Genomic DNA, 72,089 nt, shown 5'->3' with positions numbered 1-72,089 from the left:
GATTCAGGGGGAGTTCCCAACTAAGTGACAAGCGACATGGTGCCTTTAGTCTATTGGCAAGCGTTCGCTGCTAATTGTGCGAACAACAGATAAGCGACACGAAAAACCGCACATTACAACAACAGATGTAGGCGACACGATAAGTCACACGTGTCGCTTTGTCGCTTGTGCGTTGCTCAAACTGGGCCATTTCCTCAATAGCTTGCAACCTGTTGCCGTGGTTTGTTGTTCGCGCATGCGCGATGCAATGAGTGTCTTGCTTTAGGGAGATTGCGCACCAAAGCGACAAGGAGCACGCGACACTTATCGCTTGAGGATTTCACCAACCGAACGCTGGCCTGTGCTTCCCATCATGCCGCTACGATGTGAAATGTTGCTCTTGATTGGCTCGTTTCCAAGCAACATGTGTCGCTTCGGTGTGAAAGTTGCCTTGGACCGAAGGACCCGTGTCGCTTTGGTGTGAAATCCGCGTATCGTTTGTCACGTGTCGCTTTGGTGTAAAATCTCCTTGAGGAAACGGTGCAGTCAGAGCTTGTGTCCCTACGGTTCGAAAGGCTGCATTGATTACGGACTGCTTGCTTCCAAGCGACACTTGTGGTTTGTCGCCTCGGTATGAATTATCTCTCAGGATACTATTTATATTCTAATAACATAGAAAAATAAAACTCTAGTACACAATCCAACACCTGACGTCCGGAATCACTTTGCGATGTTTCTTCTTGTGTTACGCATGCTATTTATTTATTAATTTTATTTTACTTTTCTTTCCAAATTAATGTCATTTCGTGACTGCAAATCACTCCACAAATATAACTGTTTCCATCAATTCACGTACCACCTTTCAAGACAAACAAATCTACATAATATATTCCAAAAACTAACAAAGCCGCATTACTTTCATAAGAAAATTAGCACCGACATTGATCGCACTGCCATCTCTGTTTCTCATCCGTCTGGGGAACCAGTTCCTTGGGTCGTTTTCCACACTACGTTATTCAAGGCGCTGTAGCCTTGTAGTCAACGTCAACACGCGACGGGTTTCTTTTATGGTAGTGTCTGCTGCCACGTTCTTTTTCTGCTGGAACCTCAAAAAACACTGCGTGGCAGCAGACTCGGTCTTTGTCTTATCGTGATTTCATCATGCTACAGTGAACAAAAAAAGTTTTGCATATTCAGGGTTCAGGGTTTGTGATCATTTTATTGTACTAGATACATGGAATCATATTCAAGAGTACAGGGAAGACATACAAACAGAAAGAAAACAGTGCAACCATGCAGAAGAAACAAAATCACACCAGAAGCACAAGATTTAAAGTGTGCAATGCGAAACACAAACCTAGAGTGCGCGTCAAATCTCCTGCATATGGCCTTGAACGGCTGAACGGCACAAGCGAATCACATACGTGCGTCGTTGTCTAGTTCCGTGACAAGGCTTTTCGTTCAACCACGCTGTCTCTTTTCTGTGTGAGATTTCGACATGGCACCGCTGCAGTGCGCTGTTATTGGCTATCGCCATATGCAGGAGATTTGATGTGCACTCTAACAACGTATTTATACCTTGCCTGACCAGTGTTTATACACACCCGGAGGAAATCTACAGCCTCCCCGGACAAAATTGTACCACAAAGTATGAAACTTTTCTGCTACCGTTGTTTCCCTCGCATCGGACCGCATTACTTTGTGTGGCGAATATTTTTGCCTTTATATTTCCCTCTGTAAATAACAATGCCTATACTTGTCCAATCTCAGAATAAAACCCCTATCACACGGAACTGGATTTCTAGTAGGAATGCTCTGAAAATCTCGAATTCTACACGTCATTTTCAACTTAAATGATGTTTTTACATTTCTGGAGTAAGAACAAACAGTTGAGGCCGTGTTCGAAAGGTGCAAGACCGTACTTGAAGCTAGCATCCTCCGAGTATGGTCTTGGAGTGCGGTCTTCAAGTCGTGACCTGGAAGTGTTGTCTTTCGAATTGCACTTCGACTCCAGCGCCAAATACGATCAGGAGATAAAACTGAGTACTCGTTGTTTTCCTCGCCATTTAAACACTTAGAAATCACAAAGCATTTTCAAATGTTCGTACACATGCATTTCCACACATTAGAAAAACTATGACCAACAACTTGCTGGCCAATAACGTATATCTACCTGTGCTGCTCGCTTTCTACCTCCGTGATTTTAAACTAATGAACAACGAGTGTGGAAACCACGTGACCTATATAGTCACAAACCATCTGTACTGCACGTACTGTGTACTTGCGTCCTTCTGTTCTTGGCGCTTTCGAACTGTACTAGGTGACGTCACTTCCGCCAAGACCATACTTCAAGTCTGCACTTTGTACTTTTCGGACAGAGCCTTAGGACTAAAAGTGGTAAACGTTGTAAGTGCCAAAAGCGAAAGTGTTGGGAAATCGCATCGTTCAGCACATGAGCCCGTACGAACGTTCACACTAGTGCCTTTTTACACGCCCTTTGAACTACTTAGAGGGCTACCAGCCACTTTTCACGCTTACCACATTATCAAGGATGGCACATTTCCCAGTTTAACGTGGAAAACGGTGTTTGAATTCTTGTGGCACTTACAGCGTTTACCAATTTTAGTCATCAATTTCCGATAAGTTCCAGACACTTGCAATGCCGTAAAAGTCGAAATTAACAACTTTTCTAAATGACCATTGGTATTTCCCGACTGCTCGGGATCCTGAAAAGTCGGGATCGGGACGTGAAATTTTTACCCCGATTCCGGTCCCGACTTTTCGGGATCCCGCACACTCCTAGTGTTTACAATTGAAAAAGCTAAAATATTATTCCGTACGTGTACAGTAAACGTTGTAAAGTATGTATTTTATCAGCGCCATTCTTCTCTACCTAAAACCATTTAATACGAAGCGGTATTCCTCTCGGTTGAATAGTTATCGTATTTTAAAAGTGTGAAATGATACGTTGTTTACATCTTACGCGGCCGCCATTATGGGAACGAAAGACTATCGACAAGTACTGTGTAACAAGTACCGTGTGAGGCGAAAACTAGCAAATGGGTAACCAGTCCAGCGTCAACTAGAGCAGCATTCCTACTGGATATCCAGTTCCGTGTGATTCAGGCTTAAAACTGGCAACCGCACTAGCCTTATCTCCTCTCTACCATCTCGAATGAAAGTCTCGTTATTACTTGCAATGTGATCAATGAAATCCTCAGTGCACTTTCTATCCTCAGCAACGCTTTGCAAAAGAAGCATTTGAGTCTGGCTAATCTCATCTCTCTAATTACTTGAACCGAACCAAATTGCATTTTCAGGATATTGCAAAACATCAACAGTGATCTACAAAAAAGTATTCGGACCGAACCGAAGTGAAGAATATCGGATCTCACCTGGTTGCTGATGAAGATGCTAGGAAAACTTTCTGTGGGATGAAGGAATACGCGGAAAGTGTAACTGAAGAAATGAAAAACAGGTTCAACGATCAATCTTATTTATATCATGAGATTCGCAAGTCAATTTGAAACCTTACGAACTTGCAAGACACCGAAGTCAAAAGGTTTTGTGCTAATTTTCCCATGCTTAAGGCGTTCTTGCTGTCCTCAAGTCCTACAAATTTTTTGTCAAGTCGATGCTTGATAATGGAAAATATACAGAAGCTGACAATTCATTGTTGAAAATCTTAGAAGCTGATGTGGAATATTGAGAGTTGAAAAAACTCTGTGAAATCCTAACTATTCCCATAACGACAGCCGGCGTAGAAAGGTTTTTTTTAGTGCTATGAATAGGATACTAACTAGGACAAGAAGTAGAATGCTAAATGGAAGTTTAATGCATTGCATGATAATAAGCATTGAGGGACCTAAGATTCCGACTGTTGATATTCTGGAGAAAGCAGTAGATTTATATGCCACAAAGCTCGCAGGATAAGATTGCTGTAAATTCTTCATGCCATATTAAGCTTTGCATGATGTGTTCTATTGAGTTTAATAATTGTGATATTTTTCCTGGTTCACCATTGTGAAATTTGTTCTGGATGATAAAATGTAAAAGTAGGTGATGTTTTGTAATTTACTATTTACTATTGTAATGCTAATTACACAAGATAATATTTGTAAATGTTAGACAACAGACAAATAAAAAGAAAGTCGCGATTAAAATTACCACCTGAGCGCTAGTGTCGCTTCCAATATGGTCGCTCTACGTAGGATAGATCTTTGTTTACATTCACCGGGGTCGACTCAGCCCAAGTTAGTACCTGGGGCAAACCTGCGGTAAAGGCGGTTGGTGAACCACATCACCGCATCACCTCCATAATATGGCCTAGGTCGAGGTCGAGAATGTGTGGAGCCCTACTTACACATACCCATATGGCTCCATACTTTACTTTATTTTGCGTCCATTATTTTTTTTGTATGATAATCCCAGATATTTTATGACTGTCCTTAAAGATGTTCCCCCACCTTGAAAAAGTCCCGAATCTTTCAACGAAACGCGCAGTTTCCCAACAGTGGGATGATCTTTCCTCCTATAATAAGAGTAAATATGGCGACGAATAGCATCTTGGTGAAAGGTATCTAAATTTGTCACGCGTTTACTGATATTCCTCTTCTTTCCTGGGGTTTCCAGTTTTGAAGCCTCGCATTTATTTATTTATACCACATTATTTTTTTCTTTTCCTATGGTAACAATATTGTTCTTAGACACGCCGAAAGCAGCAGCAGTCCTGTCCAGAACTTTATTTACAGAAATGATTGGATCCCCATTGTTTTTCTCTTGCTCAAATTATTTGCGCTCAGAACAAACCATCTCCCGCGTTTGTCCTTTTTCTTTTAGTGCATGGCCTCTTTGGTACATTGTCATCTCGAGTATTGCCTCCTGTACTTGACATTCTTCACACAAGCTCACGACACACTCAAGCAGAACACAGAAAATTATGTACAAAAAATAACACACTAAAACAGCACGCTATATACAACAAAGAATACTCTAAATACAATAAAAACTAAACAAACGGACCGGTTAAAATATTACAGCAACGCAACAAACAAACACGCCCTCTCCCAACAACATGAAATCTGATCGCAGGAAGAATCGCCCGATAAGCGGCAACGTTTTCTGTTGCTAGGTAACCAGGGCTTGGGTGAAGCACTGGAAAGATTTTGATTGGCTCGCATGCCAGCAACCCACCCTTCCGCAGTGACGTAGAACCGATTTCCCCACGTGCTTCACCAGCGTCAATACCAAACTAATTTTGCGGCAGGTATAGTACGTAATAGCAGAGTGTTGTCATTGCTGGTATGGAAGAAACGTTTAAATTACGCGTTATATTTAAATATTGAGAATGCGATGTGAATTCCAGGAAATATAACGAAGGTGAAGCTGTGCTGAGAGCGAAGCATTTCATTATGATAATAAAAATAACAAGGGAAACGCACACGAAACTAATGTATACGCACTGGTTTATGTAACTGCCTAACTGGGGCTCTCAGAAATGATTTGAAAATAAAGCAATTCACCTGTATTGCAAAGCTTGGGAGGAAATAAATGAAAACATGCTGTTGCAGTTTTTTTTCCCAAAGAGGCAGGCTGGTTTAATAACAATAATTTCATTGAGGCTATCTTCAGTCTTCACTGAAAATTGACATACTGAATGAAACAGCAACATTAGCATGTCAATTATGTTTTTCTGACTTACCTTTATGATTACGGACATTAATTAATTCTCAAACTATTTTCATCTTTGCACTTAATCGACTTGCACCTGTTTCAAATTACATACATAATTAATTGTTTTCGAAAAAAAAAATATATTCATAAAGAACAATTTAAAACTTACTTTCATGGCAATAAAATCATCTTTCCGAAACATTATTTCGGAAAATAGAGTGAACAGACTCGTACATTCTTCGTAATTTCCTTGCCGCATTTCAGTTATGCCAATCTTGTCAATCAGTTCTGCTTTCCCTGATTTATTTAAACATTTCATGTTGTTGATTGCACGGGGTGGAAAATTTCTGGAAGTGACCGCCAATTTTTAACTGCAGATTCTTGATTACACGGCCGAAATTAGTGAGTATGCGTAATTTCAAAGCAATCGAAGATACTTCCGGTATTGTAAATTTGTACCGGGGTTTTAACCGAAAAATGCCCCACAAACCATTCACGCATAGCCCCAGAAACCATTCACGGAAGGTTAGGTTAGATTCAGTTAGGTTAGGCAAACATAGTTAAAATTTGGGGTCGAATTTGGATTTTCCATCTTCTTGCAACACAGCGGCGTGGTTGGAAACACTGGGGGTTATGTCATCAAACGTACGCAACAGAAGCAACGGCAATTATGTGTCGGAGATATATTTCTCTTTAAAAATACATGAATTCCCGGTCCAGTAGATTCAACAATGAAAGAAAATACCTGCATGGACTTCGAAAATGCAACAGAAACTCATTTCCATAAGTAGTTTCTTCTGTAAAATTGAAGAAAAGCGTTTTCCCCATATCAAACAGTTACCATTAAATCTGTAACGTGGTTGTATATTTCAATGGTTGTTAAATGGTCGAGATGTAAGAGAAATTGGGTTGCGAGTTTCTTTGATTATACACAGGTATGCACAAACTTAATTTAAGCTTTATTAATTAATTCCGTAACCTGGTTTTATATTTGAAAGCTTGTTAAATGGCCGAATTGTAAGAGAAATTGGGTGGCGAGCCTCTTTGAACATGAATTAGAAATCGAGGCTGGTTACCCACCATACACCCTAAAAATGTCGACTTTTTTCTCTCAATCTACAGACTTGGATGTTTACGATGCCTTAAATATTATTCCAACATGCGGAAACCACAAATAACCAAAATATTTAGCCCCGACATTTGATGATTGCACATCCAATATCTCGCATCCCGGATCACTTTCATCATGTTTTTAAAAAGCAATTTTCGTCATACGTGCACAAAGCACGAGAAAGCGAAGACTGCCGTCAGCGCAAGATGTGAGAGTTCCACTGAGAGCAGAGTTGCTAACTGCCTTGCATTTATATATGTATATATTTTCAAAAAGCGACAGTTTGAGAAGGTGATAGTTTAAGGAAAAGAATGACAGAGGATTATTTTTGTCGGTGTTTAAACCCCTCGGCGAAAGAGGCATCCTCCTTCCCCTCCTCTTCCTCTCAGGAGCAGGCCCGTAGCTAGAGGGGGCACTACGTGGAAGTGAGGTTGACTATTGGGTGCACTACATGGAAGGAGCACCCCTTACACCGCATGAAATATTAATGATGACACTGTAATCCAAGAAGTCATTTATCAATCAATCAATCAATCCAATCCACACAATATTTTGCAAAATGGTTAACGTATCCAGTAGGCAAACGTTCTCTCCCCTTTGAAAGAAATAGAGTCCGTGATGGACTAAGGGACCCATGTTTTAATGTTTTAGCAAGTACAAAAAAAATGTATTAGCTACAAATTTTTACACAATTCTTCAAAGTGTAGGTAATATGTAACCATTATTATTTAATTAATTCTATTTTTCTTGCATAACACAACACAATGGTGTTGTTGGATTATCGTTCGATTCCTTTGTGCGTAAAAATCGTGCATACTGGAAACTAGAGGGAATCATTATGAAGCATGATTTATAAAGGACTCCCTTAATCAGTTCTGCAGAGAGGCCCAAAGTTGTTGGTGCATATTAATCATCTATTAACATTATCGACCTGCAAATATCAACTAGATACAGTCCCTATTAGCCTACCTAGGTATTTATGTTAAACTTCATATTCTTTGGCAATCTGGAAAGGTCATTATCGAAATATTGCTATTTGATGTTGCTTGAAGTGCATTTGTTCGTTGTAGTTTCAAGATATCATCCCTTTTCTGTTACTTATCTCTTTTGGGCAAGGTGGCAAGTGCCTCTGCGTACCCTGTTATATCTGCCAATGCGACACAATAAATTAAAAATTTGCCCCCTCTAGGATTGACTTCGCCCCCCCTACAAAGAATTCCTGGCTACGGGCCTGCTCAGGAGGGGGAAGAGGCAGATCGTGTTACCATGAGTAAGGTGATTGTCGACCTGTGTTGCTTAGGGTGTTTTATTCAAGGAAGCTGAGGTGAAAAGTGGAATGATTATTGGAGAAAACAAAGTGATTCATAGAGTAGAGAAATTATCTTAACGTGCATAAGTTTATGAAGAAAGAAGCTGACAGTAGTCTTGCCTTGAACATGAAACAAGTGCAAAAGCATGTTTCCGCAGCTACTGATATGTCAGTAAGTACTTTGAAACGAAAATGATTTTAGAATTCCTATATGCATCAAAAATTTCTCCAGAAGCTGTGTATTTATTTAAGTGTTGTTAACAGATTAACCTTTATACAACACTGTGTATAAAATAATTTTACAAAATAAGGTTAGAATACATAAAAGAGGGTTGCAATAATATAGTACATTCAATATATACATCAGAAATTTAAAAAAAAAGATATATAAAAGTTAAAACATAATTGTTCATAAAATAGCTTACATTTTTGTCAAATTTAATTTCCATAGATTGGGACATTCACCTGTACTAATGATACCAATTTGTCCATCCAAGTTTTGGATTTCAAGACTAGTTGCAATTACATTATGATGTCTTCTGGTATTATGATGAGGCACTTTCACGCATAATTTTTCTAGATTTTTCTTACTATAAATTACACCTGCTAAGATATTTTCTATAAACTGATGACAGAATATATTCCTTCTACATTCAAGGTTACATAATTTTAAGTTTTTTTACTTAAATTACTGTATTCATAATAGACATGATACATTTTAAAATTATTATACATAAATCTACAAAACACATGTTGAACATTTTCAATTACCGATGCGTCACTTGTGAAATTTAACGGATGCCATGTTTGACAAGCATATTCTAAGGACGGCCTAATCATGATGGAATACATGAAGATGAAAAGTTCCAAATTACTGCTTGCTTTCCACTTTCGTATCAGGTTTCCCATAACAGATCTTGCTTTTTTCACAAACATATGTAGGTGTGGCTTAAATGTAAGCTTCTATAACACCTAGGTTTTTGATATTGTCTACATTTTGTACTAGTACATTGTTAACCTTGTAGTTATAGACATATAATGTGTTTTCCTGGTATACCTTACTAGTTTAGTTTATTTACATTTAGTTGCAATTGATTGTTCTGCATCCATTTGTTTATGTAATTTAAATACATCTGTATCAAATAACAATCATTAATAGAATTTATTTCCTTGTACGGCATCGTCTGCATATAATAGGAGATTGCTACTTGTGACAGAATGTTCCATATCATTTATGAAGAGCAAGAACAATAGTGGTCCTAGGGATGATCCTTGCGGTACACCACTCTTCATGTTGGCTATTTCTAAATAACAATTGTTAATTTTAACTTTAAATGTTCTGTCCAAGAGGTAGTTTTTAAACAATTTGCAATAACTATCTGAAAACACAAGCTTATCAAGTTTATATAATAATATCTCATGATGTACAGAGTCAAAGGCCTTTCCTATATCCAAATACAAGACGTCAACCTGACTCCTGTTCAAAAATGACTGAGTTATGAAATCTGTGATCAGACTTAAATTGGTTGTTGTGGACCTGTTCTTTATAAAACCATGTTGATGTTAGTTTATTAGAAATTTGGTTTGAAAACTGATATACTTATGCATTATATTTTCAATTATTATCCCAAACGAGTCAATTATTTCAATGGGCCTGTAATTTTCAATACCTTTGAGACCTTGAACTTTGGGAACAGGTATAATTTTAGCACATTTCCATTTATTTGGAAAAATTCATTTTCTTAATGATAAGTTAATTATTTTAGCTAATACAGGTGCCAATGTTTCTCTATTGGCTTTAGTACATAATTGGGAAGAAATGATGGTATAAAAGAACTCCTAGGTTTAATTTTCTTAACCGCAGCTATTACATCACTTACATCTATTCTAGGTATGGATATATGTATGAGGGTCGGCTTGAAATTTTCTGGCCTGAGGGGAAAGGAGATGTGGTAGCGAGCTGAAATTTTATGTGCGTTCTACATAGTCCTCTTCTTCTTGAATGCACTTTTCCCAGCGTTGTTCCAGTTTCTCTAACCCACTGGGAAAAAAAAAAGTTTCGTCCTGGGTGTAACCAGTCATTAACAGCATCCATAACATCATCGTCCGTGCGGAAATGCTTGCCCTTCGGGACTGTTGTTTTGTCTCTGGGTCGAAATAATGACACCATGTTTCATCCTGAGTCACAATCCTGTTCAGAAAGTCTTCACGGTGTGCACGCATGCGTTGCAGATGTGCAGCTGAGAGCTTCACTCGTGTGCATTTTTGGTCAAATGTCATGTCTCATGGAACCCAATGTGCAGCCACCTTGCACATTTCCAAATGATCACGAATAATGACATAACGCCTAGACGTGTTGCAATAGTTTTGTTGTGCACCAAGACTCCAGCTGTTGGGTCGTTCCATGCTAAATCACCCAGAACAGGTTGATTCATAGTCATGGATTTGTTTCAATTTTTTTGTACTGATAGATACTTGGTCCAATATGACAAATTTGTAATATTAGACTTGTCCAACAAATATTTTGAAAGTTACGAATTTTTGAAAATTTGAAGATTTTCGAAATTGGGTGGACGAACGAACTCAGCATGTGACACAAAACATGTCATGTCTCGGAAAGTATATGGAGTATTTTCATGATTTAGGTATTGTTGGAGAGGACTGTCCTAAGAGACAATGACTATATTACCACTCTTACCTACTCAGAAAGTAGAAAAATCTTCAAATAAAATAACATTTTGTGATAAACTCTACTTCGGATAATTGTTTAATAGGGAGCCCCAGTTTTACCACAATGAAAACTGCGACACAGCATAATCAGTGCATGTCAAACATAATATTAGAAAATCAGAAAGGTAATAGTTTTCATGATAAAAATATCACAGATTTTAGAATTGGTGTATGACCCAATTTTCCACTGGCATACAGCTATATTTTTGACAAATGGCTCTAAAACACTCACAAATTAACACTAATATGAATACACATAATATTGTTAGAAATGTTGAATAAGTGGGAGAAGCATTACTCCTGTGAAAATCAGACAAGGACCTGATGTGACTCACACAAGAAAGTGCCGTGATCTAATATGTAGACTTCTAAAGCACTTTGCAAGAAATAATATGATTGCTGATGAGTAGGGCTCGGGAGTTGAGGAAAAATACTTTTTTTTTTTTTCGTAGTGTCCGGAGACGAGGCTCAACATAATATATGTTCATTTTGGGTCATTGTAGACCAGAAAATGGTGGGTTTTATTTGTCCTTTTTTGCCTTATTGGTCCTTTTTTAGGTCTTAACGGCTTTTTTTTCAACTTCACCTTCTTTCGACTACGTTTTTACTGCCCATTCTCAATTCGAATCATCATCAGTTCATCACCTCTTAAACATCCTTTCTGTAGTAAAGAAATAAAAAAAAGAGAGATAAATAAATATGTTCGAACCGATCCCTGAAACGAGATAAAAACATTATTGGACGACTGAAGCAGGTACGGTTCAAAATCCTTTAACCGTAACTTGTCTGGAAGGTTGTGCTGTAAGTGGCAATTTTCTCTTGTTTTGAAGCTTTCAGCACGGTGTATACGACCAGACAGCACACACCTGCAAAGATCTCAAGGTGACACGCAGAGGGAGGGGTGGGGAGGTTAAAACTGAAGTTAATTAATTAATTTGGATCACATTTATACGTCCTTTTTTTGATATTTTTAGGTATTTTTATAGGTCTTTTTTTTGGCAATTTATAGGTCTTCAACTTCCGAGCCCTACTGATGAGCGTCCCTATAAGAAAGTGGATAGATTCCTTTTGCAGAATCCTTCCCTCCAGTTCATTTCCTCTTGCTTCTTTGCAGCAGAATGGACAACCAAGATTTCTTCCGTGTTGTAAGTAACCCATATGTATTTAATGTATTTTACTTTGTATTCTGTGTCTTTTGACTAATTTGCAAAGATGGAATAAGTAATAAATAGACATTCACAACCATACCTGAGCGGGATTCGAATCGGGGACCTCTTTTATGAAAACATATTTAATTCCAGGATTCAAACCTTTGGTCCCCGGCAACATTCGCAACCATGCCTGAGTGGGGTTCGAACCAGGGGTCTCAGGCAGAAGTAGCAACCATGCCTGGGTGGGTTTCGAATCTGGTACCGCTTTCATCAAAACAGTTAATTTCGGGATTCATACCCTGCATCTTCGGCATCCTAACACAATACTACAACCTTAGCGACAATGAAGTTCGACCAGTCACAAATATAGGAGTGCGTTGTGAAAGAAGGAGAACACATGCATATGCTGAACATATTTTATTCAGCAGGCTACATGGAACAGAAGAAAACAAATTTCCGCTGCAACGCAGCAATGTATGGTGTCCACACAAAATAAAACATTTTCGTCCATCTACACGTGTCATTGAAGTTCGACCACTGTTAGAGGGGATCCTGTTTACCATGGTGTGACGCCGCCCCGTCAGGTGCGGAACATGGTGTGGAACAGGTGCCTTCGCACTGTGGGAAGATGCCGCTCCAGTATGCGTGTATAGGCATGTGCATTCACGATGCCCTCACGGACGTGTAGTGGGCCAACCCCAGATGCCGTCATGCATCCCCATACCATCACTGATGCAGGTTTCTGTACCCGACGTGCATAACATTTTGCTTCATTCGGTTCCTCCTTCTGACAAATGACTGTTTTCTGTATTTTCCCGTACGCAACATTGAAAATGAATTCGTCCGTCCACAAAACCCTGTTCCACTGCCGAAATGTCCATCCCCGGTACGTTCGTTCCCACCGTAGTCGATTGTCTTTGTTCAACATGGAAAGGAAGGGTTTACGTTTCGCCTTGTACACTTGGTAACCGCATCGCTGTAGGTAACGGCAAATGGTTCTGGTTGACACTTCAATGTGAAAGCATTCTCGAGTCCACGGTCATAATTCGGCCACAGAAACATGATTGTTGGTCTGGATATAGTGCCTAAATATCCGTAGGTCACGCACGCTCAGCAGGCTTTTTCGACCTGGGGCCTTACCTGGCTCTGTAGTACCCGTATTTTGGTGGTGTTTGATGATGCAGTGGACGGTTGACTTGGGTAAGTTCGGTTGGCGCCCTATTTCCCGTTCACCGAGTCCATCCCGTTGCAACTCCACCACTCTTCTCCTCACGGTGTTGTCAATAGGTTTGCCCCTGGCCATGGTGATGATGCACTGCGGTTCCTCGGTGCACAGCACGCGCTTATATACGGCAGACTCCCTTATCGTGTCCGTGACGTCATGCTTCCGTCGAATGTGCCACTATCTGGAATTTTCCGTATGGGTCTGGTGCCTGGTCGAAGTTCAATGTCACGCGTATAGTTCCCCATTTTCGTTCTTTACGTGACCTTGGGTGCAACATGCTGGGATCACGATTCTTGCCTGTTCACACGCCTCCTCTTACACACATGCGTCACTTCTGCAGGTCACCCATTCCACCACCTATGCCTCTGTGCATTTAATCACTTATTCCTTTCTGGTCGAACTTCATTGTCACCAAGGTTGTAGTTATATACAAACACAACATTTTTCCCTCTTTTATTAACACATTGAAAATCTATAGAAACATCACAGGTTTTATTTTACAAAAAATGGTTACCATACATACAGATGTCTGTTTATTAACACATTGAAAATCTATAGAAGTGTTACAACTTGATTTTACAAAAATGTCCACAATATGCCCTATATTTAGTTTCTATATACAACATATTGGTCAGTGTTAGATGTTAGTGTATTAGTATGAGTCAGTTACTTGTTCGGTTTTCTTTTTTTCAACATTTCCATCATTCGTTAATGCATATCTTCCCCTGTTTCTCCTCTCTTCTAATTTTCAGCCTTTTCATTTCTCACACCTTTAAACACCTCTATCAATTCGAAACAGATTCTTAACGATAGATGGGAGGTTACATATTGCGCTCTTTGTATATTTTCTATGAAATTGCCACACACTGGCGCATCTCGTTTTTTTTTTCAACAATGTAAGTAAATATTTTGACCAAAGAGTCCACCGATACCTCGATATCTTTACATGTCTCTTCTATTTTCGCCAATAACTCTTCCGCCAGTCCATTTTCTTCACAGAAATTCACATAGTTGGCGATGTGTTTTTCAACCTGCCTTCCGTGTACTTTACTCCATAAGCTCCTTCTTTCTTCCAGACCTGCTGTCTCCTCCTTAATATCGGCATACACCAAACTGAATCCGAGGGGGAGTGTCGACATCTGAAAATATACAAACATTATGTTAGATGTATATTGTACGCAAATCATGATTACAGTTATACATTGTCTGTTTCAGAACCGGGGGCTGGCTCTGTTCGAGACCTTTCTGCATTATCAGTCTAGATCCAGGAAAGGTTATTATTATTCTTTTCTCAATTATATCTATTAAAACCATCACCCCATCTGTACTAATTCCGTAATTTTTCAGACTTATATGTAACTATAATATACTATTATTCTAAGTACATCGCTTTTTTGCAGGTTCCGTCGTAACCACGGCAAACAAGCCGCTCGGTTCTTTGGGCTACTACCGGAACTCCTTCTGGAACTCGTCAGGAATGGCGATGCTGCGCCGTCCTCTTCTGGTTCACCTCCCGTCATCGGTATAGGTGAGGAAGACGGTGCTTTGGCAGTTGTTATTTCACCGCCTTCCGTCATCGATATCGCTCACGAGGAAGATGATGTGTAACATATACCACATAAATAAATAAATACAGGTAATATTTTCTTTTCTCACTTTTTACTCTGCTTCTTCCACTTCCGAAGTGTCTGTTTCGGCAAGTATTTCCGGAAACTCCCAATGGGGACTGCTACTCACATATTGTTCCTCTAGCTTGCCGATACTGGAAAGAAACAGATATTTCTGTCTTGAGATTTGGGTGGCTTGAAGGATGGTCGGAAAATTTCGCCATCTGTTCAACATCTAATGTAGGACCTTTTATGTCTAGCATCTCACCCAATGACTCATCCAACCGTATACCACACCTAAACCATTGCAATATCTCGCCATCTTCAGCACAGATTCCATATACATTTTACGGATTTCGTGCATCAGTGCCATGACGTCGTTGCTCTCAACAATCATATATTTTTTATGGCAACCTACCCAGTACAACTCAGAAATTTCCACATCCAGCAACTCGTCCAGATTTTCATACCTCACCAAATCCAAATTCGACTTGTCCATGCATCGTCTCTCATCTGGTATCATAATATATTTTCTATCCAGGCAGTATGGAGAAACATGCAGATGCGTCACATCCACATGTTCGGAATTTAATTACGATTCCGTCTCCATACACAGACATTCTAGTGGGGTGATTCCCGACACTACAATAAAAGGTCCTGCACGATATCCTTTTACTGCTATCTCACTTGCTATCCGGTTAATCCAGGCACGAAAAGGTAGATGACCATAAACAGGTGCTCTCTGAAGCCGGTAACGTGTCTCGCATAAACCACTTTTCCGCTCGTTAATGCAGTACATGCTGATCGGAAACCCATGATCGTTGCTCTGCATCAGACACTCGTCAGGCAAATTTCTATTATAAAACGTTATCAAAAGCGATTCCCTGTATCTAACAGGGATATCGAATATTAACAATTTAGAATTTATACTCGCTGATATTCTTTTGTTGTAACCTATTGGTTCTTTCGATGCGGAAACTGTTACAGGATATGCGAGACACATTGTCAGGCCGGGAAAGCGCTCCGTATACCCGTACATAAGATTAACATCAACACTACGTTTCCGTTTCCTCAGACCACCACCGATATTGTCTATCCTGCCATCTTTAATCTCTTCATACTGATGCTGTTCAATGTTCTTCGCTTTCCACATTGTCCGAAATTGTTGTAGGACATTGTAATAAGATCTACAAAAAACTATACAGAGTTGTTTTTATTACAATGTCCTAGACAATCATTTCAGCTCTAAGGGAAAAAAATTGAGTAGCTTAAGCATCATAGTGAATTTTATATATTTTTTTTGTTTTTCAACCTTTACATTATAAAAATACTAGACTTACGCAACATCTCTTTGAAATTTATACCTGTGCTTCACAGATACATTTTATAAATGCCTTTTATATTAAGATATGTATGGGTCACAGTATCATCACCATAAGAAAGTATCGGAGTTGTTAGAATATACTGCTATTTGCAGTGGACCGATAGCATCATGTAACACAACAATAAAAATTACAGTGGACAGTGCATCCCCTTGTCTCACCCCTGTTTCTATTGTAATAGTTGGTGCGACTTCACCCTGCACCATGACTCCCAACTGTTGGGTCACTCCACGCGAAATATGCGAAATCACCCACAGCAGGTTGCTTCATACAGGGTTCCCACACACCTGGAAATCTCAGGGAATTTGAAAGAAATACAAATCTCAGGAATAATAAGTTATTAATCCACCGGGGATTAAAACTAGTGTGAAAAGTAGACTTACATTTCCTGAGCCTTTAAATACCAACTCTACAAATATCCTGCAAGGAAAGCATGCTTTAGAATTGGTAATATTATGAGTGACAGTGATAATGACAGGAACAAAACAAGCCTAATCTAAGATGAAGAAGTGAGGAATGCTAGTATGTAATGGTAAGTTAAATTCCCCGAGATTTCCAGGTGTGTTGAAACCCAGAGTTTACCTATTAAGTACTGGTAATACTGGCACATTTTATAGCTAGCATTCATTGCGACTAAACTCACCTTTGCTCTATATCCTGATTTGAAGATTTGAAGCCAGGCAGCCTGCCAGCAATGGACAATTGAGAGCCCTGGTATTCCTGATGTTGGGAGAAACATGGAGAGGAATTCCATCAACCAGAGAACTGCTAGTTCATATTTGCTCCTGCAATGGTACAAAAAATATACATTATTAAAAGTTGTAGAATTAACCCTAAAAAGGTAACACCTTACACCTAGTGCACATACTTCTGTTCAGCCAAGCTATGATGCCAGGTGTTCCAATTTCCAATCTTGGCATTGGTATTCTGTGTGTTCATCACTCATTGTCGCAAAATGAGGATGAGTGCTAAATAAAAATTAACAAACAAAAAAAAGTCCAGAATTCATTAATCTGACAACACAGTTTCCCTCTTCAGACCAATGATAAAATTGATTGATTGGCTTAATTTTACTTGCTTTACAAAGAAATATTTCATTTTAATAAACTATAATTATTGTATTTATTAATTACATAATGTGGATCTTCAACAGTTTCATCATACTGAAATAATTTTAATTTATTTTCTGCCATCTTTTGTGTACAATATTTACTGCATTTAGAACAGAATTTTAAATATTTACTTACTAGTGCCATATATGAATTATGTACTGTTCATAAATACTTGTTCATATTTTAAGTTTTTGATTATGTTCAACTATTGTTATAGTCATGACGTGACATGTGAATTTTTACATGCCTCAAAAGCTCACATATGTGTAAAATGGAATTACTTGTAGGACCAGCAGATCTACATTAATATCATGTAGTGAAATAGATTTCGCAACAGATATGCCAGAAATTGAATATCATGAGGTGAAGGGCAGTTGAATGATGTATACTTTATCCTCCCATCACACTTGCACTTGCAACTGTCACTAACTTTAAAAATTAATTAATACAAGAATAAAATAGTATCTATCCCTGTGTGAATATGACTAAGGTTGCAAAAATCTGTAAGATAACATTTCAATTGTATCATCTATATATAACAAATATTTTCACACTTTTGAGAAAAACAGAAGTATAGATGGACACAATAGTCATTAATCTGTAATGCAAAATAAGCATGTATGTCATCAAATCAGCTTATGTAAAGCAAATGTAAAGCAAATTACTGAAGTTATAACTATTGGTGAGAATTTTACTTTTTTAAAATTATTTGCAATTATATTTGGAGTTCGGGTAATGATGGTAAAGGGGTTACTAATTCTCATGACATTAAATGTAATTTATATTATGTAAGGATAAATTAATTAATTAATTTTTAATAAAGTGAACTGATAACATATATTCACAAGTATACCGTGAATCCTATCCATGCACCAAAGACAGTTTCAGGGTTCCCACGTGAGTCTGAAATGTATTTGCCCTGAGATTTCTGTTTTCTAGAATTTTCAATTTTCAATTCTTTCCAGAGTAGCGAACACTGTTTAAAATTTATTTTACAATAGCCTAAATTCTCCTCGTAGCCAAGTGACATTATTATAATTCTTGAAGCTTTCCTGGTGGCGAATGATATATCCAATCCGTTATACCTAGAAATAGTCTGTAATTTCCTGCATTTTGGACAAAATCTGGGCTCAATGATTATGCAGTGAAATACGGTATTTCTGGATAGGGCTTGTTGGAGGCTTTTTAAATTTTTTTCCCTTTTGTGGAGGGGGCCGTTGCACATGATTGTAGAATCTCAAATCTCAGTGAGCCCGGAGGAGTCCGAGACATCAATTGATCCCAGGTGCTGGGTTGGATATTTTTTTAGCCTCATGTGCTCACAACAACAAATGTGTGTTCTGGAAAGTGTCTTGCAAGAAAGAAATAGTTGTAGCTTATTCTTGATTTCTGTAATGCAATACAAGTCACATAATGTGTTGCCATAAAGTGGAAGACTTGGTATGATCACTGAAGTTCTCAGGTTTCAGTTTTCGTGTTTAAATCCACTTTATGCACAGGAAGGCTAATCAGGACTGGACCTACAGTTAAGTGGGATCGAGACAGTGTCCCTTCACTCGTTGTTGTAATTATCCAAAAATGGCAGAAACAAGACATAAAATAACAAATCATGATTGCAAAGGCCCTCTACCATGTGCAGTGTTTGCTGTATGCTCACAACTAATGCTATTACTGGACGGGACCTGCTATAATCAGGATGGATAAAATGCCTCTGGATAATAGTAGGTTCTGTCCAGCTTGTTGGAGCTTTTATATTTCCTGTCGAAAACAAAAGTCATTATTGACTCTGGCAAGGAACACATGTGTTTGAAATATTCTATTCAATTGTCGACAAAAATAATTACAATTTCTTCAGGAATAAGTGTGTTTCAGAAAAAAAAAGCAATGCTTACTCAAAATTTTATTTTCAAAATTCAATGATACAAATTTTTTTTCTCTGAAAATAATTGACTGGCAGTTGTACAAAGATTTTATTTTGTAAATAAAATGATACAAACATTTTGTGTTGTTAATTTTTACAGCAAAAAAAAATGTGAATCCATTAAAAAAGTCAATTATACAGAAATTATAAATTTAGTTTGCACATGTTCCAAATCATTGGTTTTCATGATCCTTCTCTGGAAAGAAAAATCTATTAATTGCTTTCTACACAATACCTTATTAATTTATTTACATTCAAGTAATGTGAACCATAGATTTTGAAAATGAATTGACTAGAGGAAAAGACCATGTACAGCAAGTGCCTATTGGAATTACTTGCAAATGTTTAAATACATTAATTTGACCAATAAGTTGAGCCTGGAAGAGTCTGTGGATTTTGTGTGAAATATTAGGTTCAGAGTTGGAAGTAACAAGTTTTTCAATGAGCATGGAAACTCACAATTATATAACACTTTACCAAGATAATGATGCTGTTCGGAGATATTTACCAGCCTGTTAAACTTTTCTTGGCTAGTGAACTGTGCAGGAACATTTACTTGCAAAATGGAACATAAACCAAAGATCACAGGCTTGTTGCTTTGCCCAAATACAAATGGAGAATTTCAGGAAAAGTTGATCTACTGGACAGCAACACCTATTATCTTGGTTATCATGTGTATAAATACATAAAGGCAGGTTTTAAACTTTTGTGCACATGGTTATATGTAATCACAAAAAAAATATTTTTACATATAATTTACATACTTATGCCCAGGAGCAGCTCAAGTTAAAACTTTCACCTGGGCAACAAAGATTTTTGGTGCCTCCCATGGTTCCCCTAATTTTCCACCTCCCTCCAATGAAAACTAAAAAGACAAAAAAAAGGCCAGGTGACCCTTTTTCATGCTGTTAGTACATTTCCCTTCTTTTGTCAAATATCAAAAGTTTGCAGTTTTACTGTACTCTAATTTAAATCTTGACAATGCAAGGTGAAATCCATTGATTTTTTTAAAAAAAATATACTCCAATTAAATCATGCGATAATGAACGCAATTTGAACAAAGGGAGGAGATTTGCATATCAGCACTTTAAAAGAAAGTTTGGCAATCCTTTGTTTCGGTACTACAAAAGTAACACATTTTGCATTACAATTAATGCCTTTTATGCTAGGCGATTACGAGGGTCACTATTTATATTTTGAGCCTTGGCAACACTGATTGAAGTTAGGCGCGATTTGATGTTTGCACGGAATCGTCTGGCATTATTGACCATAACGTACTTCAAATGTTTTGTCAATAGCTTCATTTGTGTTGTTTATGTTGCCTTGGAGATTGCGCGACAACAATAAAATGGAATTAACTCGAGAACATTTTCGTGCGATGATTTTTTACGATTTTCGACGTGGATTATCAAGACAAGAGTGCATCGATCAACTTACTTCCATATTTGGCGATGAAGCCCCATCCTTTGCCACTGTGAAACGCTGGTATAACGAATTTAATCGTGGCCGCCATTCGCTCACCGACGAGATTCGCGAAGGTCGTCCAAAATCAGTTGTTGTTCAAGAAAACATTGATGCTGTCCAAAACCTAATACTGCAAGATCGTCATGTGACATACTGTGAGATTGAGGCAACCATAGGCATTAGTTCCACCAGCATATATAAAATATTACGTGATCATTTAGCTGTGAGAAAGGTATGTTCTCGTTGGATCCCACACAATTTGACAAAAACTCAAAAAGACGCTCGCGTCAATTGGTGCAAACAAATGCTCAATAAATACAATCGTGGTGCTTCAAAAGACGTATATAAGATTGTAACAGGTGACGAATCATGGATATATGCATATGAGCCGGAACGTAAACAGCAGTCGACTGTATGGGTGTTTCAAGATGAACCCAATACAACAAAAGTTGTTCGCGCTCGAAGCACATCGAAACAAATGGTCGCCTGTTTTTTCGGGAAAACTGGTCATGTGGCAACTGTGCCTTTAGAGGAACGTAGAACGGTCAACTCTGAATGGTACACAACAATTTGTTTGCCAGAGGTCTTCGGTCAAATACGGAAAACAAACAAACGCCGTCGGATCATTCTTCATCAAGACAATGCCAGCTGTCACACATCTCGTCTAACAACCGATTTTATGAACAGTCAAAAAATCGAATTGATGGGTCATCCACCGTACAGTCCTGATTTGGCACCCAATGACTTCTTCTTGTTCCCGAATGTCAAGAATAAATTGCGTGGACAACAATTTTCGTCGGCGGAAGACGCCGTTGATGCGTTCAAAAACCATATTATGGAGGTGTCTCAAGAAGATTGGAAAAACTGCTTTGACAAATGGTTCGAACGAATGCAAAAGTGTATTGACCATAAAGGAGAATCCTTTGAAAAACAATAAAGCAGTTTTCAATGCCAAATTCCTGTTTTTTCATTGTTAGGCTCAAAATATAAATAGTGACCCTCGTAGCAAGTCTATTTTAATTAAAATTACATATATTTAGTTGTTACAATTTTAAATAATACATATAAATTCGTTTCCTGTTTATAAGGAAGCATTGTTATATTAATACAGGAATTTGGGGTGTTGCTGCTTTCCAAAATACAGCACACTGAGTCTAGTCATATTTCACTTGTAAAAAATGGAGGGCAAGACCTTGAAATTCAACTTTTTCTAGAGCAGAGCACTTTTGGAACACACTGTGATTCAGGTAATGCTCAAAGATACACTATACACTCAAATTTAATTTGATAGGGCAAATTTTCACCGCAAAAAAAGCTTTCACATTCAGAGAAAAAAATCTAATTAGTAACAAGTTTGCAATTCTTTCCACAAGAATACAAGGTACCATTTTGAGCCTTCTCATTCCCAAATTTCTTTAGTGCAGAGAACCCAACGAACTTCAAATTTTGTAACAAAGCACTTTTTTTTAAACTTTCTTCTATTTGATAAATATTTTTTTTCATATATATACATATTTTCAACAACCTTAGCAGTTAAGGGTTAATCTAGAACAGTGTATTTCTAGTATAATAGTGCTGTACAAGAAAATTATTTCCGGGTAATTTCAGCCCACCACATTTTAACGGCTTTAGTCGGTATCATTTCATCTAATTCTTACAATAACTTAACAAATCAGTTGGAAGGGAAATCTGACAAGTCAGCACAAACTTTAAGCTATGCAAGTGGCAGCAGTAAAGCTGCAAGGTGTTACACATGATTCATTCTTGTAGTTGGCTGTGCAAAAGCAGAGCAGAAAGTAAATTGTGCTTCACCTGTAATGGATATTGAAAAAAAAAAGGGGGGGGGGGAATTAAACTTGTTATTCATATCTTCTGATGCAAAAGTTTTTGTGTTACTTTGTAAAATAAAATTCATGTATATTTCATCACTGCAGATGCCACTTGTGGCAGGAATCTAAAAAATTCAATGTCCCTACATATGGCTTTCACAGATTACATTTTATGGTTCTCTGCAAAATATATCAAGATTTGCACTATATTGAATCCAATATGGTGCTGAATGGAGCTATTTACTATAAAACGAAGGGCTTACTTGCGATTTGCATATTTCCGTTTCAGAATAACTTCAAGAGGATATGGTGGTGGAAGATGCAAGCTAGCAGAGTTTCGTCTCATCTTTTCCAATCAGGAGCTTTCCGACAATGCACACAACCTGGAATATAGAGAAAGGTTTTACTAACTGTATTTATTCAGGATGGGACAGACTTGATTGGTATCAGACACATTGCTCAAATGCATACAATTTTGTAACTATTTTTATGAACATTAATTTTGTAAATAAATGTCAAAATATACAATATTGTGGAGTTTCTCACAGGAAGTGAGATTGTGACGACCTTCATCTCAAGTGCAGGTAGGAGAAAATGAAAATATCTCTCCGGCACACAAAACACACTATTCCCTCTTCAATAAATCCATGTGCAATTTAGTATTACGGTCATGCAAAGTTTAATTTTAAAGTTTCCTCTCACCATGCACTAAGTAGAGTTTTCACAAAAAATGGAAAATAAAACAATTTCAACAGAGGAGCAGAGTATGTAAAATATGTGTAAAACTGATTTTTCAAAACAGATATGGCAACAGTTTTTTTTTTTTTTGTATTAGGCATTGTATTTTGTATGAGAATTGTTTCTCCACTTTGATTCACTGTAGTAGCTACAGTGACATTTTCACGAACTTTTTTCTCTTCTCGCTAAATAAAATCAAATTTAACCCCACACAAAATTCTCCCAATTTCTTTATATACATTTTTAAGTGATGTGCTTTCGCAGATTTCAAAAGACAGCTTTTCTAGTTTGTAAAAAGAAAAGTTAAGAACTTTAATGAAATATTATTTGTGGAAACTTATTAATTTTTAAATGAACTGAATTAAAATTGAGATGCACAGGATAAAATCAAATCTGGGAAAGTGATGCACAAAAATAGGAACCATTTCCACTGTACAGTATGTTTCAAAATGATATGAAAGATAAAAATAAGTTCCATGAGCAATACAACATAATCACTGATTGAATATCCAATAAAATAAATTCAAACACATCCTTAAGTTTTTGTTTAGAATGGTCCCGGTAGTTCTAAATTCTGCCACCAGGTACCAGGCTGAACAGTTGTAAAATGGCTGCCAGTGATGATGAGTAAGCATTTTGCCAGAGTAGGTTGGTTGTGAGTGTCAAACAACAGTTTCGTACAAAATTTCATGAAGATTGCAAAATAACATGGGAGCAGAAGGATTTCTTGATTAAGTACAATTGAAGTGAGAGGCATAAAGAGAAGAAAAGTTTGTTTGTTTGAATTGTTGTTTTACGTTCACTTTATGCACATGAAGGTTAATCGGGACTAGACCTACAATTAAAAGTGGAATCCGAACCACTGTGTCCTGTTCCGCAACACTCCACCCTTACTGGGCCGCTTCTGGCAGGAAAACCCCAATAAACAACTAAATAGGCTCGTTACTCCTGGGTTCCCATCCCGTTCCTCACCAGAGTGCTTGGAACCAAAGAATCAATCACAGACAAGAACTTACTGAATGAATGTTGCAGGGTGATTGCTGAAAACTCTCAGAAATGGGCTTTATACATTTCTTTACAATTTAACAAAACAAGGCTCGGATTCTTCCAATAATTCTCTACATTATTTACATTCCTCTAACTTGAGCCCCACGGCAGAACTACCTCAGGATGCTTTTTCTCATGGGAGGCCACTGGAGCTCGAAGATCGCTCTCCCTTCTGCTATCCAGTTCCTAAACACACTCTCCCTGTCCTCTGTCAGAGGCCATATTTATACTTCCTCTCGCGTCGCATGGGGGAGGGCTGAAAGTTCAAACCTTATTGGCTCTTTTAAACTACACAGAACCATGGAAGAAACCCAAGCATACAAAATTATACACAAACACAAAAAAGAAACAAAAAAACAAATACTGTTTGTAACAGTCTCCACTGGGTATCGAAACCGGAACGCTTGATTACAAGGCGGCGATGTTACCACTATCCTGTCAGGATGGCCCGAGAAGAAAAGTAAACTGAGTGAAACAAAACAAACTTTCTGTCGTCAAAGGCTTTGAAAAGAAGGAAAGAAGACAAGGTGTACATCACTTCGAATTAACATTAAGCAATTTTGTCTTTCAGCTTTTTAAACATGCTTTTGACTCTCCCTACGCTTAAGAAGGTTAAGCATATGTTAATGCCGAACTGACTAAAATCTGGTGTTCACCAAATTTGAGGGTCTCAAGAATGTCAGATCTTCGGAAATTCAAAATGTCGCTTAATCGGGGTAAGTAAACTGGACAACTAGTTGGTGACTCTTATGCCTGAATCACACGGAACTGGATTTCCAGTAGCAATGCTCTAGTTGACGCTGGACTAGCTACCCATTTGCTAGTTTTCGCCTCGCACGATATTTTTTACACCGTACTTGTCAATATTCTCTTATTCCCATAATGGTGGCCGCGTGAGAGGTAAACAACGTATCACTTCGCACCTTTAAAATATGATAACTATTCATCCGAGAGGATTATTGCTTCATATTAAATGGTTTTAGGCAGAGAAGAATGGCGCTGATAAAATACATACTTTACCTTTACTGTACACGTATAGAAGAATATTTTAGCATTTTCAATTGCAAAAACCGTCCACTCACTATAGACGGTGTAACTTGATGTATCTTTCGTGCTGTATGTATTTTAGATTGTAATTGGAACAGCCAACCGAAATGTAAAGTACTATCATCTGTTATAAGATTTTTGGAAGCATTTACGCTAGCAAAAATGTTAATGGAAATTCTTTTGCCTAAAGCCGGCTTAAATGTGGACAACAAGAATGTTAATAAAAGCACAAAGCAGTAAAGGAAAAGAATGAACTAGAGATTGGCTCGAGAAAAAAATATAGTAATGAATGAGTACCGATTCATACATGAGATTCACAGAATTCATTCACACACACACAAATAATAATAATAATGATTTTCATTTTCAGCTAATCATATTTGTCACGTACACATCTCATCGCTTTGCATAAATACCTAAATATTAATGAACTGAACTTGAATGCACTGCACATCATCTCTCTACTTTTTTTATTATTATTTTTTTTAAATCGAGAAACGGATAAACTATAAACAGCCTGAAACCACAGACAAAAAACTGCCTTGCAAACTCACAGATTATCTTCACATGACCAAACTTTGCTCTGATTGGCTGTTCCACAGTATCCAGTCAAGGAAAGCTAGTAGCAATTAGAACATGTCCTATTCCTCAAAACCAGTCAAGCAGTCAGCTGGGGCCATGATTTCTACCTAGAAAGTCAGTTCAGCGCCAACTAGGGCATTCCTACTAGAAATCCAGTTTCGTGTGATAGGGGCTTTACTTGGACAAAACAACGCCAACCCACTCCTTCAATTTTCCAGATGAAAGTATATTTGTGTCTGTATAGAAGTCAATCAGTACTCATTTGCTTTGTTGCGTGTGTGAAAGAAAGTAGGTAGTTATCTGTGAAGATATAGTGTTCAGGTCTTTACAAATGACAAAGAACAAGGCAGTGTATTATTTTTTTTTAAAAAATGGAGTGCTGCAGAAGCTTCTTTTGCCACTGATAGGAAACTGGAGGTTTGTTATTTAGCATCTTTGTAGCGAATCGCAACGATGTTGATGAGTAATGGTGAGATGAAACCAATGAAGGGACACTCGCAAAGAGCACCCATGCCCAGGCTGGGATTCGAAGCCTGGGACCCTTGGCATCCTAGCAAGTTGTGCTAAACACGTCATGATAGTTGACCCAGCTGGTGGAAAAATAATTTTCTGTCAAGCCTGTATACAGTAAATAGGTTTAACTGTGAAACAGTGGCCAGGATTGGGTTTCTAACCTGGGGGGAGGGGGGGGGGCAAGGACAGTTTACTTTCCCTTGGTAGATAAGGTTTAGTATAGAGTGGGGGCGAATTTTAAGTGTCTATGTTAGTGCCTATTCTCATCATTTTTGGTGTCTACTTGCTGCCTATTTCAGAGGTTTTTAGTGCTTATAAATCCACACCCTACTTATAACGAATGATTAGTTTGTTTTAAGTGCACTCTCAAATGTTTCTATCAAAACTGCTATTTCATTAATGTTCTGGAAGATTGATTTGGTGTTTTAACCTTTTGGATCCCAAGCGTCTCGATCGAGATACCCAAATGTAAGCCTCACTGTCCCAAGCACCTCGATCGAGATGCTGTGTCAAGGTCGTAGTTTTTACGTTATAACTTTTCTATTTTTGGCTAGAATTTCGATTTTTTTTATATTGTTCCTAACACATGTATTTAACAGAAATGTTTTTTTGCATTTTTTTTTGTCTTCATGAAAATGGAGGGGGAAAGGCGGGGAAAGGGACTTCTCTTTTGCGTCTCTTTTCAAGGTTGTTCTAAAGCAATGCTTTTCACTCCCGCCTGTGAACTGCTTTCGAAGGAAGCTTGTTTATCAGTATCCTGTGTCAAAATGAAAGTTTTCCGTGGGGGGGGGGGGGGGGGGGAAGACTGGTTGCTGAAACTGTGTTGTGAGAATGGAATTTCGAAGCGCGCTGAAGAAAAACATTTTTTTTTTTTTTAGCACAAGTGTACACAAGTTGCGATAGGGGTTACCCTGCATTGTCTAAAAATAGAATTTCAAGCAGCTGCAAGAATCTGTGCTCATTTTTCACTGCATTCTAGTTTTTCGTCCGTGAATGTTGTGTGTAGGTGTCGTTTTGTGCCCAAGTGCAAGGACATTTTTTGGGTGAAGTGACAATTTTTTAAAATAATTTTTTGGGGTTTTCTCCCTTCCCCCTCCATATATACGCCAAATTTGCATAAATTTGGCATTTTGACATTTTTTCGGGGGGGCAGGGCAGGGGGAAACAATTTTTTTTAAGAAAAGTATTTTTGAGGGGATTTCCCCCCTTTCCCCCTCCATATAAATTATATATTGTCTGAATCTGTGATTCATTCTGCATACAACGGTATATCTTTCATATCTCTAGGGCATTTAGTTTCTGAGCTATAGTCATTTCAAGGTACCGCTGCATTTTGAAGCTTGAATCAGTGGCCATTCCTTTTGGGGGTGCAACTCAAGTTACATGGGTCATACGACAATGATGCAAATATTTTTTCTGTTTCTTACATGCCAGCGATAATTTCTATGTGCATTTTGAACTTTTCATATCCTTTTTTGTGGGGGGCGGGGTCGAAACCCCATTTTTTTTAAAAAAAAAAAAAGGATTTTCAGGGGATTTCCCCCCTTTCCCCCTCCATATATACGCCGAATGTGCATAAATTATATATCGTCTGAATCTGTGATTCATTCTGCGTACAACGGTATATCTTTCATATCTCTAGGGCATTTAGTTTCTGAGCTATAGTCATTTCAAGGTACCGCTGCATTTTGAAGCTTGAATCAGTGGCATGCCGACCATTCCTTTTGGGGGTACAACTCAAGTTACATTGGTCATATGATAATAATGCAAATATTTTTGTGTTCCTTACATGTCAGCAATCATTTCCACGTGCATGTCGACACTGTCATTTACTTTTTCCTTGGGGGGAGGGTGGGGGAACCAATTTTTTTCCCCCGAAATTTTGGAATTTTGAGAGTTAGCCCCCCCCGCCACATATACGCCGAATTTGCATAAATTTCATATAGTCTGAATCTCTGGTTCATTCCGCGTACAACAGTATATCACTCATCTCTCTAGGGCAGTTAATCTCCGATCTACACTCATTTAATTGAAACTTTGCATTTTGCTCAAAATCGGCTTGGGACAGAGAGGCTTACATGTGAAAAAGGCGTTGGGTCTCCAAAAGGTTAAGTCCACTTTATGCACAGTAAGGCTAATTGGGATTGGACCTACAGTTTAAAGTGGCATCCAAACCACTATATGCCTCCACCAGGTATCGAACCTGGGACCTCTGGCTTACAAGGGAACAGTGCAACCACTATGCCATTGGGGAGGCCTCTTGTTCTGGAAGAATGATATACTGGGTGTTCCATTTACAACGCAACCCGGAGTTGGGGGATAGCACAACTTTTGAACTAGAAGTGATACACATATAATCCTTATACCAAATTGAAGCCTTGTTCACTCATATATTTTTAAACTGGGGAACAATGATTGGATTTAATTAGTGTCCACGTAGTGTTACCAGATGTAACGGGAAAAAAGGTTAATTTCTGCCAATAGCCAATCGGATGAGGCAACACTGCCGGTATTTCAGTGGAACACATTTTAAATTGTTTCAATTACTTTGAACAACTACCCACCCACTTGATAAAATCAACAATACTAAAATGATAAGATTCCCTCAAAAACAGCGCAGTTGTGTAACATTACCATAAGACATGGGGGTTCGAGATCTCATTCTTAACTTCAATGTAATTTTCACAAAGAAAAATAAGGTTATATCAAAAAAGACATTTTTGTTGCAACTGCATGTCATGGAAATTTAAGAATATTGTATAGAGAAAAAAATGCATTTTATGCACACTGGATAAGCTCAGAATAGCGTATAATGCATACACATATTAACTTCATGACAGTTTTCTCATCACTGCTTTATGGTGCATTCAATAATTTTATATCAAAAGATAATTCGAGAGAGTTAGTTAAGTTGGTGTTTAAAGTCTACTTTATGCACAGTAAGGCTAATTGGGACTGTCCCTACAGTTTAAAGTGGGATCCATACCACTATGAGCCTCTACCAGGTATCGAAGAACCAAGAGACCCATTCATTACAAGGCGGCGGCGACACTACCACTACGCCATCGGAGACACCTAATTCAAGAGAGTCAACACATAACGAATGACTGAAATCTATTTATTGCATGAGAACTTGCTTCAATCACCTCACAGAACTATTCAAAGCTGCAAAGAATTTTATTCATGTTCTACACTGCAATCATTACTTGTGGTACCATAATATTAGGATTTAAAATTTCCTCCCTTGTCAACATAATAAATTATTTAATTTTGTTTTTGTGCAACTTGATAAAATCAAGCATAATGAAACGATAGGATTTCTTTCTCTAATCCAGGCAAGAAAATGTACTTTTACTGCACATAATTGACACTCAGTGTCAAAATTTTAGACCCAAGTTCCTTTGGTTTGATTACAATTTCATCATGCTAAGAATGCAATTTTAACATGGTTCGATTTCGATTTACTGCTTAAAACATACTGTGGACTTTTAGCAAAGACACTTTGTTCAATATATGCTTTTGTAGTTAGGTAGGTTAAATGTATTCTACTAAAGTTCATATTTACTTCTACATTAATTTCCACTAGTCCACAATACTTACAGCCACTTGTCAACGGAAAACACACTGCCCATGGGAAGTTTGCATTCTTGTGTAAGGTAAATTTTAAGTTGTTTTTTTTCAACTTAAATAACTTTTTAGTAAAAACTACAGCTCTTATAAGAGATTGAATACCTATATGTACGGACGTGAAGTTTTAGTTTTATTTTTCCCTAAATTTTGGTATTATTTTTTGTGGTTTACGACACAATTCGGTGTTAATAAATTTAATATCAGTATTATTTTTAGAGTTTCTTGTATGCATAAGATCTTCACATTGTTAATTCTGGAATATTTTAACCTTAATGACAAAAATACTAAATTTAAGGCTTAGCTTTGTGAGAAATGACCATATTTCTTGCATTTGGAAAAATAGAAATGTTTATTGAAGGATTGCTCCGCATCTGCACCCTTTTTAAGTTTAGGCCGTTTGTCGGCTTAAACTGGTTGGCTTCGAGAGGATATGTATATGAGGAACAGAATAATTTAAGTTAATCGTCCTTTACCAATATTAATAGAGACAATACAAGCGAGTGAGGAGATGACCACGCACGAGCCAGTAAGATATCTAAACACTGATCCTGAAAAACCCGAAGTGCCACCACTGTACCTGGTTTCATTCGAGGTTCCTGGTGCTGTGTCGGTCCATCGAAGGTGTCCTCAATGGGTTTGCCCAAACCCCTTAATCAGACCGACTTAACACTATCTCTCCCTACACACTTTGCACTTTGCTCTCTCGATCAAGATCAACAATAAGATTTCCTCAAATAACAGCGCAGTTGTCTAACATGACCATAAGACGAGGGTTCCAGATCTCATTCTTAACTCATAATGTATGATGTGTGCGACTTACTCACTTTTATATAGATTAATTTGTATTTTCAAGAAATTAATGAAAAATACAAAACTTTTGTACTTACGTTCCTCACTACCCTTCCCTCCAATTTCCCCTCTATTACGTAGAGTCAAGTTTGAAGTCACATGCTATTTGTGCCTCACGTATTATGCCTGGGGTGATTTGGAAACCTATTTTCTTGTATTCTTGTTTTTCCCCATTTCTTGAACATCCCTAACCATATTTCATCTACATTTCCATCTTCTCTATTTAGTTTAGTTTATAGGAGGCTTCATAAACGTTCCTTCTAATTGGTTTATTCTCCTCTCTAACTACTTTTCATTTTCCAATTCCATGCCCTTCATCAATGATGTGCTCAGATAACCCCGTTCGGAGAACACCCTCTCTTACGTCTTTGTCGTGTTCCTTCCATCTTATGCTCATACTCCTGCCCGTTTGGCCTATATACTCTTTGTTGCACTGGCATTTAATACTGTACACTCCTTTCTTCCCTCCTTCATCTTCATCTTTTTCCATTCCAGACTTTTTATATTCCCGTAAAGTGTTTCTCTAAAGTTCTTGGTGCTTTCATTCCACATTTGATTCCATATTGCCTTACTACCTTTTCTGACACCCCTTTGAAATATGGGATTCCTATATACCTGAACTTTCCTTCGCCGGCATCCTTTTTCTCCCCCTCTTCCTTTTAAGTCTTTTCCTTTACCTTTACAATTAACCTATTTTTCACATATCTTACGCATTCTGTTTAAGTGCCTCGTCATTCCAGTCTCTTTGTATCCTTTTTTATTATTATTTTTTTTTAATTCTCCCTTATGGTTGCACAGCCTTATTGCTCGTACAAAGAAATTTAGAAACACGTTACGCTTAGTCCGTTTTGCGTGTGCGGAGTTGCTGTTGTACATTTCCCCTGACAAAGTTTTGTGACAAACCCCTGTCCTTATGCTCTTGCCATTTTTGCTAATTTCAAGATCCAAAAAGCTTATACTGTTGATCTTTACTTCCTCTTTCGTAAATTTAATTCTTTCTTCCTGTTCTCCCATTTTAGAAAACATTTTTCCAACCCCCACCCTTCCCCGATAACCAGGATATTGTCAACATATCTACTGTAAAATTTAACCTCACTTCCCATTAAATTCAGGGCTGCACTCTCTATAGTGTAGAAAAATGCTGGATATTATCCCTGAAACTGGGTTTCCCATCGCCAATCCCTCTTTTTGGACGTAAATTTTCCCATTACAGCAAAAATAATTATATCCTTTACAGAAGGTGAACCACCTTACGTATTCCCATGCTATCACCACACTAATCCCTTTCCCTATCAACCACCTTTGCAGGCAGTTGGCGACTTTTTCTCTGGGAACACTGGGGTACAGGTTAACGACGTCAAAACTCATTATCCTATTGATGCTTGTAATTTCTAGTTTTTCTATTTCCCCTTTTACATCCCAAGAGTTTGTGTCACTGAATTCTGTGTTATCCCCGACCTCTTTCATTTTCGAAACCAAAGTTTTGGCCAATTTATACCCTGGGTGCATATACATAGGAATAATGGGCCTTAGCGGAGTTCCTTCCTTGTGTGTTTTTGGTTTCCCAAAGGCAATAGGGATGTTCCCTTTTCTAGTCCTCTACCCTAGCCAGCGTGATACTAGTTTCTATCCTCTTATTATTTTACTAATCAGGTTCTGACTCACCTGTTTGAAATAGTCATTGAAAAAACATTCCTCCAATTTCCTTTTGTAATCATCTTTATCAATAATGGCCATTTTATTCTCTTTATCAGAGCGGATTAGAAAAACATTATTGTCCTTGACCCATCTCTTGACACTATTCAACTTGTTATACCACTTGTTCCTTTCTTTCCCCCCCCCCACATTATTACCTCTCCCCCCTTGGTATTTTCATTCCTGATTCGTTGCTCGATGATGTCATGTTGCTTGACCTCCCTTTTGTCATCCTTGTCGTCCAAAATGGCCCCTATTTCTTCCGAGACAACGATAAATTCTTCTTTTTGTATATCATCGTTCTCAATAACAAATTTTTGCCCTTTCCCCATGATTACATTGAAATTTGGAGGAAGTTCTTTTTAAGTCAAATTAAGCACTAGTCCCCCCCCTTTTTTCATTTATTCCTATATTGTTTTTCACTTTTCCCCCCATTCTAGCTAATTTACCTTGAACTCTTATCCTATGCTCGCTTTTCGCCGCTTCCACAAATTTATGTCTTTCCTCAATTCTCCTCCATAATTGTGCTTAGCTACAAATGCAACTGTAAACATACTTTATTAAGTCTGTTCACAACGCAGTAGGCTACTCTTATTCAATTTCCAAGCATTCCGAACTGACACTTTTTCTTTCTTCTTTTCTTTGTGTTTGTTCGTGCCCTTTTGCCCAAAGGTTGGTATCCACATCTTAGAAAATTCTGAATATCCCCAACCTCCTACATTCCTTAAGGAACCAGATTTTATTTATGGCAGAATTTAACTTCATCCTTGACATTTGAAATTCTCACACTTTTCTTCCCGTACTGACTACTGAAATCATAATTTATGATGTGGAACATGGGGGCAGTAAAGGTTTTAGAGAAATTTTTCAAATTCTGCCTTCACCTAAATTGTACTGTTTCCTTTTTTCCTGATGTTTGAGATTATTTGATGTGGCTATGACATATTCCTGGTAGCCGAGAAAAAGAACCTGAAGAAGGGAACAAGTTTTTCCCAAAACGTCGTTTGAAATAATAGGTACTCGATATACGTAAGTACTCGATATACGTAAGTACAAAAGTTTTGTATTTTTGATTAATTTAGTGAAAATAAGAATTAATCATTCTTAACTTCAATGTAATTTTCACAAACAAAAATAAGGCTATTATCAAAAATGTAATTTTTATTGCAAATGCCATGGAAAATTAAAATATTGTAGAGGGAAAACAATCAGTTTTATGCACACTGGATAAGCTCAGAATAGCGTATAATGCACACACACACATTAACTTCATGACAGTTTTCTCATCACTGCTTTATGGTGCATTCAATAATTTTATTTCAAATATTATTCAAGAGAGTTAGTTAAGTTGGTGTTTAAAGTCTACTTTATGCACAATAAGGCTAATCGAGACTGGACCCACAGTTCAAAAGTGGGATCCAAACTACTGAGCCTTCACCACGTATCGAACCAAGAGACCCCTTCATTACAAGGCAGCAACGTTACCACTACGACATCTGAGAGGCACCTAATTCAAGAGAGTCAACACATAATGAATGACTGAAATGTTTTTATTGCATGAGAACTTGCTTCGATCACCTCACAAAACTATTCAAAGCTGCAAAGAATTTTATTCATGTTCTAAACTTTAATCATTACTGGTGGTACCATAATATTAGGAATTAAAATTTCCTCCCTTGTCAACACAATAAATTATTTAATTTTGTTTTTGTGCAACTTGATGAAATCAAGCATAATGAAACTATATGATTTCTTTCTGTAATCCAAGTAAGAAAATGTACTTTTAGTGCACGTAGTAATTACTCACATTGTCAAAATTTTAGACCCTAGTTCCTTTGGTTCTCTTGCAATTTCATCATGCTAAGAATGCAATTTTAACATGGTTTGATTTCGGTTGACTGCTTCAAACATACTGTGGCCTTTTAGCAAAAACATTTTGTTCAATATATGCTTTTGCTTTTGTATATGCTTTTATTTCTCGTGAAATTCTAGCCTGATTTGATATATCACATCACTCCCTTTCCTTTGAAATCTTTGCGTTGAATTCAATATGGCGGTCAACAATATGCCAGACTTGCACTTGGCTAGGGATCTCCCTGTGCCTAACCTACTTATTTCATGACCAGAATAACTCCTTTACATTTTGTAGGGGGTATTAACCCTTAGTTCGCCGCCGTAACACATATGTTACAAAAAAAGTATGTCCCTTGTAGCCGCTGTAACACATATGTTACAAACAGCTTTAGATACAATTATCGAGGGTTTGCCACACTTATATTTGTATATTGAGGTTGAAACACTGACAGTTCGTTCGGGAATATGTTTTGCAATCGTGTTTCGAAAATTCCAAATCTCCCCACCCCCTCCTTTCTCGGAATATGTCACGTGTTTGGGCTCACCCAAACACGTGTTCGCTCTTCAGTTGGCAGACACAATAAATGCTTGGTATTTACGATGCTGTTTTCCTCCAAGCTTCCAACGCTGTGATTTAGTACTGATAAGGCACACATTCTTCTTTGTGTTTAGACCTGGTGATCGAGCTGAAGTAGTGGTGGGGGTGGGGGGTAAGGCAAGGAGAGAGGGGATTGGATGAGGTTTGGCAGTGTCAGCTTTCTGTCGCCTCTATGTTAGAAATGCAATGAAGCTTGACTATAGCCAGAGGCCAAAAGCATGAGTCTAAAGTGTGCGTCTATCCAGAAGTATAGACAAAAGAAAGGATTGCAAAGGCTCCCTCCCTCCTCTGTTAGGACTAACAAAGGCCTCACCATAAACACTTCGTATCATATAACAGCTCATCGATTTCCCTAATGCTCAAACGTTTCTTTCCGGACATATTTCCACAAAGAGCCGAGTCAAAAGGGAGAAATAGATTCACAGTAGCTACACAAGATGCAAGTGCGAACGAAAAAAGCAAAAGTTCGGGTTTTCTCCCCAAAGTAGCTGGAGAAGAGGGGGCAAACTCCAAATTTTTATGATTTTTTCATTGAAATTCGGGGGATGCAGCCCCCGCTCGTAACCCCCCGCGGTTGGGGCATCCAAATTTTACATGGTTGCATGCACTGATGTTCTGCCTGCAAAACAAAAGTTATCCGAAGTAGATTGGTCCCATAGTGTCAGTTATAACAATTTTATGAATAATATGCAAATTGGCTAAAATTCGCTAGAGTATTACGTTTTGCCTTATTATTCAAATTGTATTGCACCCACGAACATGAATCAAGTTTCATTCTGTTGCGGAAGGTCCATTCTTTGAAAAAAAAGCAAAAGTTTCGGTTTTCTCCCCAAAATAGCTGGAGAAGAGGGGGCAAACTCCATATTTTTATGATTTTTTCATTGAAATTGGGGGGATGCAGCCCCCCCTCCCCCGCGGTTGGAGCATCCAAATTTTACATGGTTGCATGCACTGATGTTCTGCCTGCAAAACAAAAGTTATCCGAAGTAGATTGGTCCCATAGTGTCAGTTATAACAATTTTATGAATAATATGGAAATTGGCTAAAATTCGCTAGAGTTTTACGTTTTGCCTTATTATTCAAATTGTATTGCACCCACGAACATGAATCAAGTTTCATTCTGTTGCGGAAGGTCCATTCTTTGAAAAAAAAGCAAAAGTTCCGGTTTTCTCCCCAAAGTAGCTGGAGAAGAGGGGGCAAACTCCATTTTTTCATTGAAATTGGGGGGATGCAGCCCCCGCTCGTAACCCCCCCATGGTTGGGGCATCCAAATTTTACATGGTTGCATGCACCGATGTATTGCCTGCAAAACAAAAGTTATCCGAAGTAGATTGGTCCCATAGTGCCAGAGTTATTACGATTTTTCTCCATTATGTATACGAATTCAAATTTCCCGCTCAAAGACTCCGCGACACTGGGCTAACTTTCGTCAGACCGTGCGGCGTACTAAGGGTTAAGGGACATTTGACTCGTAATAGTTTAGGTTATGAGGCTTTTATCAGTCACATAGTTACACATCATTTTGTATTTTCTGATCCCATTGCAGTCCCACAATAATTTTTTGATATGTTTTAGAGTATGGCAGAAGGGACCAAATATTTTTTTCTCGATTTTTGGTGATGACATGTTTTGAGATATTAAAGGTCAAAGATCAAGGTCACGTCACAAAATTATATTTTTATCCAAAGGTAGGCTTGTTATATACCACTGGAAAGCTTGTTTAATTCTAGTGTACAATAAGCTTTGTTTGAGCTTCCTAGGCAAAATAGGGGCAGAGTTAGAGCACATTTAGCAGAGCTAAGCAAGTTTAAAAAGCACGATTTACGCGAACTTTGACCTTGAATAATTTAACAATTACAAGACAAACAAAAACTAAAAATTTTCATAGTTACTAAGTTCCATGCATAGTTTCAACTCCCCAAATTTAATGAATATCGTAGATGGTCAGGCTGTGGGCTGTGTTGATTTCATATGGAATGACTCTGAGACAATACAAGCGAGTGATGAGATGACCATGCACAAGCAAGTAAGATATCTTAACACTGATAATGAAAAACCCAAAGTGCCACCACTATACATGGTTTCCTTCGAGGTTCCTTGGCTGAGTCACGACGCGGTGCTGTGTCGGTCCATCGAAGGTGTTCTGAATGCATTCGCCCCAAACATCCTAAGCAAACCAACTTTACACTATCGCTCGCTACACACTTCACGCTTCTCTCTCTCGATCAAGACACTCTCGGTGACCTCTCGCCACCAGGAGACTGCTGGCGTTTTTCATTACACAGCAATTTATTCCAGCTTGTAACAATAAGATTTCCCACATAACAGCGCAGTTGTGTAACATTACCATAAGACATGGGGGTTCGAGATCTCATTCATAACTTCAATGTAATTTTCACAAAGAAAAATAAGGCTATATCAAAAAAGTCATTTTTGTTGCAAATGCATGTCATGGGAAATTAAGAATATTGTAGAGGGAAAACAATCAGTTTTATGCACACTGGATAAGCTCAGAATAGCGTATAATACATACATATATTAATTTCATGACAGTTTTCTCATCACTGTTTTATGGTGCATTCAATAATTTTATTTCAAAAGATAATTTGAGAGAGTTACGAGGTTTGGCTAGAAAAAAACCGGATTGATGTTGCTATTGGCAAACAACGAATGCGAGAAGGTTGAGCAATGCATGATTCTATACTACCATACCCTGCCTACAGAATGACTAATTGCCTTGGGTGCAGGCCTCTCAGTTTCGCTGTGGCACTTGGACAAAGCGGAACGTGCATCTGTGCTTCGTCGGAAAAATGCTGAGTATTAAAATGGAACAGCGTGTCAATATGAAGTTCCTTTACAAACTGGGGAAATCCGCAACAGAAGCGTACGACATGTTAAAATCTGTGTACAGGGATGAGTGTTTATCACGCACACAAGTGTTTGACTGGTTTAAATGGTTTAAAGAAGGACAGGAAATGATCCAAGACAACCCACGTTCAGGACGACCATGCACGTCGAAAACTGTAACAAACATTCAAAAAGTGAGTGATGTGATTCGAAAAGATCGTCTATTGACCATTAGACCAGTTGCTGAAATCACAGGAATAGACAAAGAAAGTGTTCGACAAATTTTACACGAGAATTTGAACATGAGTAAAGTGTGTTCAAAACTCGTGCCAAGGAACCTGACATTGGAACAGAAGGAAGCTCGAGTGAACATTTGTACGGACACTTTGAAGAACATTGAAACAGACCCTACATTCTTAGAGAGAGTGATAACCTGTGATGAATCGTGGTTTTTCACGTACGACCCTGCCACAAAGCGCCAATCAATGCATTGGAAGACCCCGAGTTCGCCACGTCACAAGAAAGCTCGCATGAGCAAGTCCAAATTCAAAGCCATGATGATTGTCTTTTTCGACATTTGAGGCATTGTGTACGTTCATTGGGTACCTGAGGGTAAACCTGTAAACCAACATCATTACATTAATGTGCTGAAAACCCTTCGTGAGCGAGTAAGAAGATGACGACCTGATTTGTGGCAATGGAAGTCATGGATTCTGCATCAAGACAATGCTCCTGTCCATATGGCCCTGTCAGTGAAGACATTTTTGGCTAAATATGGCATCCCAGTGTTAGAACATCCGCCATATTCGCCGGACCTTGCTCCCTGTGACTTCTTTTCATTCCCCAGAGTGAAGTATGCCCTAAAAGGAACCAGATTTGGGACAGTAGAAGCTGTGCAAAGAAAAGCGACGGATGTAATGAACATGATCTCCGAAAATGACTGGCAACACTGCTTCCAGCAATGGAAAATTCGTATGGGGAGTACTTTGAAGGAGATAAAGTTCCTGTTGTACAAAATGCCGAATAAAAGATTTCATAGCATCAGTCCGGTTTTTTTCTAGCCAAACCTCGTAGTTAAGTTGCTGTTTTAAGTCCACTTGCGATCCGCGAGACAAAAGACAGACGATAGATTCGGGAGTTGAATGGCTTCGTCTACGCGGCTGGTCCAGGGATATGTGCCTCCAGGTTACGTTGCCGATTAATAGGATAGGTGAACCTAACCTACTCACCCACTTTGGGCTTCATTGAACCTACGAAACTACCTGGCTATGTAACCTGGACGCACCTATCCCCGTGCAGCTCTATGCTGTCCTCCAGTGACCATTAACATGGAGGATGTCCCCAGTAGACCAGCATCCATTCCGAGGAATGATTGATGGTTTATCATAAAGACTTTCAGCCTATTTATTCCGGAGCGAGTAGCACGCTTCCCGGGCTTGCCCGCCCAAATATGAATTAATAAATCAAGATGTTGGAAAGACACATTTAATATTCTGGGAATTATCGCATTTAACTATATACAAGCACTGCACAAACTTATAGGTTTGTTTTTACACATGGAACCAACAAATGGGTAACAAAAGCATTGTACTTACATCTTCTGCTTCCACCTCATCACACATGGGCCTCAAAACACTTATCACTCCAACTATAAATGGGGGGATTTCTGTGAATTTGCTCTAAAAATATAACCGGATCTTAAGGCAGATGGCTATTTACTTGCAAATGAACTGTTTCAGGGAGCTATATCACAAAGGATGGGCCGAATAATCATGGATGTCTTTGGATACAAAGCATCATGGTTTCCTGAAGGCTCATTGTCCTCACCATGTGGTTTTGAAAAGTTCTGAATATTCATGGATACTGGTTCCATGCAATTTAAGGCACTTTAAATCCTGTACTTTGTCCATATTATACACTACTGGACTATTTCCAAGCACTTAGTCGATATTTCACATGTTGGAACACAATGGCCACTCCATTGTCCTCTCTCCACTGGCCTACTCTGGCCCAAAACTTGGAGCGATGTGAACTGTACCAGATATCAACACTAAGAGAAATCAAGATGGCTTCCTCTCATGTTAAAAGCTATCTCAGTTGTATTGTCTGGTAGCCACGCCCATGAGGCCATCTGATTGGTCCACAGCACCCTGGGTTACTTGCCTTTATCTAGTACATAAAGAAATCCACTAGATGGCAGTCTAGTCGGGGCTAGTTCCACTGGCACTCACCAGATGGCTCTGGTGCTGTGAGACCGATTGTCTTTTGTCAAAAACATCGATTTTTTGATGTTTTTGTGGTTTATTTGTACTAATAATTGTGACTTGGAGTTATTTTCAGGGAAAGCTAGTTAATTTGTGCTTGCACAAATGTTATCCTGAAAATATCTGTATTAATAAAAAATTTGCATGAAAAGCAACATGTGTTCTCTGAATTCTGCTTATCCACAAAAGGTTGCATTTTTGATAACCAATGAATTTTGGTCTGAGGCTTATTATTTACTTAATATTTTGATGTTTTATCATACTTTTACTAATTAGGCCTAATTTCTGTTAATCTTAACATATCTAGGAATGTCTATTCCTATTAATTTTACCTGGATTGAATTGGCCTTGTACTTTGGTTGGAGTGGAGTGCTGCCTGTATGTATTGGGGATGTATACCCAACCTTTGGTTGGTTATACACTTTAGGCACACTATGGCTAATTCGGACTGCACTTAGTCAAAAGTGGGACCCACACCACTATGAGCCTCCACCGGGTATCGAACCAGAGACCTCTTCATTACAAGGCAGCTACGCTACCACTACACCATCAGAGAGGCACCTAATTCAAGAGAGTCAACACATAACGAATGACTGAAATGTATTTATTGCATGAGAACTTGCTTCGATCACCTCACAAAATTACTCAAAGCTGCAAAGAATTTTATTCATGTTCTACACTGTAATCATTACTGGTGGTACCATAATATTAGGATTTAAAATTTCCTCCCTAGTCAACATAATAAATTATTTAATTTTGTTTTTGTGCAACTTGATAAAATCAAGCATAATGAAACGATATGATTTCTTTCTGTAATCCAAGTAAGAAAATGTACTTTCACTGCACATAGTAATTACTCACATTGTCAAAATTTTAGACCCTAGTTCCTTTGGTTTTCTTGCAATTTCATCATGCTAAGAATGCAATTTTAACATGGTTTGATTTCGGTTGACTGCTCCAAACATACTGTGGACTTTTAGCAAAAACATATTTTGTTCAATATATGCTTTTGCTTTTGTATATGCTTTTATTTCTCGTGAAATTCTAGCCTGATTTGATTTATCACATCACTAAAAGGCGATGACGCTACCACTGTGCAATGGAGGAGGCCCTTTACTACGCCATCGGAGAGGCACCTAATTCAAGAGAGTCAACACATAACGAATGACTGAAATGTATTTATTGCATGAGAACTTGCTTCGATCACCTCACAAAACTATTCAAAGCTGCAAAGAATTTTATTCATGTTCTACATTGTATTCATTACTGGTGGTACCATAATATTAGGATTTAAAATTTCCTCCCTAGTCAACATAATAAATTATTTAATTTTGTTTTTGTGCAAGTTGATTAATATGTCGGACAAATTTACAATTCATGATGGGTTAAAACAAGGAGATGCATTATCTCCATTGCTCTTTAATTTTGCCTTAGAATACGCTGTTAGGAAGGTAAAAGAAACTAAAGAACGACTAAAATGAAATGGTGTGACTCAGTTGTTAGCACATGCAGATGATGTAGACTTACTGGGGGATGATGTGAATACAATTAAGAATAATGCTAAAATATTTTTCAAAACTTCTAAAGAGATAGGTTTGGAAGTTAACAAAGAGAAAACTAAATATATGCTTACAGGCCGAAACCAAGTGTTAGGTAATAATCAAAATCTAATTATTGATAACAACTCGTTTGAAAGAGTTTCCAAATTCAAATACTTAGGAGTAATATTAACAAATGAAAATTATATTAAAGAGGAAATAAAAAGTAGGCTTAATTCAGGAAATGCATGCTACTTCTCTCTTCATAAACTTTTGTCTTCTCGTTTAATATCTAAGAAACTAAAAGTTAAAATATACAAAACAGTAATTTTGCCTGTAGTATTTTATGGATGTGAAACTTGGTCCCTTACATTGAAAAGAGGAACATAAATTGAGAGTATTTGAAAATAAGATCCTTAGGAAAATCTTTGGACCTAAAAGGGATGAGGAGACAGGCGAGTGGAGAAGGTTACATAATTTAGAACTACATAATTTGTATTCATGTCCAGATATTATCAGAATAATTAAATCAAGAAGATTTAGGTGGGCAGAAGAAAGAGGTGTTTACAGGATTCTTGTTGGGAAACCTGATGGTAAGAGACCTGTAGGAAGGCCAAAACGAAGATGGAGGGACAACGTTGAGATGGACCTAAGGGAAATCGGTAGGGATGGAAAAGAGTATATAGAACATGCTCAAGATAGGGAAAGATGGAAGGCCTGTGTTGCTGCAGCCATGAACCTTCGGGTTTAAGGCGGCTAGAGAATTAGTTAGTTAGTGCAAGTTGATAAAATCAAGCATAATGAAACTATATGATTTCTTTCTGTAATCCAAGTAAGAAAATATACCTTTACTGCACGTAGTAATTACTCACATTGTCAAAATTTTAGACCCTAGTTAATTTGGTTTTCTTGCAATTTCATTTTGCTATAAGAATGTAATTTTAACATGGTTTGATTTTCGATTTACTGCTTAAAAAGATACTGTGGACTTTTAGCAAATTCATTTTGTTCAATATATGCTTTTGTAGATAGGTTAGGCATCAGTTCTCGTAGCATTAAAATAAAGTCCCTAATGTATTCTACCAAAGTTCTGATTTACTTCTACATTAATTTCCACTAGTCCACAATACTTACAGTCACTTGTCAATAGAAAATACACTGTCCATGGGAGTTTGCATTCATGCGTAAAGGTCATTTTTAAGTTGTTTTTTCAACATACATAACTTTTATTTTCGAAATCCAAACAGTGCTCATTAATTTAAGGAAGGTTCAAATTTCGTGTGCCACGAATGATTACCAAAATTCTGTGATAATTAGTCTTTCTGCTAGGAGAATATAAATAAAAATCATTAAAGAATCTGAACCATTATTAAATTTTACTTTAATGTGTTCAGTTTCACTTAAGCTGTCATCTAAATATTAAAATAAGTACGATTTTACCACATTGCCATACAATTTTGGTGCAAAGTTAATTAAAACTACAGCTCTTATTAGTGATTGTATACCTATATGTAGGGACGTGAAGTTTTACTTTTATTTTTCCCTAAATTTTGGTATTATTTTTTGTAGTTTACTGCACAATTCGGTGTTAATAAATTTAATATCCAATTTTTTTTTACAGCATCTTATATGCTAGATCTGAAATATTTTAACTTTAATGAAGAAAAGACTAAACTTAAGGCTTAGCTTTGTGAGAAATTACCATATTTCTTGCATTTGGAAAACTAGAAATGTTTTTTGAAGGATTGCCCTGCATCTGCACCATGTTACGTTTAGGCTGTTCGTCAGGTTGAATTGCTTGGCTACGAGAAGATAAGTATATGAGGAACAGAATAATTTATCGCCCTTTAACAATATTTAATAGACACAATACAAGTGAGTGATGAGATGACCATGCAAGAGCCATTAAGATATCTAAACATTGATAATGAAAAACCCAAAGTGTAACCACTCTACCTGCTTTCCTTTGAGGTTCCTTGGCTGAGTCACGACGTGGTTACTGTGTTGGTCCATCAAAGGTGTCATCAATGGGTTAGCCCAAACCTCCTAAGCAGACCGACTTTACACTATCACTCGCTACACACTTCACACTTCTCTCTCGATCAAGACACTCTCGGTGACCTCTCGTCAACAGGGGACAGCTGGAGTTTTTGATTACACAGCAATTTATTCCAGCTTGTAACAATAAGATTTCCCACATAACAGCGCAGTTGTGTAACATTACCATAAGACTTGGGAGTTCGAGATCTCATTCATAACTTCAATATAATTTTCACAATGACAAATAAGGCTATATCAAAAAAGTAATTTTTGTTGCAAATGCATGCCATGGAAAATTAAGAATATTGTAGAGGGAAAACAGCGAAAACAATCAGTTTTATGCACACTGAATAAGCTCAGAATAGCGTATAATGCATACACATATTAATTTCATGACAGTTTTCTCATCACTGCTTTATGGTGCATTCAATAATTTTATTTCAAAAGATAATTTGAGAGAGTTAGTTAAGTTGGTGTTTAAAGTCCACTTTAGGCACACTACGGCTAATTCGGACTGCACTTACAGTCAAAAGTGGATACACACCACTATGAGCCTCCATTGGGTATCGAACCAGAGACCTCTTCATTACAAGGCAGCAACGTTACCACTACGACATCTGAGAGGCACCTAATTCAAGAGAGTCAACACATAATGAATGACTGAAATGTTTTTATTGCATGAGAACTTGCTTCGATCACCTCACAAAACTATTCAAAGCTGCAAAGAATTTTATTCATGTTCTAAACTTTAATCATTACTGGTGGTACCATAATATTAGGAATTAAAATTTCCTCCCTTGTCAACACAATAAATTATTTAATTTTGTTTTTGTGCAACTTGATGAAATCAAGCATAATGAAACTATATGATTTCTTTCTGTAATCCAAGTAAGAAAATGTACTTTTAGTGCACGTAGTAATTACTCACATTGTCAAAATTTTAGACCCTAGTTCCTTTGGTTCTCTTGCAATTTCATCATGCTAAGAATGCAATTTTAACATGGTTTGATTTCGGTTGACTGCTTCAAACATACTGTGGCCTTTTAGCAAAAACATTTTGTTCAATATATGCTTTTGCTTTTGTATATGCTTTTATTTCTCGTGAAATTCTAGCCTGATTTGATATATCACATCACTCCCTTTCCTTTGAAATCTTTGCGTTGAATTCAATATGGCGGTCAACAATATGCCAGACTTGCACTTGGCTAGGGATCTCCCTGTGCCTAACCTACTTATTTCATGACCAGGGTAACTCCTTTACATTTTGTAGGGGGTATTAAGGGACATTTGACTCGTCATAGTTTAGGTTATGAGGCTTTTATCAGTCACATAGTTACACATCATTTTGTATTTTCTGATCTCATTGCAGTCCCACAATAATTTTTTGATATGTTTTAGAGTATGGCAGAAGGGACCAAATATTTTTTTCTCGATTTTTGGTGATGACATGTTTTGAGATATTCAAGGTCAAAGATCAAGGTCACGTCACAAAATTATATTTTTATCCAAAGGTAGGCTTGTTATATACTACTGGAAAGCTTGTTTAATTCTAGTGTACAATAAGCTTTGTTTGAGCTTCCTAGGCAAAATAGGGGCAGATTTAGAGCACATTAAGCAGAGCTAAGCAACTTTAAAAAGCATGATTTACGCGAACTTTGACTTTGAATAATTTAACAATTACAAGACAAAAAAAACTAAAAATTTTCATAGTTACTAAGTTCCATGCATAGTTTCAACTCCCCAAATTTAATGAAAATCGTAGATGGTCAGGTTGTGGGCTGTGTTGATTTCATATGGAATGACTGAGACAATACAAGCGAGTGATGAGATGACCATGCAAGAGCCAGTAAGATATCTTAACACTGATAATGAAAAACCCAAAGTGCCACCACTATACATGGTTTCCTTTGAGGTTCCTTGGCTGAGTCACGACGCGGTGCTGTGTCGGTCCATCGAAGGTGTCCTCAATGCGTTCGCCCCAAACGTCCTAAGCAAACCAACTTTACACTATCACTCGCTACACACTTCATGCTTCTCTCTCTCGATCAAGACACTCTCGGTGACCTCTCGCCACCAGGAGACTGCTGGCGTTTTTCATTACACAGCAATTTATTCCAGCTTGTAACAATAAGATTTCCCACATAACAGCGCAGTTGTGTAACATTACCATAAGACATGGGGGTTCGAGATCTCATTCATAACTTCAATGTAATTTTCACAAAGAAAAATAAGGCTATATCAAAAAAGTCATTTTTGTTGCAAATGCATGTCATGGGAAATTAAGAATATTGTAGAGAGAAAACAATCAGTTTTATGCACACTGGATAAGCTCAGAATAGCGTATAATACATACATATATTAATTTCATGACAGTTTTCTCATCACTGCTTTATGGTGCATTCAATAATTTTATTTCAAAAGATAATTTGAGAGAGTTACGAGGTTTGGCTAGAAAAAAACCGGATTGATGTTGCTATTGGCAAACAACGAATGCGAGAAGGTTGAGCAATGCATGATTCTATACTACCATACCCTGCCTACAGAATGACTAATTGCCTTGGGTGCAGGCCTCTCAGTTTCGCTGTGGCACTTGGACAAAGCGGAACGTGCGTCTGTGCTTCGTCGGAAAAATGCTGAGTATTAAAATGGAACAGCGTGTCAATATGAAGTTCCTTTACAAATTGGGGAAATCCGTAACAGAAGCATACGACATGTTAAAATCTGTGTACAGGGATGAGTGTTTATCACGCACACAAGTGTCTGAGTGGTTTAAACGGTTTAAAGAAGGACAGGAAATGATCCAAGACAACCCACGTTCAGGACGACCATGCACGTCGAAAACTGAAACAAAGATTCAAAAAGTGAGTGATGTGATTCGAAAAGATCGTCGATTGACCATTAGACCAGTTGCTGAAATCACAGGAATAGACAAAGAAAGTGTTCGAAAATTTTACACGAGAATTTGAACATGAGTAAAGTGTGTTCAAAACTCGTGCCAAGGAACCTGACATTGGAACAGATGGAAGCTCAGTGAACATTTGTACGGACACTTTGAAGAACATTGAAACAGACCCTACATTCTTAGAGAGAGTGATAACCTGTGATGAATCGTGGTTTTTCACGTACGACCCTGCCACAAAGCGCCAATCAATGCATTGGAAGACCCCGAGTTCGCCACGTCACAAGAAAGCTCGCATGAGCAAGTCCAAATTCAAAGCCATGATGATTGTCTTTTTCGACATTTGAGGCATTGTGTACGTTCATTGGGTACCCGAGGGTAAACCTGTAAACCAACATCATTACATTAATGTGCTGAAAACCCTTCGTGAGCGAGTAAGACGACGACGACCTGATTTGTGGCAATGGAAGTCATGGATTCTGCATCAAGACAATGCTCCTGTCCATACGGCCCTGTCAGTGAAGACATTTTTGGCTAAATATGGCATCCCAGTGTTAGAACATCCGCCATATTCACCGGACCTTGCTCTCTGTGACTTCTTTTCATTCCCCAGAGTGAAGTACGCCCTAAAAGGAACCAGATTTGGGACAGTAGAAGCTGTGCAAAGAAAAGCGACTGATGTAATGAACATGATCTCCGAAAATGACTGGCAACACTGCTTCCAGCAATGGAAAATTCGTATGGAGCGGTGTACAGATCGTGCAGGGGAGTACTTTGAAGGAGATGAAGTTCCTGTTGTACAAAATGCCGAATAAAAGATTTCATAGCATCAGTCCGGTTTTTTTCTAGCCAAACCTCGTAGTTAAGTTGCTGTTTTAAGTCCACTTTAGGCACACTACGGCTAATTCGGACTGCACTTACAGTCAAAAGTGGGACCCACACCACTATGAGCCTCCACCGGGTATCGAACCAGAGACCTCTTCATTACAAGGCAGCTACACTACCACTACAACATCAGAGAGGCACCTAATTCAAGAGAGTCAACACATAACGAATGACTGAAATGTATTTATTGCATGAGAACTTGCTTCGATCACCTCACAAAATTATTCAAAGCTGCAAAGAATTTTATTCATGTTCTACACTGTAATCATTACTGGTGGTACCATAATATTAGGATTTAAAATTTCCTCCCTAGTCAAGATAATAAATTATTTAATTTTGTTTTTGTGCAACTCGATAAAATCAAGCATAATGAAACTATATGATTTCTTTCTGTAATCCAAGTAAGAAAATATACTTTTACTGCACGTAGTAATTACTCACATTGTCAAAATTTTAGACCCTAGTTCCTTTGGTTTTCTTGCAATTTCATCATGCTAAGAATGCAATTTTAACATGGTTTGATTTTCGATTTACTGCTTAAAAAATACTGTGGACTTTTAGCAAATTCATTTTGTTCAATATATGCTTTTGTAGATAGGTAGGTTAGGCATCAGTTCTCATAGCATTAAAATAAAGTCCCTAATGTATTCTACCAAAGTTCTGATTTACATCTACATTAATTTCCACTAGTCCACAATACTTACAGTCACTTGTCAATAGAAAATACACTGTCCATGGGAGTTTGCATTCATGCGTAAAGGTCATTTTTAAGTTGTTTTTTCAACATACATAACTTTTATTTTTGAAATCCAAACAGTGCTCATTAATTTAGGAAGGTTCAAATATCGTGTGCCAATGATTACCAAAATTCTGCGATAATTAGTCTTTCTGCTAGGAGAATATATAAAAAAATCATTGTAAAGAATCTGAACCAGTATCAAATTTTACTTTAATGTGTTCCAAGTTTCACTTAAGCTGCAATCTAAATATTAAAATAAGTAAGATTTCATCACCATGACATACAATTTTGGTGCAAAGTTAATAAAAACTACAACTTTTGTAAGAATTTTAATACCTATATGTAGGGACATGAAGTTTTGATTTTATTTTTCCCTAAATTTTGGTATTATTTTTTATAGTTTACTGCACAATTCGGTGTTAATAAATTTAATATCCAATTTTTTTTTTACAGCATCTTATATGCTAGATCTGAAATATTTTAACTTTAATGAAAAAAAGACTAAACTTAAGGGTTAGCTTTGTGAGAAATTACCATATTTCTTGCATTTGGAAAACTAGAAATGTTTATTGAAGGATTGCCCCGCATCTGCAACATGTTACGTTTAGGCCGTTCGTTGGCTTTAACTGCTTGGCTATGAGGAAATATGTATATGAGGAACAGAATAATTTAAGTTTATCGCCCTTTACCAATATTTAATAGAGATAATACAAGCGAGTGATGAGATGACCATGCACAAGCAAGTAAGATATCTTAACACTGATAATGAAAAACCCAAAGTGCCACCACTGTACATGGTTTCCTTCGAGGTTGCTTGGCTAAGTCACGATGCGGTGCTGTGTCGGTCCATCGAAGGTGTCATCAATGGTTTCGCCCAAATCTAGGACTTTACACTAACACTCGGCACACACTTCACGCTTCTCTCTCTCAATGAAGACACTCTCCGTGACCTCGTTATCAGGAGACTGCTGGCGTTTTTGATTACACAGCAATTTATTCCAGCTTGTAACAATAAGATTTCCCACATAACAGCGCTGTTGTGTAACATTACCATAAGACATGGGGGTTCGAGATCTCATTCATAACTTCAATATAATTTTAACAATGACAAATAAGGCTATATCAAAAAAGTTGCAAATGCATGTCATGGAAAACTAAGAATATTGTAGAGGGAAAACAGTGAAAACAATCTTTTTTATGCACATTGAATAAGCTCAGAATAGCGTATAATGCATACACATATTAATTTCATGACAGTTTACTCATCACTGCTTTATGGTGCATTCAATAATTTTATTTCAAAAGATAATTTGAGAAAGTTATTTAGTTAAGTTGGTGTTTAAAGTCCACTAATGCTAATCAGGACTTGACCTAAAGTTTAAAGTGGGATCCACACAACTATGAGCCTCCACTGGGTATCGAACCAGAAACCCCTTCATTACAATGTGGCGATGCTACCACTAAGCCATCAGAGAGGCACCTCATTCAAGAGAGTCAACACATAACGAATGACTGAAATCTATTTATTGCATGAGAACGTACTTCGGTCACCTCATAAAACTATTCAAAGCTGCAAAGAATTTTATTCATGTTCTACACTGTAATCATTACTGGTGGTACCATAATATTATGATTTAATATTTCCTCCCTACTCAACATACTAAATTATTTAATTTTATTTTTGTGCAATTTGATAAAATCAAGCATAATGAAACGATATGATTCCTTTCTCTAATGCAGGTCAGAAAATGTACTTTTACTGCACGTTGTAATTACGTCATCAAAATTTTAGGCCCAAGTTTCTTTGGTTTTTATTGGAATCTCATCATGGTAAGAATGCAATTTTAACATGGTTTGATTTTGATTTACTGCTTTTATAAGAGATTGAACACCTATATGTAGGGACGTGAAGTTTTAGTTTTTTCCCCCCCTAAATTTCGGTATTATTTCTTGTGGTTTACGGCACAATACGGTGTTAATAAATTTAATATTATTTTCACAGTTTCTTCTATGCATAAGATATTCACATTGTTAGTTGCAGAAAATTTTAACTTTAATAACAAAAATACTAAACTTAAGCTTTAACTTTATGAGAAAAGACCATATTTCTTGCATTTGGAAAACTAGAAATGTTTCTTGAAGGATTGCCCCGCATCTGCACCATGTTACGTTTAGGCTGTTCGTTGGGTTGAATTGCTTGGCTACGAGAAGATAAGTATATGAGGAACAGAATAATTTAAGTTTATCGCCCTTTAACAATATTTAATAGACACAATACAAGTGAGTGATGAGATGACCACGCACGAGCCATTAAGATATCTAAACATTGATAATGAAAAACCCAAAGTGTAACCACTCTACCTGCTTTCCTTTTAGGTACCTTGGCTGAGTCACGACGTGGTTACTGTGTCGGTCCATCAAAGGTGTCATCAATGGGTTAGCCCAAACCTCCTAAGCAGACCGACTTTACACTATCACTCGCTACACACTTCACACTTCTCTCTCGATCAAGACACTCTCGGCGACACTCACCAGGGGACTGCTGGCGTTTTTGATTACACAGGAGATTATTCCAGTTTGTAACAATAAGATTTCCTGAAACAACAGCGCAGTTGCGTAACATTACCATAAGACATGGGGGTTCGAGATCTCATTCTTAACTTCAACGTAATTTTCACAAAGAAAAATAAGGCTATATTAAAAAATAATTTTTGTTGCAAATGTATGTCATGGAAAATTAAGAATATTGTATAGGGAAAACAATCAGTTTTATGCACACTGGATAAGCTCAGAATAGCGTATAATGCATACACATATTAACTTCATGACAGTTTTCTCATCACTGCTTTATGGTGCATTCAACAGAATTTTATTTCAAAAGATAATTCTAGTCAACACATAACGAACTCGGAACTTCCTTCGATCACTTCAGAAAACTATTGCAAGCTGCAATGTATTTTATTCATGTTCTAGACTGGAATCATTACTGGTGGTACCATAATATTAGGATTTAAAATTTCCTCCCTAGTCAACACAATGAAGCAATATGATTTCTTTCTGTAATGCAGGTAAGAAAATGCACTTTTACTGCACATACTAATTACTCATACAGTCAAAATTTTAGGCACATGTTCCTTATATTTTATTGCAATTTCATCATGCTACGAATGCAATTTTAACATGGTTTGATTTAGATTTACTTCTGTTAAAACGTATTGCGGACTCTTAGCAATTCATGTAGAAATTTGTGCGAATTACTCACAAGTTTAATATAAAATATCCGAGAAAATCGAAAGACTTGTAAGAGGATATGGCGTAAGGTGTGGGATGCGAGCTCCAAAAACTTTAGAAAAACATTTCACGGGGTATAAGAAAGATAAAAAAGAGGAAGAAATAAACGAGGGCGGGATGAAGGATGTGTATGGAATAGTTTGCCTATGCGGCAAGGAATATGTGGGCCAAACAGGAAGAAGCATGAATGTTCGGTGGGGAGAGCACATCAGGGATATAAGGGAAGGGGTTCCCAAGACGTGGCTCTCGGAACATATCCTTGACGAAGGCCATGTAATCGCCAAACGGAAAGTGCTTAGGGAAGAGGAAAAACCTATAAGAAGGAATGTATATGAAGGGTCGTATATATGTAAGGGAAGAGAGAATAAATTAAACAGGGATGATCGGAATATCGATGAGATGTGGGGGAAGATGTTCAAGAAATGGGATGGGAAGGAATACGTAAAAATAGGATTTAACGTAACCCTGGAAGTAGCACGTCAAGCTCAAATGGAAGAGGAATTCTCGCTGGATTTGATGTGAACTGGAATGGAGGAGGAGTGGGGGGGTCAAAATTGGAGGGGAAATAGAGGAGAAAGAGAGGGGAGGCACCCGACCTCGCGCTCTACGAGGAAACTTTGGAACATAGCAATTGCAGCACACGCGGGTTGTGACTATTCACAGTTTTAAAGTTTTAACATTCCAAGGAGCAGAGCAATTTCTAATCGGGGAAACAGTATGGTATGACGTGCACCTGTAATGGGGTTTAGATTTTTATTGTTTTTTAACCACACACCTTTTACCAATCCTATATCCTGTACCTGTGGAGAGGTCGACGTGGTTATGTTTTATACATAACATAAACGTGAACAGCCTGAGGAAGAGAGCAGTTGCATCCCGAAACGTCGCAGGAGTTACCTAGATACTCGCAAAATGCAAGTTTTTAAAATATATTTATATCTTAGCAATTGCTGAACATTTTGTTCAATATATGCTTTTGTAGTTAGGTTAGGCAGGGTAGGTTTATTTTTCTTAGCATTAAAATAAAGTCCCTACATGCACTCTACTAAGGTTCCATTTTACTTCTATATTAATTCCCACTAGTCTATGATAATTAAAGCCGCTTGTCAATGGGAAATACATTGTCCATGGGAAGTGTGCATGCTTGCGTAAGGTAATTTTTAATACAGAGAAACTAGTACTCACTTTTATCTGTGAAGCTGTTTTTCTTTTTCGAAAAAAAAAGTACTAGTACTAAAAGTGAGTACTAGTTTCTCCGTATTTATATACTACCTCGCCTCTCTTTTCTCAATTATGAAGTAATTTTTAAGTTGTATTTTTCAACATAAATAACTTTTATTTTCGAAATCCAAACAGCGCTCATTAATTTAAGGAAGGTTCAAATTTCGTGTGCCAATGACTACCAAAATTCTGCAACAATTAGTCTCCTAGGAGAATTTTAAAAAAAATCATAAAAGAATCAGAACCGTTACCAAATTTTACATTAATGTGTTCCAAGTTTCACTTAAGCGGTAATCTGAATATTAAAATAAGTACAATTGTATCACATTGCCACACAATTTTGGTGCAAAGTTAATAAAACTACAACTATTATAAGAGATCGAATAACTATATGTAGGGACTTGCAGTTTTAGTTTTATTTTTCCCCATGTTTTGGTGTAATTTTTTAATGCAATTCAGTGTTATTTTTTGTGGTTTAGGGCAAAATTCAGTGTTCATAAATTTAATATTTTTTTTAAAATGCATTTTTACTGTTTCTTCTACGCATACGAATTTCAGATTGCTTTAGTTCTGGCAAATTTTAGCTTTTATGACTTAGCTTTGCGAGAAATTACCGAATTTGTTGCTTTTGGAAAACTAGAAATGTTTATTGAAGGATATCACCCAAATCTTTGAACACAATCATTATATTTTCAGCTTTTCACTCTTGACAGAATAAAATTTTCAAATATTGTTTTCCTAAATTCTCTTCTCAGTTTACAATAACATTGATGGTTTTCCATATATAGTGGTAAATGTTCAACGTGTTCACAAAAACACTTCCTACACAAAATATATTTCTAAAGATAGTATTTTTTTTCTATTCACTCCAGTGTGGAATGATTGCTTTAACCATCGATAAACTACATTAGAACATTCACCTTAATAAAGGTCCCACAGTTCCAATTGCAATTTATTCCATGCCCTTTCCTTCTTTTAGAGTTTTTGAAAACTTCCTTGACAGAAAGTTGCTGCTTTGTTTCACTTCCTTTACTACTTCTTGTGATTCCCACTTGCATTGTGCTTAATCACGGAATGCTTCCCCTCTCATGTTATTTCGTAATTGCAGTGATTACAAATAATGTAGTTCGATCTGTCTTTCAGAAACATATTAATGCATTTACAGCTGGCTTTGTCATCCTGCGAAGTACATCGCAAAAGGAAATGCAAAACGAAGCAGAAACCATACAGCCACAGTGACTGTGGTTGACATTTCCCTAAGAATGCCAAGAAATCTCTCTTAAGACCTCAAAATACAGTTTTGTGTACACACACACACACGCACAACCTAATTCCCTCCCCTCGCAACACGACAGGTGTTTCTCCCTCAAAATTTTCCCGTTCCTACGAAACTTCCCTTCTGGGAAGATCTCTGCAGTACATTCTGTTTCAGGACAAGGTCAAAGTACTGTCAGCCATATCCATGCAAAACTGCAATAAATGAATATTTTAAATCGAACTTTCATCAGCTAGACTAGAAATGACATGATCTCATAGCGCTTCAATTAGTTCTTTTTGAATGAAAGATTTTTATCCCTACTTCACATTGCATATTTTCCAGAGTTTACCATGTTACAGTACAAAATTCGGTGTTATTCTGTAAAATGGCGGAATTTGCATTATTTTACAATTCCAAAACACCTAAAACTTGCCTCCTTAACCTATCAAATGCATTTAAAACACTATTTTGCTATCCTCAACATTTCGGTGTTATTGTTAAAATGAAAACTTCACGTCCCTACCTGTGTGTCACGAAACTATATGCCAATGGCCAGTGCCTGTGGTGGTGATGATAATTGCTGGAGAAATCAGTAGAGGAATTGAAGAAAAAAGCCAATACTTACACAGAAAGCACTGATGGAAATTCCACGCAGCCAAACACCCAACTCATTCTCTTGCTAAGTGAGATGTTGCACAGTAGATAGGACTCTTCAGCATGGTGTCCCATGCCTTCCACAGCTACCAAGAGTTGCAGACATAAACAAATATATTGTTAGGACAAACACATACATTTTCAACATTTAGGATGATTACTGCGACCAGTTTTTAACATTTTCATGTTTAAAACTCTCAAAATTGTAACTAGTGTTGGTAACGAAGTTTTGTACCCTTGACTCTCCATATCACACATTTTACTGAACTTTTAGTTTTAGCAAAGCACTACCCTGACACCTTAAAACCAAATTAATTTAGAATACATTGAAAATAGGTAATTCATATGTAGTTCTCATTAATTTATGGAATGAAACTCCTGTGCCTCTTCCCTAGCAGCAATTTAGGAAGAAACAACAGAAACGCGCCAAGCTACGACACAACAAATTCCAACGAGGATGGTGGCAGTGGCTACCGAAATTAGTAGTAAATAACTTAAAACAGCTTCGCAGAAAACGTGAGTATCTGATTTATCTATTACTGCGTCTCTCATTCCCATAGTATGAATAAAAAGAGTGATTGAATATGATGAAAAATTAATGCTTTGATAGGAAAGATAATAAAATTTAATATTAAAACTGGTTTTGGAATTAAAATATAAGAAGTACTACCCAACTGAGTACTAGACATTAAAAGAAAATAATTTCACAATCTCCACAGCTCATTGTTTCTTGCAATAATATTATAAAGTTATAATAATAAGTAATAACTATCCAGGACACACGAAGTTCAGACTAAGGACAGATCTACACTTTTTCAGACTTCTAAATTCACCTGAAAGAATTTAGGTTATTATTCCCACTTGTATAATATGCCCCAGGCCCTGCATCCATCTCAAAAGCAGCACTGCCCAAGTTTGCAAGTGGAACCTGCCAAATTATTGTAAAGAATGCTATTCCGTTGTGGTTAGGTTTCATGATAAAACTAAAGTAGTGTCCCAATAACATGCATTCACAGTTACAAAATTGCAAGTGATCATGACAAGCACTTTTCACTAAAACACAGCCTTCATTATGATTCCACAGGATTTCCAATTACAATGAGCTAATAATTTCTTGAAACTGGTCACATTTGCCCAAATTTTCTAACATATAAACACAATCCATACCAAAATTAACCATGGTAGAGCAACTTGATGCTCATAGTGAACTTGGTGGTAAGGAGCAAGAGGTACTAATGTAACAAGATATACTAATAAAAACTAGAAATGGCAAACAGTTAACACTTTGATTTTAAAACCTTCGAACTTGAATCATACCTGGTGAGGATAGGCTAATTACCTGTCTAACGTGAAGTCTGATGATCGAATCCAAGAACGAAGTGTAAGCCTGTACTGAAGGCTTGCTTCTCAAGCTAAGTTAGGAAGACTGAATTTGTTCGAATACAAAACCGAAGAGAGCTGTTTACTATTTCAAATCAATCCAAAAAGTGTAGTCATCCTCTGTCACTGGAGCAGTCGAGGCCTGCTCCATGCCGATTCATCAAGTTTTGACTTCCTATTCTCTTAGCAAAATTACTGCCTGTTTACACTTGACTTTGCATACTGTATTTGACATACCTAAGAGGAGCAACTGGCTGGTAGAATAAATGACCTTTGGTCAGGTTCAAGCTTCTTTGAAAATGTACAGGCTCACTCTGTTACGATAGTGTCTGACTTCCATGCAGGAGACTCTCGTCTGATTTCCTAATCTGGGTGATAAATGCTGGATAGACCCTCATGCTTATGACATCAACTCCACTGTGGCTGACCCTCATGCTTATGACATCAACTCCACTGTGGCTGAAATAGAGAATATGTTGAGCTATACCATTTTTGTACCAAAATCATTACATTTTCTCTGGGATAAATAATAAATGTACAGGTTTCCTGAAATAACACTCCAACTGCCTTAATGGAAGTATTATAAGCCCTACCCAAAATGTTTTCAGAAATTGTACTTGGTTTACTATTAAATGTTTTACAAATTTGAACTTTACATTTAAACAATTCCTGAAGGAAAAAAAGAAAGAACTCTAACCATGATTACAGGCTTCAGAATGTATTCAAACTCATTAATTTTATTGCACTAATTGGGACAATGTGGTAACAACTCCAAATGTTTAATGTTTTTCACAAGTCTTAAAAAAGAATTAGGAAGTCTTGCAGGATAGTCGTAATTATTATTAACCCATTTTTCGCAGCAAATTTTTAGCCAGCTGAAATTACTTCAACTTCTCATTAAAGGAGTAGCGTAACCTGATCATGGAAACCTACGACGATGACTAGGGGCTCTTCATGTAGACCACATATTGTGGGAGTGAGGCAGCAGTCGGTAGGTACAGCCTGACCCTCACAAGCTGTTGGCAATGGGTTATTACTAGGGCCCAGGACTTTGTAATAACATTTTTAATTTGGCATCGGATCAAATACTGGGGCGAGATCTTTACATATCTGATGAAAATCAGCCAAAATAGACAAACTTGAGAAGGTGCATGACTTTTCTGCATTTTTATGACATAATGACACACATGTTTTACAGTTTTATAGGACATAAAGTCCCAGGCCCTATGGTCTGTCTCAACCTTAAAAGTCAGTATAGAAGTAAATGGAGTACGTCCCTCTTTCTCTAATACATGCATTTTGCCAATAGCTCTGTCCTTTTCTACGACTGCTGCATTGCCAGATGTTACAAAATTTACAAAATGTAAAAGTTATAAATTTCAAACAGTGAAATCATTATCCTGTAGTTTTTTATGCTCTATTTACTGACAGCATTATATAACCTGTCATAAATTGATGCGATCTGAAATTTCCATAATTATGCAATTTTGCAAAACTCTGAATTTTTTTCTAGTAAATACTTCAGAAGCCATAAATATCAAATCACTTGAACAACTTCGCCAGTCTTTTTTTCTATGGGATCTATGGTGTTTCTAGATATAATATTCTTCACCTGGGTGAATTGATTTGCTTATGAAGAGAGTTTTATATATACAGTAGAGCGTTGATTATCCGAAGTAATTGGGGGACATGGGTGTTCGGAAAACTGGTTTGTTCGGATAATCGAACTGTACATGTTTATTTGCCAAAAAGAAGTACTGTACAGTAAATTTATTCATAAAAACAGGCATCTCTTTAACTATTACAAAGTAACGTACAAAGGCAACTTTAGTAGGAATATATAGTATGTGGTACAGTTTATTAAACAAAAATATGTACATATTACATACGCATTTTGCATGAACAATACATACACCGACAGAAGTGTGCTGATTGTTGAAACACAGCGACTGGCGGCTTGGCCGGTCAGCAGCGCCTTATGAAGGCCCCATTAGAAGCAATGTTCCGCCAGCGGTGGCTCAGTGCGGCGACTACTGTGGGAAACTTGGTTTGGGAGTGAGGGGGATGATGGACGGTAGGGTGGGAGAGTAACAGGTGCGAGCGAGTACACAGTTCGGTTAAGCGGTCGTTCGGTTGACCGACGTTCGGATAATCGACGCTCTACTGTATTTACATTGGATATTTTGTATAAATCATCAGACCGTAACACTAAAAAGTTAGTTAGCGAGAAACTTTTGGCTTGTCGCGATACACGTGCAGACCAAGCGAGATAAGTGTTGACCATTGTTTGAAGTTATTTTTCGAATGCATTGTTACTCCACAGCACTTTCATTTTTTGCGCAATCATAGTTTGTTTACACGGGCTTTATCAAATTCATTGTGCGCCACCGAGGTTACAACTCAGTTGCAGGCAGGTGCCCCGATTCGTAGGAAGTGCAGTGTCCTGTGTGATAATTGTGGATTGCATGTAAGTTACATATTTCGTTTAATAACGGATAGAGAAGCTGGAAAAAGATGCAGTATTGTTAAACTTAGAGGTAAAGAATGCATAATAGTTATGCACATGTTAAATAGCTTTTTAAAGTCAATGAATATCAGCAAGGCGGTTAAGACAACGGCTGATGTTACGGAGTGTTCTGAACGTCTTATACAGGGAGTCCATAAAGTCCTGCAAAAAACTAAAACTCTATAACTTGAAAACTATTAAGTTTAATAACAAAATGTTTTGTGTGTACTTACAGCAAGGTTCAAAGTTTATTTCCTGCTTGTTAGGTTCATCGTCAAACCTCCAATTGTGCAGCATTCACGTCCAAACACTGTAGAAGTCTTTTTGTGAAACTGAGAATTGCATGCTGGCGGTGCTCTCCTGGGATATTGAGAATAATCACATCTTTTATTATTTTCTTTTAGGTCATCCAGATTAGCTGGTTTCTGTGAATACACCTTGGTCTTTACATGTCCCCACAACCAATAATCGCAAGGTGTCAAGTCTGGTGATCTTGTAGGCCAAGGTGCGGGCCCTCTTTGGCCAATCCATCTACCTTGAAATTGTTCGTTAAGAAACTGCCGAACATCAAGGGCAAAATCATTGATGATGCCTAACCTATTAAGTTCTGGCACAAGGAATGTCTGTAGCATGTTCAGATAGTTGTTGCCATTTACCATGGCTTCCTCGAAGAAAAATGGACCAATCATGTGGTCCATTGAAATCGCACACCACGCATTCACTTTGGGACTACCCCGAGTTTGCACTTCAAACTCGTGTGGATTTTCAACCCCCCATATGGGGTGGTTTCCCATATATTGTCTGGAACTTTCTCTACACTGAAACACAAGATTTTAACTCTGCAAACCACAGAACACAGTGTGCCTTTTCCTGGATGGAGGCCACCTTAAGTCACATGAACACGTGATTACCAGTGCAAGCGTCACTGAGCAGTGTGGCCAGAACAAAACTTTAAACTTCCACCCTTCTCACCCAAAAAATGTGTATTGTTAAACGCAACAGCTAAAAAGTTTTAGAGTTTTAGTTTTTTGCAGGACTTTATGGACTCCCTGTATACAGAACAGTGTCGTCGCACGGAGTAAATCGTTGGGTGTTCACACCCAGCCTATATTCATATGTTCCTAAGAATTAACCTCCACCATTTCCACTAACCATGATATCGATGAATATGTGTGATGTTTTTTAAAAAATTTCAATAGCCATTTATAATTTCACAGCAGTTTGGTAAGTAAGTCTCTGGCAATGCTCAAACTTCATGATGCGAATTGCAATTCGCAAGCCAGCCCCCGTGGCGAAGTGGTTAGAACATTGTGCTACGATGCCAGGGGTCCCGGGTTCGAATCCTGGCCTGGGCATGGATGTTTGTGAGTGTCCATTCATCAATTTCATCATATCATCACTCATCCCCATCTTCTCAAATTAGCCAAAAGTGGCACAAAAAGGGAAATACAATGAAGCAAATCAATCAAGCAATTTGTGAAACATAATATTATTGTTTTAATATGTACCTGCAGGAGTTTATAACAATTATAATTTATTTTCAATATCCATACTTGCTTACATGTGTGCCAAGATAAATATTAGTTTCTACTAGCAGTGTCTTCGATTTCTTTCTTTTTGACTTGTCTACATTATCTGAAGGATTAAGCAACAATTTTAAATGTTGATGTTAAATGTACATCTGCTCATTTTGCTGATATAGTATTTTACATCATAAAACTTTCGCCATGCAAGGCTTTGGCTGCGCGACCACTATTTGTAATGTTGAAGTTTGCTGCAAAAATTAATTTTGGCGAAATGTATTGGAAATTAAAGATAGGCTATTACGCTAAAACATCGAAGATCTTAAGAATAACTATAACAATACATGCAAACAGTGCTTGCATTATATCATCTTGACGACTACTTACCTTTCCCCAATACAGAAGCTAAACAAAACAAAAAATAAAATACCTCGCATCTCGGCATTCTCCGATTCCCAGTTTTCCGCTTCTTCAGTCGAGCTAGATAGAACACGGGAAGAATACAGCAGAGGGAGTTCACTGCACCATAGGTGCCCCGGGCTCTTGCTGCCTAACCTGGTGAGCTTTTCTTGTCAAGCCGGGGAAAATTGGGAAATTTTAAGCATTGTGAAGACTTTATAAATGCAAATAGCTGCTTTGTAAAATAAGTATATTGAAACAAAGTGTTTTATTCTGCAGAAAAAAAAACAAATTGAAAATTTTCCGTTTTCGGTTGGGGGTTTGTGTGTTCCGTGAACCTCCTTCAGATGACGCCTCTGATACAGAATACTTTATTTTCTGTAAAAAATATATCTTAATGTTTGTTTTTTCATTTATTTAATTCTGCTTATGTAAAGGATACAACATTCAACGAAAGAAGTAACAATAGTTGCGTGTACTAAACATATAATGCAAATGTAAAATAGTAAATAGCTGTCGAAATATACACTTTTACATGCAAATCTTGAGGTAACTATTGTTTTTCCCAAAATGCAAATACATAGATTTTGAAGATTTCCTATACCATATTAAGGAAGTAAATTTGTCACGATCATTAGCAATTAATAGACCGATGCACCTCAGTTTGTTGATCTGGCAACGCCGCGCTCCATTTAACTCATACTGACTTTTAAGGTTGAGACACACTATAGTCATTACTATTACTGAGTTCCAAGGTTCTACAAATTGTGTTTAAATGTGATACTTGTTTGGGCATCTTTGTATGCAATTATCATTAGGGCTGAGCCGATACCGATGTATCTTGATGACAAGATCAAAGGTAGGACAAAAGTGAAACCGCTGCACCCAAAAGTGACATTGAAGGCATGTAACTGCCTGGTGGTCAATCCTATGTAGAGATAAAAGAAACCATTCATTGCCAATTGTTGCTCACAAACTCGTGGGTTAAGAACCTGATGTTTTCAAAACCAGCATTATTATAATGCTAGGCTCGTTTCGGGTTCCTGGGAAAGGGATGAATGTCTTTGTGGGAGGGAGGGTTGTGGATTTTCTGCTTGTGCTCTACCCTTCTGTGTGACTGTTGGCCGATACAGAAACTGCAGTGACTTGTTTTTAATGCAAATGACAAGAGAATAATGGACAGCAGGGCTTATACAGAGCTGCCAAATGAACATTATATATATATATATATATATATATATATATCTATATCTATCTGTGTTTGTGTATATTATTAAGTCGTTTTCCTCCTTCTCCGGGTTAATCCAAATGATAAGAATGTTGTTTACATTTGTATTTATTTTGCATTCCTTGTGCAAGCTGTACGCACCAACATAAATTTTATTTCACACACTATAACAGGGTGGTACTCTAGGACCATGATAAAATTCAAGTAATTCCCGGTTTTCAAGGCAAATTTTCAAAAAATTCAAGGCCACAAGCAGATGTTTTCCCTATTTCAACATTGTGTATTACCGCCTCTCACACCGACACACATGCACCAGAGGCGCAGGGGCAGGGCAAATACCAGGATAAACGTAATAATAATAATGATATTATGACTATTATTATTATTAGTGGTGGTGGTGGTAGTGTCAAAGACGTTATCATCCTCGTAAATTACACAAAAGGGGGCAGAAGTCAGCATTAAAGCATTTGTGTTGGAACAAACTATATTAAACATTAAAAAAAAGACAAAGTTCTATTTCACATTCATTAATAATGGAAAACAAGTACACAAAGTGTATTTTTGAATGGCAGAAAATGCATGATAAATACATTCTGACTATTATTATTTTTGTACATATAACATATGTATAACTTTCATGTACAACATATGTTTTACACATATTGAAAATGGAGTGATGTAAAATAAGAAAACACATGCCAAACCTAAATTGTGTATGTATTCAAAGTTTCTTTAATACATATACGTATATATACAGCATATAGGTCTATTATTTATATTCATTACATAATCAACTGATCCACCTCCCAACAGCAAAAATTATTTGTCTCTCAAATGTGCACGCTCCTTTTCCTCCCAACAATTGTTCATGCATTTATGACAAAATCCATTAAGAGAAGTCTTATTTTTCTACAATCATACTGTGAGTGAAGCGCACAAGAAAATTTTTAATCCATTATTTTGCAAAACAATATTGATTTAAAAGGGTGCAAATAATTTCACGAGGCACCATGGGCCATTGCATTCTCTCTTTTACAATTCTTAAATCTACCTAATCATCTTCAACAAATCTTATCTTGCAATAATCTTCCGTCTGTCAGATTGCTCTACAAAGGACAGTAACAAAGTAAACAGATCGAGAGAATTCGGTTTTATTTTTCACACAACATAACTTTCCATCCTTGATAAAAATAAAAAAAGTCAACTGGGGATTTATCAATATGTATAAATTCAATAGAATTTGGATTAATAAAAGTTGCAATTTTTCACGTCTACGGAGAAAAATTCAAGCAGAATTCATGCATAATTCCCGGAGCCAATAATTCAAGCAGAATTCCTGGTGAGTAGCCACCCTGTATAACTTTCTCTCCCCTTAAATTGGGAATCATGAAATGAAGCAGGGGCAACTGTAATAATCCACCGATTTTTTCGGTGTATCTGCAACACTAACAATGCTTGCAGCACATAAAAAACTACTTCTTCTTCTCCATCCTCTGGGCTATAAAGAAGTTCACATAAAATGTAACAAGATACTTTAAGTGATGAAATGCTATATGAGAATAGTTTTGGAGTATTTCATATCATTAATTGAATGTGATGCGATGAGCTTTCTGACTCAGTACCTAGCCTTTGTTATTTTAAATTGGAATTATACAAGTATCGGCATCGGCTCAGCCCTAATTATCATTAGACTTGGTTGTCCAGTAACAAATTTCAATCTGATAATTTGTGGCGCACAGGAATTCTCTTGATACTGTTGTCAAAATGTTAGTAATGGAATTTATTTCTTGAAGTTGACTGTTTTCTTCAACAATTGGCTGTTTATTGTTGTCAGTTGACTGCTGATCATTATCCATTGTTACGGGAGTATGCATTTCTCTTTCCCCTACTGTGACAAAGGGGAAGTTGTGAGCAGCCACCATGTCACTGTCATCGGTTTTCTTCTTTATCTGTAAACTTCAGCTGCCTCAAGAGGAAGAACATTAATGTTTGTTTCCACATGTGATGAACTTGAAAGCATATGTAATGCTTGAGTGATTGGTTTGATTTATTTTACTTCGCTTTTCTGCTACTTTTGGCTTATAGCAAAAATGAGGATGAGTGACGATATGTTGAAATTAATGAAGACACACTGTAAAAATTTACTATCCTTCGGACACCTATAACTTCTTAGTGTCGTAAATTTTTGACATTCGTACTTACCTATCTGCTTCATGGAACATTCCTTAAGGTGTATTGACGTTTTTTTCAACAAAGTAATTGCAATTTCTCACATTACGAGTACTTCTTTCTCCTAGTCTTTTCACTTGCCTGAGACAAAATATGGCGCGAACACCTTCCCACACAATCACGCGTCGTGCTTGTGTTTTGTCGATTTTCATTCGTTATGCAGTGTTTCAACCTTCGGAACTCAAGAAATACCCGTGAACAAAGTTCATTTGATCGATTTTTTTTTCCTTTTTCCCCCGCATTGTTTTACGAAGAAAATTGTAATGTTTTGTGGCGCTATCCGTGAATGGTTTTTGGGGCTATCTGCAACAGAATCGGTGGGAAATTTAAACTAAAAAATTATTTTCGTTTGAAATTTTTGAGTCCAAATTTCCCACCGATTCCGGGCTCCGCCCATGGGGTAATTGACCACCCCCAACTGCTAATGCGGCCCCGCCTCCACTCAGGCCTTCTCTATAGAGTCCATGCTAAAGGCATGTTAGAAATTGGCCGGAGTCACCTGCCCAAACTTTTAAATATTAAGAAATCTGTTTCCAGGATACGGAAAACTTAACTGAATTTCACCACGCATCCACGACACATCATATTAATCATATACCCACAGCCCATTCCTTCTAATGAGTAGCTTACATTCACTGCCACATTTTCGACATTCCTTTCCTTTCTTCACGATCCAGTATTCAATTCAATTTAAAAATCGACTGGATCTTTCACACCCGGTGCGAATTTCACCACACATCCATGACACGTCATGTTTCTAACTTTCGTTGCAAACACAAGTTCGAAACACTGGATACCCAATGAACATGAACAAAACACAATCATGAAGCGTGATGATGTACGAACGCGCCAAAGGCTATTGTCCGTCGGAGAATTAATTTTCAACAATGAACATGAATTTCCCCTATCATACATTCCCACATCACACAAAACACCTTCCCGATGTTAGACAATACTACAGGGACTTATTACGGTAAGTACTTTCTTCTGTAGAAATGAAGAAATCTGTCCGAACAATAGTAAACTAGTACCGCCTTAGTATTCGCACACTTTCCTTCAACTCCTATACATGTGTTTTCCATGCATGCAGAGTCTGTCACACTTCAACAGCTAAATTCCTCCCAAATTAAAACTTGTTGATCCTGTGCAAGTTGTGAATATCATTACTCAATTAGAAGTTACCAATTTATTTGTAATATTCACAATTACGCTCAGTCACTACTTCGCAAGTTAATCACCAGCCCACCAATGCAAAGCATAATCAACGGAACATAACAATTATGATGATTATTATATTCAGAAGCAGTGAACTTAACTAACATATCTACCACTCACTGATTTGCTTCAGAGAAAACCAACAATAAGAAATGCATGCAATGTAATAGTGCTAAATGAGAGGGACTAATGAAAATAGTACACTTTGTACGTTGCTTAATCAAAGAATAACTGAAAAACAAAAAAAAAATTGGTAGCATTGAAATAAATCTGTATGGGAAGGTTTTATCTGAAAATTAATTTTACATTCAGTAGAGTGAAGCACTTGTAAAGGCATTCCTTGTATTCTCAAGCATCTTTTGAGGTTGTATTAGCCATAGAAGAACAAGTATGATAAGAGTGAATTTTGCCCCTACTACACCATATGTGAATAATTAATTTTAATGGGCTAGAGTCTAGTTTACGTCTTTCTTGCGCACTCCTTCTTGCCCGCTGACAAAACCGTGCTAGCAGACAGCCGGCGCTCCGGCATCCGTAGAGTAAGTTTTTCTTTTTACACTTTCTGTCACTAACCATTCACGGGACCGAGGTATGCCTACGAGGTTAGGTTAGGTTCCATTAGCACTCATTTCACTCCTAAATATGTGCTTCATCATCGAAAAATGTCCTCCGTACGTTCAATCACGCATATCCGGACAACATAGGTTTTTCTCGATTTTCTCCTCCAGGAAACTTTTCCTCGCCTTGGGATTTACTTTGTTGAATTCCTTATAAAATAACCTTTCCAACGATATATGACACGTATTCCTTATAAAAAGGACGTAAACTAGACCCTTACCTTTTAATGTTTCAAGGGTTTGAAACATTAATATGAAGTGGAAAAGTTACTTCTAGATGAAAAACCCAATAATTTCTCTGGATATAAGAGGTGAGGGTAATGATTAGATATAGAGGAAACACATTTATTGAAATTTACAGGAGAAAAGACGAGAAAGCAAATATGGAATTTAGTTCTTGTGGTATTTCTGAAGCTGGGAAAAGTGTTTTTTCGAATAGTGTAAGTTATTCGACCTGTAAATAAGGTATTTTTCGACATTCATGTATCTCCGTTGCACGATTGCTCGTGCCACCATTACCGTCGACTACGTGAATCAAATGTTCCGTGCTTTCGATTACGTAACCCCCTGTCAGTGTAGCAACCATGCGGTAGTTTTACAAGATGAAGTGTGAGCAGGTTTTCTTTTCCAATTCAATTTTCTGTTTGCCTAACCTAACCTTCCGTGAATGGTTTGTGGATCAATTTTTCGCTCAAAAACCTTTTGTGGATAGTTTGGGCAGCATTTATCGGTTCATAAGTTTGGAAACACTGCATATCAGCTGACGATAGACAACTTGAGTCAAAATTTGGCCGCCAATTAGCAACGACCAATATATACTTATAATGTTAAAAATAACGCTTTTTCATTGAAAAAAAAGTAATCCCGGCTCGGGTACCCTTTTCTACACCCTCGATTTTTCGCACATTTCAAATATTCTCGTTACGAAAATTAGTTCTTCATAAGAAACGATGTTTCTAAATAGCACGGAAAGTAATTTTTTTAGATCTACGTGCTAGGAAACTTACGTTTTTCAATATTTAGATTCCTTATGTAACGTCGAAACGGTTTTGCAGGGATTTGATCATGGCGCATCTTAGATTCATGTCACAGGCGCACGTCTGAACATTTTCTTTTTCTTCTTTTCTTTGACTTGTGCAATGGGATAATTTGCAATTTTTTCTTGTTATGAATGACTTGTGCAATGGGATAATTTGCGATTTCAATATATTATTTATGTAATTTATTGGCGGATTGGATATTTGAGACATTGCAATTGTTTTGTGCGACTTTAGACATTGGAATTGATTTGTGTGACATTGAATTAAGACAAAAGGACTAAATATGAGATTGACACACGTTCAACGGATGAAGGACATAGAGGACTTTGTTCGACGAGACATACGGGACATTGTAATTGACTTACAGGGAGATGGTCTGATGCCCCACGAACCATTGACGCTAGGCCCACGAACCATTGGCGCTAGCCCCACGAACCATTGGCGCTAGCCCCACGAACCATTGACGCTAGCCCCACGAACTATTGACGCTAGCCCCACGAACCATTGATGCTAGCCCCACAAACCATTGGCACTAGCCCCACGAACCATTGGCGCTAGCCCCACTAACCATTGGCGCTAGCCCCACGAACCATTGACGCTAGCCCCACGAACCATTGACGCTAGGCCCACGAACCATTGCCGCTAGCCCCACGAACCATTGGCGCTAGCCCCACGAACCATTGGCGCTAGCCCCACGAACCATTGACGCTAACCCCACGAACCATTGGCGCGTGGATAGGTTAGTTCAGTTAGGTTGAGATCGATAGTTAAAATTTGGTGTCGTGTTAGTATCACGATCTAGAAATTGGAAATAATTGTGAACCATTTCAAATGACAAAATTTCAACTTTAAACGGCTGTACAGTCGTAAATACTTCTTTCCGCGCTCCAATTTTTTGTTATTCACAAATAGGATCAAATAATGTTCATAATGAAAATAAAATAATTTCAAAATTCGAGGGTGTAGAATAGGGTACCCGACCCGTAATCCCAAGTTGAAAAACGTTCCGCTATGCATATGAGGTAAGTAGAAAAGAATTTTATTTGAAAATAAGCGAGTTAAATGTGTTTCCGCTATATCTAACTAGTACCGATGTGAGTATTAAATTCGTTCCAAGATTCTACAAACAACAAAGTCACTTATTTTTACATGTTGTAACCAATTGTAGTTTGAGCATGTAACAAATTCTATTCGTTGTTTATTTTTCTTAAAAATAATGTTAAATTCGTCGTGCAATCACATGGAAATTAAATTCACGCCGATCCATAAGAAAAAAGTGTGTGTGCAAGTATTAAACAAAATACAATGGTACTCAAGTGTATGAAATAAGATATTCATAAATATAATGCGAACTCTGTGTATTAATTTTACAAAAGATCTTGCCACACCACGAGGGTTTTTTCGGCAAACGACTTAAATGTTTCAACAAGCAGCGAAATTCAAAATAAATATTCTAGTGTAAAGATAACTTTTAGTCATGATAATAATTACATGCGCGAGATAATAACGTTTTTTTAAAAAAAATAATTGATAAAAGCCAATTTCTTACCATATAATGAATGCATATGGGCACACCGCCATGACGAATTAAATTTCGTAATTCGTACAACTCAGCTAGCAGATGTTGAGAATCATGGGAGAACTTGGATGAGACGGCTAGATACACACAGTCAAGAAACTCAAGCTCCGCCTTTCGATGCAACTCCTCACAAAAGTAAGGACGTGACCAAACTTGGTTTACGCAATCCACTCAATGACATATTCTGTGCATAACAATTGCTTATTTCATGATTCTATATGTTTCCAATAAAAAGTTTGGCAAGTCACATTTGGCGTTCCTTAAAATTATTTTATGACGTTTATATATGAAGGCGGTATTGAGTTCTATTTATGTGTCTTCATTCATACCTTGGAAGCACATGGGAGGGAGTTAAGACAGCAGTGAATTAGCAATTTTCCTCATGGTTTGCAATATTTGGCTTCCCAAAAGCATACCTTTAGCCAGCAACAGTCATCGAAACATTACACGCTTTCACCAGTGTGCATCAGAATGGCGAACCAAAAATGTCGTCAAACTCGGTGAAATCCGGAAAAGTTCATACTGAAACAAATTAAGACTAATGTTCAAATCACCAACCCTGGGACCTTCTGTAAACAAAACCACGTGCATGCAGAAAGCATTGCAAACTCATAGAAGTAAAATAATCCACACGAAAATCCGGCGTTGTTACAGGATTCATTACGTAAGCTAAAGCAACGGCCAATTTGTAGCATGGGATACGCTGCCGCAAATGACGTCTCACTTTAAACCAACGCTCTTTCTTTTGTACTTTTTGCTTCACCTTTATGGTTAACTGTTGTTGAGTTGTTGTTTTAAGTCCACTTTATGCACAGTAAGGCTAATCGGGACTGGACCTACAGTTTAAAGTGGGATCCGAACCCTTGATTACACGGCGACGACGCTACCACTGCGCCATCGGGGAGGCCCCTTTATGGTTAACTCTTTGCACCAGTAATCATTTCTTTCTTGCATGCGAAGTCAAGAAAAAGTGGGGATAGAGAATCTACTAGTGTTTCTTGTGCTTTCTGATTTAAGTTAGGAATATATTCGTATAAACTGAGAGTTTAAAAGGTAATATATTATATAATAATTGTGTGAACGAAGTGAATTGGTAGATAAAGTGAAGATAAAGTGATTAATATGATATAAGTGTTTAATATGGCTCGACGCCATTAAACAAAATGAATACCCAAGTAAGTGACACAGACACTTCGGAATGTATGGAAGTTTGGGTTCCTGCTAACTTAGTTAGTCAAGACAAAAGTGATGTCTCTCAGAAAAACCTGTCACAGGATACAGTAAATACACATCAAGTTAAAATATCTAAAGATCATGAAACAATTACATACAAAAATACCCAATTAAGGCCTTATGATATTTTTGTAAGAAGTGTAAATGAAATTAATGGAACAAATAGAAGAAATATTGGACAGCTATATATACTAAAATTAGGGAAAAAACTTCATGAAACCAAAATAGAAGGTCTAAAGTCAATTGAGACCATGGGGAAAAATCAGGCGAAATTGGAATTCAAAACTGCGAAAAATGCTAACAACTTTCTCTCTCATCCAGTTCTAATGAACAATAACTGGTTTGCCTTTGTACCAGCACATAAAGTGAGGAGAATGGGTGTAATTAAAGCAATAGATACCTCATTTACAGATGATGAGTTATTAGAAAACATAAAACCTAATGTTTTCAACGTACTCAAAGTGAGACGAATAATGAAATACAAATTGACGAAAATGGAAGTCGAATTGCTGAGCCAACGAGATCAATAATATTGACATTTGATGCCCAAACCTTACCAGCATATGTAACTTTATATTATTCAAAGATTGATGTAGAGCATTACATTCCCATGGTAAAGCAATGCACAAACTGCTACTATTATGGGCACTTCAAATCTAACTGTAAGAGTAAATTGAAGTGTAAACGTTGTGGGCAAAATCATGAATTCTCAAGCTGTAATAATAATGTCATATGCATTCACTGTCCACAAGAACACTGGGCAACAGACAAGGACTGTCCAGAAAAACAGCGACAAAAGGATATAGTCAAGACTATGGCGCTTGAGGGCCTATCTTATCATGAAGTTGTGAAAAAATACCCAAAAGCTACTTTAACTACTGCATCAGTAGTACCGAGTGAGAACAGAATATACAACATGTCCTACGCATCAACATGCAAGGAAACAACACAGACCCAATATAATATTAATGCAAATACTTATAAACAAGAAATCCAATACAAAACGCTTCATCACCAACTGCCTAACAAAAGAGCTTTTAATTACGCTCAACAAGTGGATCGTAACCAGGAAACAACAAAGTTATCTCAGGGAAAACGTCCAAAATCATCAGAAACATCTCAAAATCGAGAACAAAAAGAAAGACAGAAACCAGCGACAATTGACGAAACAAAACCACATTGGAAAGAAAAGCAGCAGATTGGTTCAATGAACTCGGCTTTAGATCAAAAAGAAAAATTACTTCCACTATCGCAGAAAATGCGATCTGTTGTAGCATCAAGTATAATAAATTATCTAATTCATCACTCAGAATGCCAGGCAGGATAAAGAGAATTATAGAATGGAATATTAGTAGCATAATTCCAAATATACACAGTCTAGAAAACATTATTCACTTTTACCCAGCAGACGTTATATTAATTCAAGAAACGTGGTTGAAACCCGAATCAAAAATTAAAGCCTATGGATACCACTGGATAAGACACGACAGAGATGACGGATATGGTGGAGTGGCCATAGGGATTAAAAATAATTATAGGTATGAAGTAATACATTTAAGGAATATGCCTGATAATATTCAAATAGTTGGAGTAACAATAGATGGTACTACATTTGTTACACTATATAATCCACCTTCGTCTAAATTACTGTATTCGTTCTGGTGTAATCTCTTCCAACAACTTCCGGCAAATACTTCTATTATAATCGGAGGGGATATTAACGCACATCATCCATTGTGGGGTTGTTATGGTTCAGATATGTCAGGGAAATCTCTGTGCAGATTCATTCAAGAGTCAAATGTAACAATACTAAACGATGGCACTCCCACATATATCTCGAGACCAAATGAAAATCCTAGTGCCCCTGACATAACACTCGTGACAGAGAATATAGTTGCCGATATTAACTGGAGAGTTCTGTAAAATCCATATAACAGTAATCATCTTCCAATTTTGATATCATTTGATTCAAATATAGATACAACACTTATATCTAGTAATCTTCCGGAAAGACCAACACGTCCATACTATTCTAAAAATATTAACTGGAACGAATTTTCAAGACAAATCAATCTCTCTACTGAAAATTACCAACAACAAAATTTAGGGAAAGATTACGAAAACTATACATCACTAACTAAAGATAATTTGAACAGATCTACATTTCCCCGTCAACGTGACTCGAAAAGAAAGATTCCTCCGTGGTGGACGACAAACTGCCAGAAACTGATAAACGCTAGACAAAATGCATTCATCAAATATAAAGAAAACCCAACAATGAACCATTTCTTGAAGTACAAAGAAACAGAAGCCAAAACTCAAAGGTACTTAAGACAAATTAAGGCAGAGTTTTGGAAAAAGTTTTGTTCCTCATTAACAAATGAATCATCCTTAACCACAACGTGGAAAGTTATTAACACAATGTCTAATGCCAATAATATTAGTAGATATCATGGAG

At 37.4% G+C, this 72,089-nt stretch overlaps 1 protein-coding gene and 6 non-coding genes across 10 annotated transcripts; all 7 read right to left on the bottom strand.

The window, feature by feature from the left end:
• Positions 1 to 13,786: 13,786 nt before the first annotated feature.
• Positions 13,787 to 68,451, bottom strand: LOC145998480 (uncharacterized). Of its 4 annotated transcripts, none has more exons than XM_083134891.1 (6): positions 68,369 to 68,451; positions 56,022 to 56,521; positions 54,654 to 54,768; positions 22,757 to 22,876; positions 16,811 to 16,952; positions 13,787 to 14,317 (listed from the first exon to the last, which is right to left on the bottom strand). In XM_083134891.1, the coding sequence occupies exons 4-6, from the start codon at positions 22,837 to 22,839 to the stop codon at positions 14,027 to 14,029; spliced, it is 516 nt and encodes a 171-aa protein (XP_082991017.1). In that variant the 5' UTR covers positions 22,840 to 22,876; positions 54,654 to 54,768; positions 56,022 to 56,521; positions 68,369 to 68,451; the 3' UTR covers positions 13,787 to 14,026. The 4 variants fall into 4 exon arrangements, with proteins under 4 accessions (XP_082991017.1, XP_082991020.1, XP_082991019.1 ...); XM_083134894.1 differs by having other exon boundaries at positions 56,300 to 56,521; XM_083134893.1 differs by having other exon boundaries at positions 56,022 to 56,485.
• Positions 29,211 to 29,277, bottom strand: LOC145999088 (small nucleolar RNA U54). Its single transcript, XR_014443368.1, has one exon. It is a non-coding gene; the product is annotated as a small nucleolar RNA U54 (small nucleolar RNA).
• LOC145999082 (small nucleolar RNA U54) lies at positions 33,821 to 33,889 on the bottom strand. The gene has a single exon (XR_014443363.1). It is a non-coding gene; the product is annotated as a small nucleolar RNA U54 (small nucleolar RNA).
• On the bottom strand, positions 44,085 to 44,151 carry LOC145999085 (small nucleolar RNA U54). Its single transcript, XR_014443365.1, has one exon. It is a non-coding gene; the product is annotated as a small nucleolar RNA U54 (small nucleolar RNA).
• Positions 46,059 to 46,125, bottom strand: LOC145999086 (small nucleolar RNA U54). Its single transcript, XR_014443366.1, has one exon. It is a non-coding gene; the product is annotated as a small nucleolar RNA U54 (small nucleolar RNA).
• On the bottom strand, positions 49,466 to 49,532 carry LOC145999081 (small nucleolar RNA U54). Its single transcript, XR_014443362.1, has one exon. It is a non-coding gene; the product is annotated as a small nucleolar RNA U54 (small nucleolar RNA).
• Positions 51,040 to 51,106, bottom strand: LOC145999087 (small nucleolar RNA U54). The gene has a single exon (XR_014443367.1). It is a non-coding gene; the product is annotated as a small nucleolar RNA U54 (small nucleolar RNA).
• Positions 68,452 to 72,089: the final 3,638 nt, after the last annotated feature.

This window comes from Lepisma saccharinum, chromosome 14, assembly GCF_977018435.1.
Source record: "Lepisma saccharinum chromosome 14, izLepSacc3.1, whole genome shotgun sequence".
In the NCBI taxonomy this organism is placed as follows: Eukaryota; Metazoa; Arthropoda; class Insecta; order Zygentoma; family Lepismatidae; genus Lepisma; species Lepisma saccharinum.
The sequence above is the reverse complement of the archived record's forward strand: the minus strand, read 5'-3'. Positions and strand labels throughout refer to the sequence as shown.

Excerpts from the sequence above, each read along its gene's own strand:
- LOC145998480 (XM_083134891.1), bottom strand. The coding sequence starts at position 22,839 with ATGAGACGAAACTCTGCTAGCTTGCATCTTCCACCACCATATCCTCTT. Across the intron at positions 16,953-22,756 it reads CGGAAATATGCAAATCGCAA|GAGCAAATATGAACTAGCAG; the intron begins GTAAGCCCTTCG and ends GTACCATTGCAG. Across the intron at positions 14,318-16,810 it reads AATCAGGATATAGAGCAAAG|ATGTCGACACTCCCCCTCGG; the intron begins GTGAGTTTAGTC and ends GTATATTTTCAG.